Source organism: Anopheles ziemanni, chromosome 2, assembly GCF_943734765.1.
Source record: "Anopheles ziemanni chromosome 2, idAnoZiCoDA_A2_x.2, whole genome shotgun sequence".
In the NCBI taxonomy this organism is placed as follows: domain Eukaryota; kingdom Metazoa; phylum Arthropoda; class Insecta; order Diptera; family Culicidae; genus Anopheles; species Anopheles ziemanni.
In genome coordinates, this window is record NC_080705.1 from 94,178,999 (window position 1) to 94,242,818 (window position 63,820).

General features: G+C 46.0%; 2 protein-coding genes across 2 annotated transcripts; both read left to right on the forward strand.

Annotated features, from left to right (window-relative positions):
• The first annotated feature begins 18,977 nt into the window (after nt 1-18,977).
• LOC131283118 (uncharacterized) lies at nt 18,978-20,960 on the forward strand. The gene is made up of 4 exons (XM_058312695.1): nt 18,978-19,196; nt 19,343-20,128; nt 20,200-20,464; nt 20,532-20,960. The coding sequence occupies exons 1-4, from the start codon at nt 19,158-19,160 to the stop codon at nt 20,933-20,935; spliced, it is 1,494 nt and encodes a 497-aa protein (XP_058168678.1). The 5' UTR covers nt 18,978-19,157; the 3' UTR covers nt 20,936-20,960.
• An 8,239-nt stretch (nt 20,961-29,199) lies between these two features.
• Nucleotides 29,200-43,263, forward strand: LOC131280947 (multiple C2 and transmembrane domain-containing protein). The gene is made up of 15 exons (XM_058310192.1): nt 29,200-29,335; nt 38,558-38,760; nt 38,844-39,354; nt 39,425-39,567; nt 39,629-39,820; nt 40,110-40,258; nt 40,329-40,647; nt 40,708-40,904; nt 41,038-41,218; nt 41,420-41,598; nt 42,197-42,316; nt 42,469-42,568; nt 42,723-42,829; nt 42,902-43,109; nt 43,183-43,263. Exons 1-15 carry the CDS (start codon nt 29,200-29,202, stop codon nt 43,261-43,263), a joined length of 2,826 nt encoding a protein of 941 aa, XP_058166175.1.
• The last annotated feature ends 20,557 nt before the right edge of the window (nt 43,264-63,820 follow it).

The window sequence follows — 63,820 nt, forward strand, 5'->3', positions numbered from 1 at the left end:
CTTACGTGCTTAACTAGAAAGGAAACACACTTTTCCCGATTGGGTTCCGATTCCAAGCCATGGACGAGGGAATATTTTACTTGAGGCTTAAAACAGAAACTGAACTGTGAAAACATTTAAATGCATTGTAGAATCCCCAAAAGGTGGCTGAACCGTGAACGGATAAGAGAAGAAAGCGAACCGGGTAAGAAGGGACCGAAATTGCAATCCCTACCAACACCATCCTCCTCGCAATGGTCGTGCTTTACTACTGGCATGTTTGTTGCCGTTGATGCTGATAACTAAGCAGCACCACACACAAGTGGGCTAATGTGGTTTCCGTGTCTTTTTAGTCGGTGTTCGTTTTGGCCCTAAGGGTTCATTCATTTCTTTTTCGCTAGTTGTTGTTGTTGTACGCCGCTGGTTTCCTTTCTCTCCGGTGGAGCGTCTATGCTTAACCAGCAGCAGTGTTGGATAATTTTTACTTATTTCCTACAATCGCTTTTCGCCCGCCCGGGGGAGGAGGAGACGGTAAGATGACAGTGAAATATTGACGATGGGTTTGGACCGGAGGCAAGCAAAGGGTCGCTCTTTGCAAACGCGATGCAGAATAGAACGGAGAGTCAGGTGAAAGGAAAATCCCGGAAAACCACAAACCAAAGCATCACAACCGGTTCTGTATGTGTGTGTGTGTGAGTATAGAATGTTGCACTTTGGAACGAAGAGAACACCGCCGGGCGGAAGCGATGAAATGAATGAACTGCACCCGAATAAAGAAACAAAAGAAATAAAACCCACATCCCAACAAACTCTGGAAACCTCTCCAAAGCTTCCGGTGTGTCACGGACCGTGTTTGTCGCTTTGCCGGTCGCAAATCCACCCCACCAGGAGGGAGGAAAGGAAGCTGGTTTTTGTCGTATTTTATTTTGGAACTGGAAATTTATGTATTCCCTCGCTCGCTCGTTCATCATTCCGCATCATGCATCCTTTCTTGGCAAAGCGGAGATCAAAACAAAACATCTTAGAACACACAGCATCGGCTAACGGGACACCACGTCGTGGTTTCCTCTATTTCCATACGAAATCAATCCATTAAATGTAAATCGGAAAGTTAAACACATCCGATCGTGTGGCGGTAAAACCGATGATGCGGAAAACAGAAACTCATCTCAAAACAAATCGAAACCGATCCGAGGTTCCTCGTTTTCCTTGGTCGATTTTTATGTTCTGGAGATGTTTCAATCCTAGCTTCGATTACATGTCATTTCAATTGAAGTAAATGCAACGCTATGCTCGAATAATTATTGAAAAGAATAAACAGAGAATTTTAAATTAATACAAATGAACGCTTATAATTCTCAAATGTTGATGGAAAAATCTTCCTTCTTGATAAACATGTCCTTCCGAAAATCAACCTCGAAACGCAAACAAAAACGGGACCGCGTGGCTTATCGCACATCTTGGTATGTGTACCGCGGGGTTGTAGTTTCCTGTTTACTCACCACCACGACTGCGAGGAACCGGCCAAATCTACTCGACAACCCACGGCAAGCTCCGATCCTAGGGTATGGTAACAGACGCACAAAGAGAATCCACCGGTCGAAGGGATAGGACACGACACTCCGTACGTAAAGTGGAAAATGAATGAAATGAACACCTTTTCCCTGGTGGCGGCAGATGGCTTGGACGCGTGCGAACGACCCGGGGGTGGAAAATCCATGCCAAAAAAAAAAAAACAAGGAACGAAGCGAGACGAGCGCACGCGCACAACTCCGGGAAGCACTTGAGAATCGGAGTGCCCTTTCGAACCCTCGTCGCTCGTAGAAGCTGCCGAAATCGAGCGTCTGCGTCTCCTGGGGAAATTCCGATTACGAATTTTCTTCCTCCCGGCACGAGGGTAAGCAACATCCCACGGAAGCAACATCCTGTCGCTACATCGAAACAAACAAATCCCGAACTCCCCCATCTGGAGTTCGGTGCTGTTCGCAAGTCCCCCTCTTTGGTTTCGCATACTCTCTTGCGTAGGGAAACGTGCGATTCCACGCGGGCAAGGGTCGTTTTGGGAAAATGGAAGAATCGTTTACGATTAAAAACATAGCCCCATCCCTCCCAAACGAACCTCCTGGCAGTTTCCTTCTAAACCGAAGTATTTTTTCCAATTCATTCGCGTTCCATGAAGCGAACTCCAGTGTGCCATTGGAACTGTTTTGAACTGCCGGACAAATGTTGCTCCAAATTTCGGTATTCGGCTTCAAAGGGACGCACAGGATACAGATCCCTTTTTCGCCCGGCCAGTAAAAGTATTCCCCAACTCCGGGAATATCTCTCCCCTCTTTCCGTTAATCACCTTTTATGGCCGGCCGGAGGGTGTTGGTAGGACCGTTTTTCCTCCTCCACCGTCACAAGTTTGTGCCGACGGCTATGTGTCATCGGATGATTGGCCTGAACCAGAGGGGGGTGGGGGGAGGAGATCCGACCGGCGGTGGCTTCAATAAATTGGGAAAGGTTTGGAAAGCCACAGAAGGAGACGAAGCGGCTATCGGTGCGCTTCACTCACACGCGGACCATTTGGCCTTCGGATGGTAAACATGGTTACTACTGTGCGTGGTGCGAGGGTGGACTTTATGGCCCAACACCATGAAGGGCCCCGTTTGGAAAATTAAATTTTAAACAGTATGTCGTGTGGAATTAACCTGAGTTGTGTAAACAAGTCAACCGGTTACGGCACAGAACGAGATAAAACGCCTGTTTGCATAAATTAAATGAACATTTTTACTGTGAGTTTTGTTTTAGAGATTTAAAGTCGAATATTCTTTAGAAACAACGAAATATGAATTTTTTGAAAGTTTGCCTACATCAAATTAATACTTCTTAGATCTAGTGCTACCGTTTTATGTTACCTTCCATTGAATCCTACCCCGAAAGATAAAGATCAACCATTCTTCATGTGAAACTCATAAGGCTTTGAACGTCAAGAGTCTTTGCTATTTGAAGCACCGTGCTTTTCTGTTCTGGTCTAGAAGAACTCATTCATTTGCCATTATTTTCCAAGCAAAGTCAAAAATATTAAAGCATTGAATTGAAGTTCGTTGTTTTACCTGCTAATCATAGATGTACGCCACCCAAGAAGCCGAGCGAAAAATGAAACCTCAACATTAAAAGCGAAAGAATTGGAATGGTTTACGTTCCTTCCCTTTGCCTCCTCTCAGCACTCAGTATTATTTTCTATGAATGGCGCGGGAAAATTTATAGCACCTCTTCCAGCGCCATGTTGTGCCCCGCGGTATTGGCGAAGCTCGTCGTCGACGCTCGAACGCGGAGGGTGAAATAAATAAAGAAAACCTTCTCGCTGTCTAATTAAAAAACATTGTTGTTCTGACCCGCCCAAGAAAGTCGGACGGAAGATTCGAAGTGACGAAAAGTCGCCGGTTGGGGCAGCGACGACTAGTTCGACAGACGAACTGACGACCGCCACCCTAGATTTGTTGTTACCGGTGCGGCCCCATCTATTGGGAGCAGCGCACCCGGTGAGAAAATTGCCAGTTGCGGTTTCCGTTTTTTCCGATCCGAACACCCGAGAGAGGGGTTGGGTTTGCTTTGATTTTTGTTTGGCACTGTTTTGTCCATTGCTCTCATTGTGGCTGACCGCAACCGTACAATTGCTTTCCCGCGCGCCTGGGCTGGGGCTTCTTTTTCTTTTCCTCTTACTCCATTTCCCACACCACCTACTTCAGCGGGAGGGACGCCACGCAGCACGCAGCTTCAGAAAACGTTCCGAACTCGAAACCGAAACCTCGGCAATAAGAGGACAAAGTGAGCTCCAGCTCGGACTCGTAGCAGGGATTGACGCCAACTGCATTGGTGGAGAGGTCGGGAGTAACGGATGGCCGACACTCTTCAGCGTCGGTGCGTTTCCTGAGAAGCGGTCGGAAAAGTTGTGCACGTTCGCCTTTTCGCCGTTTGTGAAGCGTTTGTGTGACCCTTGGATGCGTTAAAGAGCGACGGGGCAAAAGAGGGAGGGGGGGGGGGGGGGGGGGCTGGAGCAGGATGTGGCATTTAACATTCCAAACTCCACACTCCGGAGGTAGTTAAGATTCGAAAAATTAACGCATTGGACGAGCGAAATGGACGAGCACAAGCTTAACGAGTCCAAATGGGGTAGTTTTTCCATCCCTTTTGTGAGCGGGCAAAGTCCCAGCACCGAGCCATTGGACGTTATGTTGGTTGTTCATAAACGTTGCAAAGAGTTTGATTCGACCAAGGTGAGGCCCAACAGCGAGGTGAGTAGTTTCGACGGGATATAATCGCACCCATTCTTTGGGAGCATTTTGCGATCACTTTTGCGCCTGGAAAGTCCTTGGAGTTCCCTGGAAAGGCAACCCCCAAGGCGCCCCAAGATTGGAGAAGAATGTGCGAGCATTTATGCGCCGGCCCGGGCCCGACTTCGTCATCCGTCCCCCGGTGCCCTGCGCGCCAAACCGTTCGTTTATCCATCTCTCCGTTATAAACTCCGCGCCCTCGGCTTGATCGACGGTCGTCTGTTTTTTTTTTTGCTTGGTACATTTTGTATTTTATATTTCTCCCATGTCCAACCCGGTTGTTTCCGCTTTTTTGCACTCACACACACACCCCCCTTCGATCACCGCTGAGAGGGGAGTTTTCAAAGTTTTCGGAGAAGAAGGAGGCGGACGGATGGATGCGACTCCACAAAGGAGCGCGCGCCAGTTTTTGAAGAAAATCAGGCCGCATTCGCCTCGCCCTCGTCTAGCGTTCGACGAGGGAGGGCGCGGGGGCAGCAGATCGAAGGCATTTTAAGGGAGTGATAGGAAAAGGGAAGCCCTGCTTGAGTGAAGAAAACGGAAAGAAACTGAAAGACGAATGAAACGCATCAACGCATCGACGTGCGCGCATTACTTCTTACGAGAGAAGTATAAAGAGGGTGGAGATGAAAAGATGCGCGTGGTGGAAAGGGGGTGGTGGTGGTGGTGTTTCATCACGTATTTTCCCTGGCGCAAACAGCTTCAGGCCCGCCCTGCCCGAAGACAGGAATGCTTTGGACGCAGGACAAAACACATTCGAGGAAATAATAATTGTAATTGCTTTGACCCGCGAGTGAGCAACGACTTTTCGTCCAATCAATTTTCCACTCGACTTGATGCGTCTCCTTTACTTTTCCCCTAAAATGTGAACCACAACGTCGTCAACGTTGAGCAGGGAATAGCTTGTTATATTCAGTTTAAACAAAACTCCATAAGCTGTGTACGTTTCATCAACTTCCAAATCAAATACTTTGCAGCTTATAAACGATTGATAGTTAAGTGTGATACCAATTCGAAAGGTATGATCATCTTAGCCATCGCAGCAAAAGGAACCGGTGTTAAATGCAATGAATTACTACCTCTAATTACATTACACTCTTCCGCCGATCTTTGGGATTCTCACTCGCCGCCCAGCGGATTGTCTGGGAAGTCGAAAAAATTGTTCCACCTCGCTTGTGATGTGCGCATGTTATCCGACAAACCCTACCCCCTTTGATGACTTGTTGTTGTTCGACAACCGGACATGTCAGCCTCGTCGAAGAGCGTACGACTTGTCTTATTCAGACGTACCGGGCATGTTCGACCGTGCAAGGCAAAAATTGAGGACAAGCCAATTCCTTGGCGAACAGAAAAAAAAGGTAAAATTCACCAAAATCAGACGAATTAAGGCAATTCTCTTCGCGCAGCGCAATTTCTCCACACGATGCACGAAGATTAACGTAGCGCTTAAGTTGTTGCGCGAGATTCCGCGTGTCGAATGCGAATGGTTTCTTGTGCTTCTTGCCGTGTGTGTGTGTGTGTGTATTCCGTGGTATTTTTGTGGCAATTTGTATCCCTCCTCTCACACTTGGGGTGGACACTTTTCGCTGTGGGAACGCGATCCCTCTCCCGAGGGCAGGGAAGGAATTCGTGTGCCTGAAGGCTGGCTATCGTATTTTTCCAACCATGCAGAACCTTTCCTTGAGCCTCTCCATTTCCTCCTTTCCGTTCCGTGGGCCGCGGTCAAAGAAATTAATTCTTTCCACAGACCTCGTCTCCATTCATCCGTAAATGATTGCTGCAGCGGGGAAAATTGTGCGTCTTCAATTCGCCATGCAGACGGGTCGAGTTCGAAGAGAAGTCGTGCTTTACGTCCCTGGAACAAGTACCAGACACACACGGGGGGCGGTTGGGGTGGAGGGTTGGGAAGTAATACGATTTTCATGCACGACTTTTTTTTTCTACTGCACAGCTATTTAAACGCCCATGTCCATCCCCAAGACGAGCTCCTACGCCGCGACTCGAGATCGCAAGGCTCCCGTGGTTCTAGCTTCAATTCGAATCGTACTCTCGTAGACGAACGTCGAACGCACCGAGACCGAGAGGACGCTTCTTCCACCTACCACCTTTTCTTTGGGAAGATATGACGAAAATTATCATTCATCATAGCACGGTTGGGAGCTTAAAGAGCCGGCGAGGACGCCACCAAACGGCGGCCACGATCGAAAGAATCGGGGAAAGATCGCAGCATCATTTGCCCGCAGAAAGCCTGTTATTACGGTAGCCTTACCCGGTCTACCGTACTCCTTTTCGGAACCCACCCCTTCATGCGTTCTTACTTTTGCGCCGTCAGAATAATAATCACAAGTAACAACGGCAAGCGTCAATCACGGCTCAATTCGAAGCCCGGCCACGAGAAACCGTTTTTCGCGCAGGATCGCGGTTGAGGGGCAGGGGATGACGGGCGTGATCGTTGCTGCCAAAGGAATGATGTTCTCGACCCGACGCGGCACGAGCAGCATAAATTGATGCTTATCGACATACACTGGACCACTGGTGTGTCTTTTTCTTTCCTACCAGAGACGAAGAACTCCCAACATCAGAAATAAGAACACGGTGTGTCAGAAGAAGAAAAACAAGGAACAAATTTCCTTAAAGTCTTTTAAGTTAGGGGAAAAACAAGCATCTTACGTTGGGAAAAGTAAACACGCAAGGTTCGGAAGCGCGACCATTCGCATGCCACCTTAAATTGAGGTTCGCTAGATCGCTAGATTCGACAGGTAATTTGTTCAAAGAGGCTCATCAAAGCGGTTCCTTCTAATTGCATCCTTATTGTGGCCTCAAAATCTTACACCAACCAAAGGCCCTATATCTCTTGGAAGTAGCCGTTTTGTGTCGAAAGCCAACATCGATCCCAGACCGAGTGATGTTAGCTCATTGTTCATTGTACAGTTTTTGGGTTGAATCGATAAATAACCTTTCGAAAAGCCCGCTTCCTTTCACAATGAATGGCGGCGTATTGTTTCTCCGCCGGCGGTTTTGGGAAAGGTGTGTCGGTCGAGAAGAGGTGTGAAAAGCGTGTTTTCCCAAACATAAATTTTGTTAGCGCCATTTAGCAAAGAGTCGCGCTGGTGATTTGTAGGAGAACTCGAAACTCGAGTCGTTTGATTTGTTGTTTATATTTCTATTAATAAATGGGAAAACATAAAGTTTCTCTATACACGCTGACTTGAAATCGAATAAAAGATGGCGCAGCGGCAAGGACCTCCCACAAAGCTAATTTTTCATCACCGGAAAATGTTTTTACTGATATCCGGATGTTTGGCTTCCAGGCTCTCCCTCCCTCTCCCTATCAAGTCTCCCAAGTTATAGGGGTTTTGCTTCACCATTAAAATGACTCATCCGGTTGGTCCGTGGTCGTAAAGTCCAGCATTAATTACCTATTGATAGTCTCCTCTTGCGAGAAAATTGAAACATTAACGCACTAATGATGCCCCCATCGGCCGACGGAAAAAAAAACCCAACCAAAATTATCATCCGTAGCCGAACGACGAACGCCAGAGACCGGAGCATCCAAATACGGATGCCCAATACGCCCATTCTCTCACCCCGCTCGGTGGAGGGACTCCGAAAGGGGACTTCTTGTTGGCGGGAGGGACCACACTTGCCGCGGAAAAGATGTTCCGGCGCCTCGCGCGTTATTAATTGCCGGTGCGCGCCCGTTGTTTATCGTTTATCGTACCCCATTTGCGAGACACCTGCCGCGACCACAAGAGAGGTCTGAGTCCAGGTCCCGTATCTCATAGGATATTTTGGGGAAAATCGCTCTGGAAGCAGCCACCGGCAGGGTAAACATTTCATTTCTCTCGCCACCCCAGACATCGCCCAGGCAGAGGCTTTATCTTCGCAGAAGTTGTAGCCTTTTGTAGCCCCAGCAATTTTGTGCTCGGTTCCGCCTCGAAAACACATCCCGCCACCTTCGGAAAACCGTTGACCGTCTTCCTGGGTGGTGGTTTGTGTCGTCGTGGTCGTCGTCGTCGCGGTTGTGCGTCCAAGAATTATCGGCATCCTTCCCACAGACCTTCGTGACTTTTTTTTTGTCATGCATTCCAGGCCACTAATGAAATCTGATCGGCCATGAAATCTGATTCCCAACCCGCTCCGAACCGATCCGAAGGGCACACGAGTAACGTTGAGCGGCTGATTTTACGATCAGATTGACAGAAACAATATTTATGGCAACGCAATGGCAAAGAATGTGGAGAAATCAGGAAGGATTAAATGCATATACACACCAAAAAGATAATAATTATTAGTGGCTTGTGATAATGAATACACGTTGAAAGATTATGTGCTTTCTCACATTGATTGCGGTACAAATCGGTACCGAATCGGTTTCGCTTACGTTTCCTGGTGCTGCATCCATTTTCAAGCGTAAGCCAAAACAACCAAAACTCGACTTAACTGCGAGACGTTAAATTTTATTTATGTCCCGTTGAATGTTTGATTTTATTCTGGGCAGGTTGACAAAGGGAAAGATTAACTAATTTGTAAGAGCAGTTATATACAAATAAAATGGAATTTAAATTCCATTGGGTATTAGAGAGATATCGACAGGAAACGTTACCATACGAGGATGTAGGTTGTATTGATGTGAAACCGGAACTAACTTACACCTTTTAAAGTTTCAAAACCCTGTTTGACAATGTTGATGAAGAAAAGACAGCGGATAAAAACCAGCATAAGTGGCATTGAATATTAAAGACGTTTTTTACTGCAGAAAATGTATCCATAACAACAACTTCTTTGCAAAACACCAATTACGGATGCTGCCAGTGGAATGATGGTTTAACTTGACGCGAAACCTGCCCGGACACTCGTTACTTTAATTCTCTCGTCATCATTACCGCAACGAGGGTAAACGATCGAAACGAGGCGTTCAACGCCTTCCGTCTCTGAGGAGCAGGAGTCAGCTCTTGTTTCTTTTTACTTACAGCATGCGTCCAAACAGCGGTAAAACACTCCGTCAACACGAGGCACAAGGACAGCAGTGTTTCGTTGCCTTCCGATCATTTCACGGTGACAAAACAATGCAGAAACAGAAGCAACTACTCATCGGCTGCCGCCGTTCGGCGGAGTTGCGGCGGGGTGGAACTCCATAAAATTATATCTAAATCCCGCCCATCGCCTTCGGCCACCGTTGACGCAATCGTAAGTGTTCGAGACACTTGCGAGAGGAAGAAGAAGGGACAGGAAAAGAGGGCGCGAGAAGAAAACCATCTTACGATGCGGCCACCGCCCAACCTCACAACTCATGCTCATCAACGCACGCAAAGGAATTCCGCATCATTATTGCAATCGCAAAAGGAAACTGGACTTTGTAGGATCGCTGGTGTGTTTTTGTCTTTGTTTTGTAACCCGCCTTGAGCATTGTGGAAGCCCACCTTTTCCTCCACACAGTACTATTTGCCACTCGAGTGATTTATTTGCTCATTCGCTTACGATATGAGCGTTCGAAAAACCAAAGCTTACTATGTATAAGTATCTGAACTTACCTTTAGGTCTTTCTGCACCTCCGTGTTGAATCTCAGGAAAACAATTTTTGATTTTTCAATCAGCTCTGCTTCGATTACGTTAGAAGATTAATAGGTTCAACACTTTCCACCATGCTATATTTCACTAAACACTATGATTCTCTTTCATGTAGTAACACTCCACTTCTTGAACTTATTTTCCGTGACGTGCATTAAATAGTACACGTATTTCGAATATCACACACACAAAACTCACAAACCAGCACTCTTTAATACAATACATTTTTCGAGCGAAAGCCGCTTTATTCTAAAAAACACACTTTTATTCATTTGTAAACCACCGATCACAACGATTTAACACTGAACTCATCACTACGCACGATGCCAACGGGAACAAGATCACGATTCCGTGGATCGTCCTCCCGGGGGTCACTGCACTCGAGCTGACGGCACGAAGGATTTCGAGCTTCTTTTCTATTGAATTTCGTTTACCCCCAATCCGGGCGACCGCCTCCTGTGGAGAAGAACATTAAACGTAGCGTTAGAGATTTAGTTTACGAGCAGAAACGGTAGTTCGGGTGCATTCTTCACGCGAGAGGAAATGTAAGGTGCACTTTCGTTACTTCCTCCTGCCGCGATAAACATCAACTGCACACCCCATCGACTCGCTCACGCACTCCCTCTTCGATTCGAAGCAATGGCAGTGCAGGAAGGCACTGAAGATCCGGACCAGGAACGAATGCAGGAGGAACAGGTCACACATGCAGCGAAACCACCGGGCACCGGTTTTTCGGTATTCAAGTCTCGTTTCAGCCGCAACCGCGATGATTGACGATGCACACATGGGGTGGAACGAATGTCGACCTATGCGCTGACGATTGACGAGAAGGTAAGCGCGGGTAATTACACCGCCAAGAAGAAGCGACCGACCATGGGGACTGGAGGATGATAAAGCAATTTGGACCACTCGGGAGCAGGCGAGGAGTGGGTACTGTGGGGCAGGGGTCCGGTAATAATAATTACCGCCAAACGAATGATCATCATCTACTTCAAAAGGCCTAGGAGTGGAAGATTATCATTACGCCTAAAGACCGGTCCCGTGATGTAACGAACGAGGGTGCCATAAGTATTTGTTTCTTCTAGTTGCGTATTGGACTGAGTGAACCTTTTCCCCCAAAAACCCTGAGTGAACGTTTAGATCGTGTTTCCCAGAGGAGTGTTCCTTCCGTAAAGAAGCGAAAGAATATAGCAGCAGCAGGATGAAAACTCACTCCCGTTAAGGGGCAACATCGCGTGCAGAGTTAAACCTGCTCCCTCGCTGGCATTTAAGCTTGCCTCGCGGCAATGAAACAACCGACTTATGTGACAAAAAGTTGCCGGGCCTCGTCAACCCACGATCGATCGCACTCGTTTAATCGATTGCTCCTTCATCGAGCCGAAGCCTAGGAGAGGCGGGGAAGGGAGAGAGAGAGAGCAGGTGGAAGGCAAGAAAGGCAAGAAAGTCTTAAAGTCGTCGTGCGTGTGTCTGGCGACAAATGCCGGGTGCGAACGTGAAGTAACACACAACTACCATCACTTCTTGCTTGTTGCCCGGCTGCCGGACGACAACATCTTGAGCGACGACTTGGCTTTTCATGCGCGGGGAAAGGCCGGGCGCGGGGGGTTCTGTCAGGAGGAAGCCAAGGTCTTCGGGAGGAACGACGGCGGTGGACAGGTGCGGCGGAATCGGTCGACGCGATTCGTTGCGGTATTTCATAGTCCGGCCCCGTGTGTGTCGTGCTGCCGATCGTATGAAAGATCGAATTTTCCACAAACCATTCGCGTCGAGGGCTTTCTTGCGGGAAGCTTATGGGGCTGGTTCTCCTCCTTCTCCTCTCCACCAAACGCAGCCTTATGTGGTTCCCTCCGACTTGGCAAGCGTTTTTTTATACACTTTTTATAAGCCCGATCGATCGCTTTCTTCTCTTTCGTTCGCCATTATTGATCGGCTTTAGTTGTTTCAAGCCGTCTTCTTTCGGCATCCGAGATCAATCATCCGTCCAAAGACAAGACCACGGAACATCCAGTAACCCGGCACGGGATGAAGTAAAGTTTGGTTTCCCACCACCCGTCCGTCCCCTTTCGCCGGACGAGTGGTACCCTTTTTCTATCGATTTTGCTTCAATAAAATTCATCAATACTTGCTTCTTCACTTTGCCTTCCAGCTCGACCCTCGTGTGTGCGTGTGTCTGTGTTTCATCGTTACATCTAGGTAGGACTTTTTTTTCCCTTCAACTCTCCGTATTCCTTCCCTTTTCAATGGCCCTAGCAAGCATCTCAAACTTCCTTTTGCTACCCGCGAAGGAAAGCGATCGTGCTGGATCGTGGTTCCTTTTTTTTCTCTCCCATTTGCCTCTTTTCACTATGTTTTATTGCAGCGTTTAATTCATGAGCGATCATCATCATCATTGGGTTCGGCAGCCACCGAAGGCTTTCTCTGGCGGTAGAATCGAATCGGTAGCAAAACGCAGATGCGTCGGATGTATTTGAAACAACATAGCCACGAACGGGTTGTTACACTAGAAATAAAAGACATATGATGTATAAAAAAAATATATTTGGAGATATAGACTATATTAAGAGCGATGGGAGATTACTAAAATGCGACCAAAGAATAACAACATTTCAATAATCTGAAAATAACTGCCAGTTGCTTGAAATGTCTTTGAAATGTGATCGTGCTGTGTGGTGCGTAATCTTCTGCGTAATTGAGTAAACTTCTTAACAATATGTTCCCCCACCTCGCTAGAGAAACGAGAAAACTAAACACACGATACCTCCCACGTGTCCAGCACAACTTGCCAAACACTGGTTTGCTTATGGTTTGCTTATTATGGCCCGCAGCATACGACAAGTAGTGCGCAGTGTGTGTGCGTGTGTCTGTACGGCAAGAGATCAAGATCTGTTGCTGTCAATCTGTCACCTGGGGGTTGCTTTCAGCAGTAGGTTTTTGAAGAATCACCCTGTCTGCCTTTTGGATGGTGTAGGTTTTTCCTTCGATTGCCTCCAGTAAAACGTCCATACCGTAATTTTTAATGCATTTTTAGCTTTGCAAGCTTAAGGAGCCACATTTTCAAAGTGATCGGTGTGTCTACCGGCAAACGCTAAGCAACACACTCTCTCTCTCCCTCTGGAACGGCACAAGAAAAGGCTTGGATGAAATAATACTCCTTTGCCCCCCCCCCCCCCCCCCCCCCCCCCCCCCCCCCCCCCCGACCGGATCGGTTTGCGGTTTTTGCCTCCTTCCTTCTCCCGCCGGCGGTTTTTGCCGACAGCATTCGGCGATGATGAAGCGCATCGTCGCGCCGGCCGCATTTTCTCTCCCCAGCCTCCCCACCCCTGCCCTTTCCCAGTCAAGCCAAGATCACCGAACCGCGAACCGGTTGACGTTCGGCAGCGTTCCGGGGAGGGTTTGGAGAAAGAGATCTTCGGGAATGGAGCGAAACTCGATCGCAAACGACCATGCGCAAAAACGTAACACGTTGCTGCCGCTCCCACCCCTTCCCCGAGGGTGGGTGGCTTTGGGACAGCAAAAGGGTTTTCTGTGTATTCACCCTTGCACGTGAACGGACGTTGAAGGCCCGCCCGGACCTTTTGACGACTGGCTCTGGAGTCTGGAGAAGGCTTGTGCGCTTCAGTGTATGTGTTTTCTTCAAAATAAATCATGCTGCCATTGAGTACCGTATGTTGACTTTACGGACTATAATTAGATTATTATAACCGTGTATAAACGCGAGCGCCTGCTCGTTGTCTGCAAAACTTCGATAGACTTCGGCGGCACAGATTGTTGCGCGAGAAGAGAAGAACGAACGGGTTATTGATACGGTTCGACGATGGCCACCTTCATCCCTGGAGGAGGAGCGGGTAACAGGAGAGGTGGGCAATTTAATCGTGAGGGTGGTGAATGGTGAGTGTCTGTGTTTGTGTTTCCCCGCCCGAAGCCAGTAGGCAAAGCAACCACGTTTCCATCCAAGGAGGCCAGGCAGCCGGAGAAGAAAAGCAAGCAAGCGAGCAAGCAAGCAAGCAAGCATTTTCCGTTTTCGGACCGCAGCGCAAACGCCACCGCCAGGAAAGAGGTTCACTGATCGGTGAACTTTCCGTTTGATTTGGAATAATTTAGGGTTTCAGTTCAGTTCGGTCCGGTCCGGTTCTGCTTGCTTTGCTTTTCTACAACGCTTTTCTTCTAGCTCCCAGGTTCACAGATTCGGTTGTTTCGGTTGGTTGCGCGCGCGCGTTGAGGGGTGAGGCTTGAGCTACGGCTGGCCCGTGGACTATCCCGAGCATCAGATGTGCCTTTTCCATGTTTCAGCGCGCACGAGGCACCGTCCGATATGTCTCAATCAGCGAGCGGATAATTACCGTTGGCGAAAGAAGAGCTGGCTGTTTTTTTTTTGCTCGGGACACTTACTCCGTTAATCGAAGCTCAGTAAGTAAGAAACGAACCTTCCAAATCTCATACCGACATTCCTAGAAGAGCGACTGACCTCCGGTCGGTGGCTTTTTCTCGCTAGACTTACCGTTGAAGTCTTTCGATTCGCGCGCAGAATTCGTTGCGAAATTACAAACAATGGCGGGGGGATCTCAACGGTCATCTATTGAATACTTTCTCTTCAGCATTGTTGTCGTCATTTGTGGGCCTTATCGGTTAGCCTTAAACCTCTTCTCGGAGTGTTCATGAAAATCAACACGAAAGCCGAGCTATCACTAACAAATGGATGATCTTCATTGCGCCGCGTTTTCTATTTTTACCTGACCAGCCGACACTTTTGCAAACTTTTCCTTTTCAAGAGGATGTTTTTCATTTTCCTAGGGGTTCATGAAACTCAGCACACATACGAGTATACACACACACAGCCAGGCACGTCATCGCAGCACATCGATTCATAAATTGGCCTGGGATAATGGGCTAGAAATCGGTATCGGAAAGCGCGGGGGAAAATTGAATAAAATTGATCCAAAATCAATCGATTTCAAGGCATCGCCAAAAACCACTTCCTTGAGGAATATTTCCACTTTAGAGGGCGGAGGAAATAATGATTCTCTTCAGACCATTTCGGTAGCGTTTTCATTTGCTGTTCGGAAAAATCTCACTCCATCCACCCACCCACGCTTGCTTGCTTGCCGATGGTAATAAAAGGAAAATCCAACCACACACACGCACACACGCATAATTACTACACACAAGAGGCGGTTTTTGTTCGTCTTCTGGAAGCACACGGTCACCGCAAGATTTTTTGGGCAAATATTGACGCACCCACCCCTCGGCTATTCATGATGATAATGAGCCTCGGTAATTGAGCAACAATCATCACAGCTCTTCCCTTTTGCTCAGATCGCGCCGGTTCCCATTTGAAGCATCTCGATTTTTCTTCACGCACTTACGCTTCTGCCGTCAACACATCCACGAAACCGGAGGCACATGGAGGAAGACGTGAAGACAGGGTAGACGGTCTGCTCATGCGCATTATTTAATATCCATCCGCACTCATTTTATATCCATCGATCACAACATCTTCACGGCGCATCGGCAACATGGTAAAGGAAAGCGTTCGCAGCATCTTTTGATTGCGGTTGGAGGAGACGCCGTGATGACGCCGGTTCGTTGAGCAGATGCCACTGAATCTTTGTATTTTGCGTTTGTGTTTTTTTTATTACTTTGAGTACGAGCACACTTTCAGTTGTTGATTTCATCGTCTTCTCCGATGACCGATTGTGGACCGTTGACAACATGTTTTATGTGATGTCGGTACCGGGCTCTGGCTCGGTGGTGCGTAACACGAGGTCCGAAACACAACACAGCACGACGGAGGTATAGCACTAAAAAAAACCGCCACTGGCCTCAGGTGGGCTTTTTTCTGATTCATTTGTTGTTCAACCCTCAACGGCCAGAAAAACCTGCTCCTTCGCGAGACAAGGACAATCAACAACCGAGCCTCGATGGGGGGACAGGGGCGCAGCCCGGGGGGAGGCAGGGTGCTGCATCATGATGGAAACTGGACGCAAGAAACTGGATATTGGCATGATGAAATAATGCACGTAAAGCACACATACGTGAACGCACACAAGCACACACACGTGGTTAATGTGGCTTATTTCATTAGCAAGCAAATTAAAGCACAGTTCTCGACATAAGGTCTTGCACCTTTCCGAGACGACGTTGGTTAAGCTGACCGTAGAAGGACACAAGCACTCGCGCGTTTGTTAAACTAGGTACACTGTTGGCTCCTTGCGCAAACCTGCGCGCGATCAGCGCGAAACGAAAATGTCATCGAGCTGTGAGCTGCGTTTCTTCTTTTGTGTCCGGTGGGGAGGGTTTTTGGTCGACCGATCCACACCGAACAACCAGCTTCCGGAAGCTGCGACAAAACCCACGAAAACCCTCCAATGAAGAAAAAGCGGGGACGGAGGACGGAAACCGCATAAGCACACTCGATCGGGATAGTACACACTTGATCAAACCTTTTAGTTTGGGCGGCGCAAAGGGGAGCATAAACACACAAACACAGACATATGGGGGGAAAGCACAAATGTGAAAAAATTAAAAGAGTGTCGCCAACCGATCCTTGACTCGGGCCGTCTCGGAGGGGACAAGTAGCATTTTAAACAGAAGCAGGGAAGAAAGGAACACCTTAAAGACACACACAGCTTCGCAGGAGATGCGATTGAGATTGTGAAACACGAAAGAGGAATACAGGAAGACCGAGAACGTGATTTGGGAAAGCAAAAGAAGCAAAAAACTGCACACGCCACTTCTCCACGCCTGTCGCGAACTGAAGCGAAAGGGTTGAAGGGAGGAACAACGACAAAAAAAACACCAACAAACCTGTTGTGTGCTTCACGCGCGAATTTGTGACTTTCGCGAGAACACTTCGCGGAAATGCGCGTGCAACGTTTGAAGCGAAACGTCCAATTCGAACGAAGGCTGACACCAAACTGACTTGTGTTTATTGTTGTTTTTTCTCCGGATCTCTCACATCTCTCAGAGATTCATGAGCCCGCTCACGAACACATTCGCATTCCGTGCATGTGTTTTGCACCAACACATTCATTCCGTGTACGCACACGAAACGGGAAAATAAGTCTTTACTAGTGTTGTATAATTCCGATTCAGATTCATGAATCGGAATGATTCTTTGTGTTTTAGATATTCATGAATCTTCGGATAAGAGATTCCCAAAGCTGAGGAAAAATGATGGTTCAAAAATGGGTTAAGGAACCCCCTGTTTTTGGTCGCATAATCTACGCCAACGGAAGAATCGTGGAGATTCGTGACAGATCCATGAAAGATTCATGAAGATTCATTAAGGCTTCGAAAGATTCATTAAGTTTTGAAGATTCGAATCCCGAAAGATTCATGGATCCATTTGAATGAATCTTAGGAAAAAGAGTCCTATGAATCAATCTCGCCAAAAGATTCATTAAGCACAACTCTAGTCTTTACCGGTTGTATCGGCTAAAGGTCATTCTCTCACGGGAACTCGATTTTGGGAGAGGATTTCAAGGAAGGCTGTCAGTTCAAAACAAATTCAAACCGCCGTTGCACAAAAATAATTACCCAACTGTTGTTGTTACTATTTAAACGTATAGTAAATAAGATAAGGGCAGATTCTCTAGTGCCATACAATGCTTACAATTATCGCCCCCCCCATATCGACTGGACGAATGCAAAACGTGTGCCAACGGGATCATTGTTCTTGGTGCAAAAAAAATCGAAAACAATTCATCCGTTGCATGCTTCACATGCATCTGCAGCTGCTCCTATCGCGCAATGCAACCATACCTTCTTTAATCGCATCGTTTGCAACAGAACCCGTACTCCTCATCATTTTTCTTCCTGCCCGCTTTGCCCCGTCCATTCGATGGCAAATGCTGTCAGGAAGGCAAACAAACACCGATGGAATCGAATGCGATGATAGCAGGGACCGAAAGCAGTAGTGGGTCAAGATTGCACTGTCCGGGCAATCAAATGGACGTCCGTTCGGTCGGTATTGCCCAAACACCGATTCGTTCGCGAGAGTTCAGTTCACTACACTGATCCGTGCACTGCAGGTAACCAGCTCCGGTGATCCGTTCTGGGTGTACCCAAGTTCTATTCTATCACCAGCGTGCTCAAACGTCTCCGGGATCAAAGGGGTTAAACGTCTGATCTCCAAAGGCGGGTCCGAACTGGAGATCTTTTCGCCTCCGCGCTGTTGGTAGTATTGTCGAGCTTTGGTCGGCAACAGGACCCACCTCGCCCATCACGATATCGTTCCATATCACTCAGAGGACGAACGCCGAAGGCTTCAACCACGTGCCGTCTCTTGTTGGAGCTTCGAAAAAAGTTTCCCGGGGCAACACTGGTTTAAACCCGATCACGACTAGAGTGCTCTTTGGACAGTAGTGAAACCATCGATTAAAAGCAAAATAAAGTGAGGAGCCCTACGATCGTGAACATTCCATCCCTAACGGAATCGTCGTGAGTGTTTGTGTGTGATTTTTACGCGGGTGGATTTTTGTGTGATATTTTTTGTGTACCTGTCCCCGGCCTATCTGTCCACGAGCAGATCGCCCTGTCCAGTAAGGTAAGATGTCTATGGTTTGGTCTCCATGCAACGTCCACCCTGTCCTTATTTTATTGCAAACTGCACGGCGTGCACTTTAACCTCTAGGCCTGGTGTGTAGTCGTACTGTAAGTCAGTGTTTGATTTAATTTCAATAAACTTTCTCCACGTTGATAATCTCTGAACTCTCCAAGTTGCACGCGGTCCCTGATAGCAGCAATTGAATGCATTCTTTCACCGAATGTGCGCCTGTGTGTAACTGATGAGAATTAAACCAAAAGAAACATTCTTTATCACAATTCCTCCGCTTTGAAATGACCGTGCGAAGCTCTGCTTGCAGGCAAAAATAGCATGATTGAAATGATTACGGCGGACAGCCGATTATTATTTATTGAAAGCTGCCTAATTTGTATGCCATGCAAATGTAGGAGTATCAAGTACCGGCTGCGAAGCCGCTTGTAGTAGTGTAGACAATTCTGACCGATTGGTAGCGAACGATGATGGCGATTTACTCCCCCGTCCAGGGCCCTTCCGTCGCCCTATGCTTGCATGAGAGAACTCTAACCTCGCTTATCATCAGTATATTGTACTGCAGGACCGATCGATACGATCACTTTCGGGTCGCTCGGTTGCCACTAGTTGTCGGAGTGCTCCGATCGGATCTGTGTGTCGTACGGGAGAGCGTCCTTTGGAACCGGCGACCACTGTGCAAGGGCGTGTAGAGCCTGGAACCTGGACCGATACCAGAGCCCAAGGTTCCAACCATGGGAAAAGCGAACGCAGTCAGTGCGGCAGACGAGCAGGTGAGTCGCGGAGGGCGGAAACAGAGCTTCGTTTCAATCTGATCGCTCCCGGCAGACATGTTTTGATTTGATGTTTGCCTCTGATAACACGTTGCCGCCTTAATACCACTTGTCCCTTCCGTCCTTTCCGATTGTAACCGCGACAGGAGATCGCCGAAGCGCGAGGTTCCACCCTTCCGGATATGCTGTACGATGTGTTGGCGCGGGCAGCGATTACTTCCATCGGGCAATTCGTGTACAAGCGCGTCGACAATCTGCTCTGGACGGTGGAGAAAACGGCTCGCTGGTCCCTGCCGCAGAATCCTCCGATCATGACGGAAAAGACGGCGGTCACCGAAAAGGTGGCGGCCGCCGCCGGAACCGAGGAAAGTGAAGACGCGGGAACAAACATTTCCGGTCCGCCACTGATACGGCCCCTGCCCTGGTTGCTCTTCCTCCCGGCGCTGATCGTACTGCGTCTGATCCGAACGGTTCTGTCGATGGGCGCGAGAGCGATCGGACGTGGTCCGGTGCTTCCGGCGACCATGGTGGGTTTTCTGCAAAACAAGCGACGAAAGCTACGCGCCCTGAAGTATCGCGGACAGCGACTGCAGCGTATCTCTCGGCTTGAGGTGTCCTCGGAGGAATCTCCACAGGGGATCGCTTCATCCTGGCTTCAGCGCATTATTCTGCCGCTAAAGATGGTCATCTGCACCCGGCCGTACCGGGCGACGGACCTCAACTCGGACGTGGCCCATGCCGTGGTGTTCCGTAAGGATCAGCCTTCGACTGCGGCACAAAAGCGATCCGTGGCCGTGTCGAAGAAGCGCAACCTGAACCAGCGTGAAGCCGAGAGCGACGAGGAGGGGGCCAGCGATGAAGATTCATTCGAAGATGCCGGATACAAGGAGCTGCTCGATAAGTACGCTAACGTTGACGATTCCAGTTTCAACGTAAGTCGAGCATAGGAAGAACCATCTCCCTAGTGGAACTTATTTCACATCTATCTCTTCCTTTTCTTCAGGTGGACGACATCTCATCGCCATCGGATGACTCCATCAGCTCGCAATCCGATGCTGATCCTTCGCCCAAGAAACCTACCCTCGAAGCGGACAAGAAGTTGAACGGAGGAAGCCAGCAGGCTGCGGTTGCACCGAAACCCGAGACTCTAAAGCGATCTGCAAGCGAACATAAGAATGGTATCGATGCGTCAGCGGGTGCTTCGAAGAATTCTACTAGCGCCAAATCGATCAATCCACCCATTCGGTCTCAATCGGCTGCTGACTTAGGTAAATCAGAAGTTCAACATCAATAGTAGAATATGTATTAATGCATTTTCTTTGATTGACATTGTAGAAAAGGGAAACAACGCGCAATCTTCAGCATCGGTCGGAACGGACGGCAATAGTAGTGCGGCTACCAGCAGCACTACGACGCCTTCAAAGAGTATCCCTAACCTAACAAGCTCGCCGGAAAACAATGAAAACAAACCGATCAATCACAACATCCCCGGGGTAGTGGCCGGCCCGCCCGTAAAGTCCCCTACTCCGACGTCACTGAAACCACTGGCCAAGCAATCGCCCACTATGAGCGACGTCCGGAACAGCTTCCAGCAGCAAAAACAAACCGCTTTTGCCACCAAAGCGTCACATTCTGGTGCAACGGCCCCACAACAGCAAATGAATCAACAACAGCAGCAACATATGACCAATGGCGGGAAAAGTCGCAACAAGAAACCATCAACGCAGTCTGCTGCTTGAAGGCTCGAACTAACGGCAAGAACTGATGCTGGGAGATCCTTATGCTGGTCATTCCTTTTTGGGGAGAATTCTTTCCACCGAATTCCCTACTCCTTCTTTACGTGGCGTTAATTTTCTTTTTTGTTTTGCAAGTGCCTTTTGGAAATGTGAATGCAATGGTGTGTTAGAATATCATGTGTACTATGTATCGTAAATGTTTCGGTAATGTTTAAAAAGGGTCTTCTTTACACGCTCGGGAGGCGCTTAGCCGATATCGTTATTGTTAATAAATTTGCCTTCAGTGCAGCAAGGTTTTATTCCGTTTCATATCAACTCTAGAAGTGTTACATTTTCTTCCCCCCCCCTTCCCCCTATGCGTCAAATTGTTTTACTTGTTTTTAAAACTTTTTTGTTGTCGTTCCCACCAACTAATTATACCCATCCGAAGCCGGAAGCCGGGAGCCGGGAGCGGGAAAGGATACTTTTAATTCATAGTAACGGTTTGCAGATTCCCCTGCAGATTCGACACTGCATTCTGGACAAGGGCAGTTACACGACTTCGGAGAGTCCGAGTGAGCTCACAGTGTGAGTGAGTGACGGAAAACCATTGCGCATGAAAACGGGCATCTTTCTTCATGTGCCATGCCGTGGATCACATGATTGTGTGCGAGAAACGGCATTGAATCGCGTAGTCCCGGAGCGAGCTTGACAGTACTTTTGTCAACTTTGGGCTGGAAAGTGTGCGGCCCCAGTGCGGACAGTCACGGTTCATCGCGCCACGATGAGGAAAATTTACAACATTTCACAACATTGGAGGCACGGCTTGATGTGATGTGAAACCGTATTCTGTGATTATGCTCCTTGTAAGGGTCGCTTGTGCGTGTACGTGGTTTTCCATTTTTAACAGGCGTGGTTAGCATTCCACAGTGCTTCAATTGTGTGAAACTGTGAAAGAAAAAGTGTACCACCCTTCCATCCATCCATTAGACGAGTGTCAACTAAAGCCAGTCGCTAAATCAATCGTTAAGTGGAGCTTCAATTTCACACCCTTTTGTGGATACAGCGTAGTAACGGTTCTATTGTGCCTTATTGCTCCGAAAAAATACCACGCGGATGTCTATCTATGTGATGGTGATTGTGTTAGTGGAAACATTATACGTTTAAGCATATACACGATAAGCAGCCCCAGTATGTTTGCCCTCAACCCTCTGCATTGCACGATGCACTCAACATTTTATCAATGAAATGCGAGCATAAGCAAAGGTGCTCATGCAAAAAAGTGCTTCCAATCGGTTCCAGACTTAACCCGTCAAATAATTCAATTTTCTTTCGATTTCGTGAGTATTTTAATTTCCGTACCTCATTCCTCAACTCAAGCCAACCGATGGAGCCACAATCAGCTCGGCTATTGCACTTTACGAAGCTTCACTGCACGTAGGTCATTTACTGCAGCGTGATAACGAGCCCCAGCGTAACGCTAGTAACGCTTCAGCGCGTGGTTTCGACGTCTCCCCGTGATAGCCACGCTGCCAGGCATTACTTGTTGGCATCCCCCAAACCGCAATCCCCAATCGATGCCCCTGAAGGGCGCCCTTCCGAGAGCTGAGAGTGTGTGAGTGAGTAGCGCGCACGCGTCCCGGCGCAACAACATGAAGTGCCAGAGGGTGAGGTGGGTCGAACAACACAAACAGAAAATACGCGAGAAGACTGCTGGGGAGGCTCAACATTGGGGCTTTTCGAACTTTACTTGAGGCCAATTTTACAGCACAGTTGTCATAGCAACGTTGTGAACTTAGCATGTGATGCTTCGTTGTTGTGCTTAACAGAATCATCACCATTGTTCACCGATCGCTTTGGGCGCTTCGATTATCAGAAAGACGCTAATACGCGAATCCGGTTTCGTACTACGCGACGCTGTCAAAACAATGGCAGGTGCGGTGAGTTCCAAGATCGCGCGAGAACAAAAGAAAACACACGCGAAACCGTGAGCGAAAAGCGCGATTCTCTTGAACCGCCGAGAGCCGAGTGTGTTCTTCAAACGGAAAACGCTTCGATGGTTTTAGTTGAGATCGAAACTGGGAACCGGATGGGACGCGCGTCAGTCCGCGAGCTTGTGTTTGGTTCAACCCCCCAAAACCACCACCTTCTCCTCTGTTTTCCCCCCGGCCGTAGGGGTAGGAAAGCACACAGACGCAAATTGTAAGTCACGGCGAAGCAATCATCTATGACCCTACGGTGAGCTTAAGCATTCCGTTTTACGTGGCACACGATTTTCGGTTGCATTAGTTCACGACTCCCAAGTTGATTTTCTTCACTCTGACCGTGTACCGTGTGTTTGTGAATGTGTGAGTACTTGTGTGTGCTGTCAACATCGACCGATTTGTCGATTGCCCTTAGAATTATTTTGGCAAATTTTCTTCTCCTACCAAACGCGAATGGTTCCTTAGAAGCTTCCAAGAGTGTGCGCGCCTCTCTTCTCCGGGAGTTCGTTGCGTGTGAATCACAACAAGCCCGACGTGGGGCTAGTGTGCGTTCGCTGTGGAGCATTCTCGACCGGCTTGACCTCGCGACGGCAACATCAAAGTTTTCCCCTTTTTTTTCTTCTATGCCGAGACACTACACTTGCGTTCCTCAGTTTACTGTCTGACGGATGACGAAGATTTGTGGGGGTTTGTGTTTGTAAAACAAACATTACAGAGTGCAAAACAAATCATCTGAAAGCTGCTGCCTGATCAACGATAGTTGTGTGTGATTTGTTATCGGTCCGGACACAATCGGTGTCGATTGTTGATCTTCGGCAACCGTGACCGGTGTAAACCTATTTTTAGCTGAAGCAGTGTAAGATGTGTGTGAGAGATGTGAGAAATGGAATGCTTCCAAGCGCTAGTGACAACCATTAAATGTGGAACCAGAGTCCCTAGTCTGTATTGAAATTTCTTTATACTTGATTTCTGTTTTTAGCCCACTACTGAACGAGCACTGAAGCATTGAAGCAATAGAGTTTGTGACCATATTGTTCTTTTATAGTGCGAAGAAAAGTGAAACAACGAAGGAGTACATAAACATGAGTGCAACTCGAGGTTCCTCACACAACATTCAGATAAGCGAACGTCTACAGTAAGAAGGTATGACTTCACGTTTACTATCATCACTTCAAGAAGACATTTCTGCGAGTGGAAAGAAACTGGTTTATTTGCTGGAAATCCCCAAAGTAAGGTCCAAACGAGTGACGCACACGAGATACGACCTGGCTCTAGGCGTTAAAACTTATTCCATCGTTTCACTACTCGCGGCGTCTGGGCGAAATGCGAAAATAATTGGAATTCGCTCATGCCTTAAAGTTTGCATGCCCGAGCTCAGACCACCACGATGGCGTCTCGCGGGAGACCACGAAACCGGAACCACTCGGAAACGTACTGGCTTTTCGGTACGAGCCGCGGCCACCACCGGGCTTCACGCAAAAGCCAACGAAAACCGCCCGAAAGCGTCCGTGGCGGTGAGGTTGACAAAATAATTACTTGTCCACCTTCACTCCTTCCACCTTTAGTATGCCGGGACGTGCCAGAGCACGCGGGATGGGTGACATCCTGCTGGCGCCAGCGAGCAGCCTACGGGCTATAAAAATGGCGAACAACCGGAGCGACGACGCCGACGACGACGACGACGACGAGGACGATGATCCCTGGTCCGTGGAAATCCTTACAGAAGGACATTTTCCCCAGAGGCCGGTGGGCATTGTTGGCATATTCAACATTTCCACGTATTCGTAGTTCGGGTTTCATCAGCGGGAGGTTAGCTCCGCCGTGGTTCCGGTTAGTGTTGAATGTTTCCCTCACACCCGAGATTACGGCACACGCAACAGCGGATTCGTTAATGTGTGTTCGTGCCGGAAAGTATCTCGTGCAACGCACATGGACCACGGGGGCCGGTCTGCATCATCAGGTCGCATGTATTTCCCAATTTCCCTCCCTTCCCCGAGAAGTCGTAGATGCGTGACGAAGCCGTGAACGCTTTTTTTTCTCACCCGTTGGATTCATCGTAGAATCATTTACGATATTCCTCAACATGCCAAGGAACCCCTCTTGGCAAGGTAGAAGGAACACGAAACATAAACGAAACAATCTTTGGCGTCCAACGTTTCGGGTCGAACAACAACCACAGAGAAAAAAGACCTCGCATAATTAATCAGCAAAACATTGATTTTTGCTTTGCTCCCCTTCCGGCAACTGGACTGCTATTTTCTCCCACCGGGAAAAATAGGCTACGTCGTTTAGTTCCGTCGGTTGGCGGCTTGAAACGCGCCTTTTTCGTCTTTTGTTTCGCTCTTCGCTTATCCGGGGGAATTTGTCCGACCTAAAACAGGCTGCCGCTACGGATGTTGTTGGCTCATGTTATGATGTTTTGTTATCGATTGCTGTATGCTGTTATGTTCTCGGGCGTGCTATAATTATTACGACCAATTTTTTAGTTGGCACAAGATCGTGATTTACCCGATTTCTTCGTCGTTCCTTTTCTTTGCGATGCAATCAAAGGCTGTGAGCACAATCCAGAACGCAATGGTGGGCAAAATAATTGACATAATTGAAATTGAAACAATGAGATTGCCATCATAAACTTCCTGATAAAATCCTGGTCACAGAATGTCACACAATTGCCTCTCGAAGTCCAGAGTTCCGCACATCAGTAATAAGTATCACGTTTCAAAGTGGATTCCGCGTTTCCACCGAACTCTGATGGTCTTTCATCAGTTGGCGCGTTAGGTGGGGCCAATTATTGCGCGCCAGCACCATCTCACTTCACCAGCGAAACCTGATATGTCACGAGGAAAGCAATAGTAATGATGTCGTTCACGTTTGCAAGGCGACAGAGCGATGGCAGGAAACGGACGGAGGACGATTCGTCCGAGATTGGTATTTTACATCTAATCTCTTTCCGGTTCCCTTTAATCAGACTCATCGCAAGGACGATGGAAATGCCATGGTGATGAAATACCATCCGCTTCGAAATGGACGCGGGGGGCAAAGAGGACGATCAGATGCAGAAAAAAGCAAGGCACGGATAAAAAGAAGCTTTCTTTCACCAGCGAAGCAGATAAAAAGCAGACCTTCTACGGGAAGGAAAAGACCTGGTCGTTACTAACTCGATTTATGATTCGATTTACTCCAACGAGCGCCACCTAGCTGGAGCCAAGAAAATCCCATGTATCACTTACCCAAGAAGCAGAGACACGCATCGTAGGACATTTTCATCCGATGGATAACGAACGGAGAGTAGAAAAAAAGTACGACCAAATGAAAATAAACCGAAGACGACGCCAGAGTCACGCGCTCGCTTTCACGTTCGTTCGGCCGTTTGGTTGGATTTGATCTTTCGTTTCCCATTCGAAAGGGAATCTATTTCTATCGGAGATCGAGGCATACTGCGTTTTTCTTTTCCTTTGCTAACGCTCATTGTAATGCCGCCATCGAAATGTCCTCGGACGGCGCAGGCCGGCGTGGTTCGAATTGAAACGGAAAATATGTCTCCGGTCAGGGTCGCGCCATGAGCATAGGCGATTTGTTGCGAGCTCACACAATGAAGAGAAATAAGAAGGATTTCCGATTAATGGCGAACGATTTGTTGCTATTCCGTTTAACAAATTTAAATAGCTGCTGCTTAACGGACGCTAAAACAAACAAAAATCCTTCCCGTGAAGTTGAAAACATAACATCGCAAGGATAAAAAGACGAAAAGTTTGCAATTTACAATTCAAATGACAGTGAGCATCACAAAATGCTTCTTCTGGTTGGTTTGTTAGTAACAACAACGTACTTTTCTCTTCGCTGTCGACAAAAATCCATCCACGCCCGTGTTTCGCATTTGTCTCGGACATAACAGGAGGCATAGTGGAGAAGGCAGGGCCAGTAAATGTGTTACTCTTTCTACGCGACGCGCTTCTGTGCATCGATTTTCCTCGTCGCGAAACCTTTGAGCACGACGTCGCTATCTGCAGTCGGCTCGTCGAGTACTCATTTAAATGTCGCCAAAAATTAAACTATTCTTCCCCTTCGTCCCCAAATTTCATCTCTTCACTTCTTCCCCATAGTCTGTCGTATGGTCGATAAATTATCCTACATTATCCTACAGCTTATTTAATGACCACGTTTGGATAGCTGCCAGTCTGAACAATTGCTGCGATGCAGCTCTCTGGGACGTGTGGTTTGCTTCTGTCGCGATCGAAAATGTCTGGAGGAATTATTTACCCTACCTAAGTTATTATGCTGGTTATTGGGAGCAAAAATGGTAAACGTTTACGAAACGTAAATGAAAGGTTTTACATTTGATGGTAAAACTTAAAAACTAGAGACAGCCGCCGTAAAATAAAACGTCATTATGGTTTGTAGACTAAAAATCAATTATTGAACCGATCTTCTGGTATTTGTTTGCCAGAAGAAAAGTGTTTAACGTCATCTCCGAATGACATTTCGTTGACAATTGACCGTAGAGAGTATTATGTTTAGATTATCATTCATGTTCAATTGAAACATTAATTTTGATACTCACACAAATTGATGCGTTGCACATTTTCAATTATCTTCCCCACGTGGAACAGGTGTTTTCGCGAATTGGTTCAACAGAATAGAACTGTATTTGATAAAATAATAAATGCGCCTTGGACAATAAACAGGTTGACATATAAACAATCGTCAAGTACGAACAACCGTTTCGTGTCTGGCAAACATTCCGGTTGGGCGTTTCAGCATGAGTGACTTTGACAAATGGGCTCCCCTTCTCGGCGGGTTGAAAAATGGTGTCAATAAACCAAATTTGCAACTGTTACACCTTGCGACTGGGTTGACACACAAAAAAAGCATAAAGGGTATGAAGAGTCACGAAAGTCGCAATGTGTGGATTAACCCTTTGGTGTAAAGTATGAACACATGGAAAAGTTAAATTTTCTCCTTTCGTGAGTAAAACGACAATCCGAAGGGCGTTTGGATTGCCAAGGGATAAATGATCACCTTCGAACAACCGTTTATGATAGAAAGTACACAAAACACCACGACAAAGTGCAACGTAAAAATCAACAACACTCTCTACAGCAATTCAAACGGTACTAAGGTCCATTTTCCTTTTTCTTTTACCCCTTATGCTATCGCTAAGCTGTGCAGCTCCGTAACCAGGCGGTTTCCAAACTTCAATCAATGTTAGAACCCAGCAACACACAGCTGTGTGTCTGTGACGAGAATACAACACCAGAAGACAAATAGCACAAGCGAACCGAAGTCGGACACAGCACTTCCGCCAAGAAAAGGACTTCCAAACTAAACTTCGAGAAAAGCAGAAGCACAAAACGATGGAACGAATCGAAAAAATACCGACACAATAAAAACATCTCAACGGCAACACGTTTTTTGGCCGTGCAGTCGCACCAACACCCACTTCGAACCAACAAGCGCGGACAACCGGAACCAAAACGTAAAATCGAGGGAAGGGAAAATGTTCGCCCTCGAGCAGAGCCTAACCGTTGTCGCCTCCGCTGCCTTCCGAGCTGCCGACCTTCCGGCGGTCCTTCCGAGCGATTTACCGACCGGTTCCGAATCCGTGCAACAGTTCCTGCCATCGGTTTTCAGTTAGTCGCTCCCGCTAGTGGCGTGCACACACCGGTATTCGCTCTTTTTTTACGATATTTTATTGGAAGGTTTTTCCCAACCTCGTCCCCGTTCGCCAAATCAGGCACAACGGCTCGCGTTTGCCACCTGCTTTCCGCTGGCAGTGGATTTGCTTTGAATTTCCCATTCTCACGCACGGCCGAGCGGAAGGAAATTGCGTGCAAAATGAAGTATCCCTACGCGTGGGCAAAGAAGAAAGCAAAAGTCACCGAACGAAACGAAAGCTAACCTCGCGTGGAAGATCCATCCCGACCAGCCGAGGTCGAGCGAAAAACTCATTCGACGAGCTGATAAATACCTCGTTACAAGCATTTACCATCAGCCGTCCTCGCGTGTGTGTCTGTGTGTGTGTGTGAGTGTGCGTTCGTGGAGGGGAAAACAAAAGAAAATCGAAGTGACACTAAGCGCGAAGCAAACCGTGAGCCGTGTTTTTGGGTGGCAGAAGGTGTGAAAAGCAACTCCCATCGGTAGCAAAGGCCTTACGGTAGCGCGACGGGCTGTTAACAGCTGAAAACCCCCTCCATCGAAGTGAGATAAGAGTTTTCAGGGACGTCCCCATCAACAGAGGGAGCCCGCGAACCATTACCCGGACCGAAGACTTGGCAACAAACGAAGCAAACGACCGGAGGAGCGATGGCGGCGGCAGCTTGTTCTACGACAGTCACGCCCGGGGGTGGCAGCAGCAGCCTTGGGGGAGGTGGCGGAGGCGGTGTGCCCAGCATAAGCACGGGTGGAGGAAGCGGCGGAGGAAGCAGCAGCAGCGGAAGCAGTAAGTATGCGGCTATCTTTTCCCCCTACATTTTCATGTTTGATGTTTACCTCCTGGCGCGACAAAACACGCATCCTCGCGCTTTGAAAGGATGATGTCAACCTTGCTTGTGTGTGTGTTGTTTTGGGGGAAAAGCTCCCTGTACGTGTGGCAGGGTTTGTGTCTCCACTCCCAGCGAAACACAAACTGTCCACACGGTAAGCGCTTTTCCGCACGCCACCGGCGTTCAGCAGCATTTCCCCTGGAGGGGCAAAATTGATAATTAATATTTCACGAATGTTGAATGACTTCGGCCCATTGAGGTTCTCCTCTTTACGGTAACGTCTAGCCATCAGCTCCATCCATTCCGCATTCCTTTCCTCTGTTCAACGAACATTTAATCAAAAATAAATCTTTGGTATAAGCGTCTAGGCCAGGCCGTTTGGTGCTCAGGTTTGTTTCTTTCGTTGGATCCTTCGTCATGGCCGGTTGACCGCAATTAATTGTTGTGTAAAAATAGCCCAAATCGGTATGAGTCGAACATCAGTTGGGTGGAGAAAGGTCGACAACAGCCAAAACAAAAAAAAATGATCAAAGAACTTTCATTGATGAACATCGTTCAAATATTAATAATCTGGAAAAGGGAAATTGCTGTTGTTTGTAGCAACAAGGTTAGTATTTCCGGTGGGTATAAAACCTACAACAACATGTTGGCTCTTTCCAAACCGAAAGTGGAATTTGGAGTGGAAGTGAGTGTCGACCCTCCATAGTATCGTTCCTATGGAACTTTATAGTAGTTTTTTGGAAGCCAATAGAGGTCTCAAACCCTAGTCACTGCTCTGAAAGTGGTGTAACAACGCATAAAATATGAGATATTGACTATCAAGGGAACCATTTTACACACTCCACTAGGGACATTTCCCCGGACTAGGGATTTCCGAGATAAATAGTGAACTACTATCATATACTACGGCCACTGTCGATGTCTAACTCCTTCCGGCTGACAGCCATGACACAAAGTCGAGCGATAATGCGGGGTTAGGGATTTTCCCACCCGAGCATAATTAAATACCGCTCGACGCAACACGTTCTCGAGGCGGGAAAAGCCATCGTCTAGCGGATCTCCACCGACCCAGGGACTAAATTGAATGTTCATGTACGATGGAGCGCCGCAAGCGCAATTACCACAAGCTGATTAGGAAAAGTCGAACGTTGGACCTGATGCAATGAATAATGGATCGGAGAAAAGCTAGCCGGCAAAAGGTCCTGGTGGCGTATGTGTGTGTGTGTGTGTGGTTCGGGAATGAGTCAACCTTTAATCCTTTTCCAATGTTTAATCCTACCAAGAGAGATGGTTTAGATTTCATTGACTAAATTGAACATGGCACAATGTGTCTATGTGTGTTGGGACACATTGTGTCGGAGACATTTTCCTCATTCCATATTTTAACGGTTAGGTACTCCAGTAAACGAATCATGTGGTCGATATAAAATTGAAAATTGTGTGAAAATTCTTAAACTATGGCGAGCCATAGCATGATGAATGATTCCTATACTTTAAATTTTCACACGAAAATTTATGTTCACGTGCCACGGAAATAAAGGATATGATACAAAAACCAAACTAGAAGATACTTCACACACTTTTCTGGATCCCCAATTTCCAACGACTATCAACGCGCTAGCGGGGAGTGGATGCTCTCATCCATAATTCCACACTCTAATCGCAAATTCGAGTGACACGTGGGGTGGTGGTGCCTGCCTACCTGCTTACCTTTTGGTCATATCACTTCATCCATTATTCATCGTACGCCATAACAACAGCGCCTCCTGTTTAATAACATCATGCCGAGCGCGCCGCCGCTTTTCCATACTTTTTAATGGCCAAGTCTCGCCTTTCTGTCGCTCGCGTGCTGCCGTGCCATCGGGTAAGGGCAGGACATCGAGACCTCCCACGAGTCATCGTGTCATTTCATTACCTCCATCCGTCAGTTCATTTTCCGGCTCACCTTCGGCTCGTTTCCCTTTGGGAAGTGTACATATTACACTCGTGATGATTCGCAAAAAAGAAGTATCGAAATCAAACGATCTGAACGAACGCAACAGTTGAGAATGGGGTCGGGTTGGTACTCATAATATTGTCCCTGTGTGCATCCAACAAATCCATCATCCACTTTCACGTGACGCAAGAAGGTAAACGCTTCTCACCTCAAACCCATTGGATTTGGACGCCCTTGGCAATGAATTTTTCAACAGGACACGCCACGGCTGGAATGCTTGTGTCGAGGGAGAACCCCGGAGATGGGGTGGTGATGCAGTCGGTCCCGAAATTTTCCCGCCCATAAACATACGAATTGGTCGTCCAATGGAACCACATGCATGCGTCCGTTTGAGCGGAAGGTCCCTCGAAATCTTCGCTAACGACACGCTCGGGTGTTTCCCTGGCGCTGGAAGCTACATAATTTATAGGTCCCATATCCCCCCCCCCCCCCCCCCCCTCCATCACCTCTTCCTCCTTCTCCCACTTTTTGATGCTCCCCACGGGGATTCGAGAGCATAGGTTCGCAATTTGCCCACGCGAACCCAAGCAGGCGGATGCAGCACATGATCCTTCCGCCGGCTGAGCGGATAAATGGAAAACGTGTAACCCAACACCATACATCATCGGTCGGCATCGAGCATCGGTCTCTCTTCATGGAAATGACTTTTCGCCCCCTCCGACCGTAAGCTTAAGCCTCCACGAGTCTAGATGTCGAGATGATGTTTTCCTTTCTTTACCTTTTCCTTTTTTTTTTGTGCAAATCGAATGGCGAAGATTGGAAATCTAATTCAATTTAAGTAACCGATCGATCGCCCGCCTGGCCGTACAGCCTCTTTCGTATTGTGAAAGTACAATGCCATTGAATGGGAGAAAAGAAACCAACACGTTTTGGTGGCAGTGGGAAAATCGATCATAATCAATGTTGACGAAGAATAAAACGTTGGTACATAAAGCAAAAAGAGTTAATAACAGAGATGACAAACAGGAGCATGAAGCCGTTTCGTTCATATGTTATTGTTGAGCGATGTTGAAAAAACACTCAACACTACAAACTATCTTCAAAGTGCAATAGTTGCATCTCTATACCTCATTAACCTACATTTGGATTTTCTAAAAACAATGGAATAATAAAATAACGATACGAAAAACAGGTGCGCTCATCATTAGAGTAATATAATGCTTGTGATAGTACTTCCCTCGTACCACTGGTATACGGGTCAGTTATCTGCTGCTTCGTGTGCCATTGTAAGTTGCATCTAACAATATGCATTTCAAAACGAACTTCACGTTCGATTGCATGGTTGGTTAAAATCTTTCGCTTCGACACCCGCCCGTTGCGGCAAATGTAAACGCCATTGGCCTAAGTTCGGTTTATGTCGAACTGAACCTTCCCTTGAATGTTTCCCATTTCGTCCCAGTTTTCGAGCACACAGCATGAGTGCACTTCCGGGATTTTATCTGTTTCCGATGGCACCGTTGCACGGTAGTTTCGCCAATCGAAGAATAAGAGGGCCAGGTCTTCCGCCACGATGGCCTTGTACTATGCATGGTTTTCTCTACCATTCCGTCCTTGACCATGGATTCGATGGCGCCAAAATGCAATTATTACTCTCCAACGGCGACGTGAGAATGGTTGGAGAGTTTTCTCGCGCGCACTGATATCAAGTGCAAATTTTCCCCCCCTTCGCGAGGAACTGCATGATTTATGTTTGCACTTCCATTATGTTTTTATGAGATTTTCTATAGTTTCTTCTTTATTATTGCATTCCTTTTATGATGCAATATCCTTCCTTCTGTTTCTGCATTAATATTTGCTTTTCGTTCATCTGTGTGCATCCACCATTCGGTTTGCTCCAAAATGCTCCATAAATTTATCACCTGAGCTCGTACACGTACCACTGTGCACAGCCGGCAACAGCAGCGCCAATTTTCCAAACAGCGGAAATTTCGGAAAGCAGCGCCGGCCAGAAAAACGCCGGTTCCTGGCGGCGGTTTTCTCAGTTTTTCCACGACCGTCGAGGTGTAAACACGACGCGGTAGTTAGTCTCGTGGCCATCGTGGCGAGCTGCTGCTATACCGTGTGTATGTGTGCCAGTCGGTGTGCGGTGTTGTGCAGTGTGTGCAGGAGAACACTGTGAATCTCCAGCGTGTAAGAGTGCCGGGGCAGAGAAGCATCCAATTTTAATTGGATTTCACGTGACCATCGGCAGCGGAAGAACATGAAATATCATAATAGCATCCCCAGAGTAGATCAATAAAAACCACCAAGAGTGGGGTATACTGTAAGTGTGGCATATAATGGAATTATCATCATTAGAAGACGATTACATTTCCTCTGAAGTCATTAGATGTCGCAAGCAAAGGGAACATTTACTCCACCGAACTATGCAAGTCACAAAGCAGCGTGTTTCACTTCGACTTTCTTAACGATTTTTACATATAATGTATCGAAAAGAAGTATTTGAAAGCGCTTCAACAATAGGCTTTATTTATCTTCCACGGTGTATTTGTAAAGGTATTATGTGGTTTCCAATTAGTCTTCCACGAACCCACGGGATTCTTCAAAACACGACTCGAATGGTTGAATCGGATGTTGAATTTATGCTCCGAACTGTAAAGCGCGTTTAATATTTGCACATTTCCTCCCATTCGCTTCCGGGCAAGAAGATAAAAACATTAAAGCCTCGATTTCAGATCTGATTAAATGAAACGAAACAAAATAATTTACAATGTTCTCCCAGGAGGGTCAATTTTTATTCCGATTTCCCGATTTCATGGCCCATTTCATCGGCGTTCGTTCCGGTTGGGTTTTGTTTGTCGCGCGAGCATTGGATTATGTTGCTCGGCTCCGCTGACAATCTTCTCGCCTTTTTTCCGATCTGTTTCCTTTTGTTTGTAGGAATAATATTTTACCCGACAGTTAAGACCTTAAGGACCTCGCCGAATCTAATGCCGGGTGCGCTGCTTTGCGAAAACCCACTGCCCAGCAGCAAGCGATGCTTCATGCCGGAAGCAGGAACGAAACGGCAAAACGGTCAGCATCTTAAAGCGAATCTCTTTTTAGGTTAGTGCGATTTTCGCTCTCCACTTTGACCTTTTGATGCTGGATGCTGCCGTTATCGTGGACAGTTTGCGTACGTGAAATATTCGTCGCCAAATATCAAAACACACACACATGCATACACGGCATGCAGCAGTAGAGTATTTTGTTGGAGAGGAGGAAAAGCGATGAAAAAGCAGTTTTTCGCCGGTTCTGTGTTGGGGGCATACGGGAGGTCCATAAAGCCCGCCCATCATTTGTAGCAGCCAGAAAAGATCGTCCGTTTCATCGTCCGATGATGATTACAATTCCGTCCGGATTCCGTCGTGTTTCTGACACTCCCCCCTCCACCCCGCTCTTTTGGGGTAACCCACAAATTCACCCCGGAAAACCGGGTTGGCCAACGACGTCACAAAAACGCCGGTGACGGAAAACTGTGCAACCCCACATGCATGGCGGTTAATCCTGGGGTTAGTTTGGGGTACAAAAACACAAACAGACGTTCTTTTACTGTAATGTTTACTCACCGAAGCAAGGTTTTGTGGTCTCTCGTTCCGGCGGTGTTTATTTTTGTCGCTTATGGCGTTAAGGAAAGGAAAGTTAGCGCCAGTGAGCTGAGAAAATTCGTATCGCATGCTGTACTTTTATGCTCTGCCCGCTGACATTTTCCTTTTTTTTCCTCCAATTGAAACACAAGTTCGAAAAACCCTTCGGAAGAAGACTCGTCCTAAGTGTTGGCCGTAGCGTTTTCCCAGACAGTGCGGCCACTTTTCTGCGTACGAAATATACACCACAAAGCAAAGAAGTTAATCCGCACTTCCCAGCATTGCAACACTGTCTTATCAGATTCACCCAGTTTGGCGAACAGATCGGCTTTGGATTGTTATTGTTTTTCTTCTTCTGACCACTAAGCGACTGGCCGCTGGCTGGTGTCTAATAAATTGGATAGGAAAACCGCTATGAAGTCGGGGATATTGGTGGAAAATTGGCGGTCGCTGCCGCCGCTTTCTCACACTTCATTATTTACTCCGCACGAAAGTGGACGAATGATTTATGATCGAAGGTCCTAGAGAGCGCGGAGGACCAGTTTTTGATACTTCTTACACTTTCCTTGATTAGAACTCGTGGGTCGGAGGGTTTTTCACGCCTTATCATCACCGAGAAGATGGCCTTTCGGACGCCCCGAGGTATATGGAGTTGGAAGGACCAAATACCATACCTTTTCGGTAGGACAGCAGAATCGTAATCTTTGCACAAACACAATCGAAACTTTTTCGCTCAAAACGAAGCATAAAACAGCAGCTGACCAACGGGACATTGCCTGCCGACATTAACCTTTCCGTTCGCCGGACATTTTAGCATTTTGTTACGTATTTTCCTTCGCCGGTTGCGGAACGGCTCCGGGGGGAATTGTTGGGGTCCATCCTGGGGTATTATTTGCGAAGTTTAGCACTTTCCATTTCACTTTCCGGCTATCGAGATTCTAATTTATTGAATTTATTATTTTCAGACTTGAAGTAGATCGATTGAATTTTTTACGAATTTTACGAATGCAAAACGTCACGTTTACTGTTTGTTGCTTGCTTTCGAATTTGCACACAAGGAAAAACGCTGCGACCAGGCCACTCTCCCATTTTATGTCTTCTTTTTAGTTTCACTAATCAAAGGGTCGATTGTTGGACCGTTTTACACTAATTTGTCTTGTAATCAACCTTTACATGATAACCTTCGAAGTGGGTTAGATTTCCTGTTTAAACAGATTGGCGTCTCAATTTGCCGGATACTCGAACCGAAACCCTGATCCATTCATCCTTTCAGCTTTGGGGTTAACAACGTTGAGGCAACGGGAATTTGCAAACCCTCGGTAGTTGTTTGTTTGGGTCTGACACGTTGGACATCCGCCATACCTTTCGATGTTTATGTTGTATCCTTCCAATGTCGGTTTTTGCGACGACAGACCTTTGAAGTTGTGCCACAGGTTCCTTTTCAGATTTTTGAGTCTGACTTTAGATATTTTAACGCCGATGTGTTATTTGTCACCCGACCCTTACCAAATTGAATACAGTCGAGGGTTCGTCAAAGTTCAACGAACAACTTAAAAAAGTTTTATCCGGTTGACCCTTTTTCGCAAATGGTCGAGAATTACTATTGCTTTTTTGTGGCCCTCCCTGGGGATACGGCAAACCCAAAAATACCGTCACTTCGAGTGATGACTCCCTCCGGCCATAATTCACCCATCGTGTTCATTCACGCCGCCCTTGCCGCACGTCGGGGATTCTGGTGGAGGCAAGCGATGATGGAAACAGAAAGAGGAACACTTTCTTGTACGGACCACTAATTTCGCCTAAGTGCGATTTGATTACCTTACCCGTCACAGGTCGCTTACGCCAAGTCACCTCGGTAAGCTTTGCGATGGCGTAGTTTTATTCCTCCTGACGAAAAGTTATTAGACAAGACTTAAGCTACTTGCCTAACAAGAATACCCTTTCTTACGCCACGATTCCTTGGAGCAAATTTTCACCTGTTACATAATTAAAAATACTCCCGAGCCCAAAAGGCTCGAGCATCCCACGTTGTAATTATGTACCTGATTAAGGGCACAATGTCCTGCCCATTTGAATGAACGCGGCAGTGGCGAGGTGGAAGGGCCATAAACGTCCTCTCAGGCGTGCTAAAATAAGCACTCCACTAACCGCAAATGAAGGCATGGAGTTGCAGTTTCATTCGGCCGGAAAGCAAAACGACACAAACACATGCTGAAGGCCGCATGTATGACACACGCAGGAAGGGCCCATTTCCCGGCCCGGTTTAAAGTTGTTCGAGAGCACACTGTGGTGGAACACTGCTTTTAAAACGCCAGAAAGTTACTCTTCTGCTCAATTGCATCGTACGTGCAGGAGCCTCGTTGGAACGGCTGGTTGAAGCAAAAAGTTGGTCCAGCACGAAATTGTTGTTTATGTTGAAAGTTCACCCAATGTTTTATAAAAGTTTCCTCTTTCGATCATATGCTCTCTTTACATAGTTTCACCTGAATCACCAAATATCCAACGGTGGATATGAATACGAACAAGCAATTTTCCTTTGAATCAGAAAAAGAAAATTTATCATTGCGTACTTAAAATAAATTCTGAAACGGTCGACCAATCACCGTTCAAACAATAACATTGAAAAAGGAAACGAATAACTTCACCTGAGCGGTCCATTTCCATCCTTCCACGTTTGTCTGTTGCCACCTGTTGCGGCCGTACGCCTCCATTATGAATTCCTGCCAATAGATTATACGATTTTACACCCCCCCCTTTCGACGTTCTGCTTTCGTCAACAATCGGCCAAAAATGGAGGGAGAAAGCAAGGCTGGCATTTGATAATTAAAAATAAACACTGCGCACTAGTATTGTTGCGTCAAGAAAGCAGCGAACGCGGCAACACCAACAGCTGGGTCCTGTATCTCTGCAGTTTCATCTCAAATAAACAGCGTTAGCGGGAAAGATTTCACGATCACGGCTCCGCCGGGGCTCCGTATTTTCCTTCAACCGCGGGAAAGTTTTCTCCTTCGGTCGATTTTAAATCGTTCCGAAACCCATTTCCTGCTCAACCCTCGACCTTTGAGGGAAAGCGCAGGCAGCAAACGTTGGGGGTTTTTGCATGCTTCAAAAGTTGGAACGATTTGAAGCAATCGAGTTTCCAACGTGGTGGGCGCGCCAAAGCTCCAAGATGTTATATTGCCTCGGCAGGAAGTCGGTTTTTCCGACAAACTGAAAATTTTGCCCGGCATTATTGAACTTTACCCTCAATTTGGCCTCGACGTGCAAATGCAAGAAGTTTGTTCCTTAGAGGGGGGCACTTTTGCTTAGCGAAGTCATTCAATATTTGTGAGAAGCATTAAGCATTAGAATTATTTATCAGGATTTAAAATATTACAAGGAACAAACGCAAGCATTATTTTAAGTAGTTTGTAGAGTTTGTAGAAAGCTAAGCTAGAGTCCTTCGCTCTACTTCAAAATGCCTGATTATGACTTTCCTTAATTATATGTATGCTTGCTGGTCTGCAACCTTCTTCTGCCTTCGCTCGCAATAAAAAAAAACATGCGCACAAACATAAAACACACACCCACACGTACGTTACGTGGTGGTTCGAAATTCGCCATCCTCACCTCTGTAGAACGTTCTCGACTGAATTTAGAATCCAAATGCTCCTCGTTGCGGAAACACCTGAGTAAGTCGGCCTCGGAGCTCAGTTGCAACGACTGCGGCGGCTCGGGAGACTCGCCGCAATCCTCGCCCCAGCGCGCCCGCTCCGCCAATGTGCCCACGATACCGGCCGGTGTGATCCAGCGAACACACGGTTTCTTCAACACACTCAGGGTAGGTGGCATGGTGGCAGCAAGTTGAACAGCGATGTCTAATTATGTTATCCCGTCCTGCAACGATGTCGTGTCCCTCCACAGCATCGTTGGTCGCGTGGAAGAAGCAAGGAGCGCCTAAGAGGATCCCTGGGTCAAGAGCTCGAGGTTCGTCGGGACAGCCAGAGTGACTACGCGGCCGACAACAGTTCCGCCGAACACAGCAGCTCCGCGACGCCCCATCAATCGCCCCGCCATCGGGCGCAAACCCTCGGCGACTCTCCGTTGGCCAAGGCCACCGATAGGAATGCGGCCATGAGTGGCACTGGAGCAACCGCATCCGAGGGCATATCGTCCTCCGCCGTGGCCAGCGTGCTGAAGGTGCTGACGACGAAGGCTGAAGTCGAACCGGCGAGTGCCATCCCCGGCCCGAGTGGTCTGACGATTGGTGGACTGGCGAAGGTTTCGGAGTCCCCCGGACCGAGTACGGCGTCGGTCCTCAGTCCGGCCGACGAGCAGCAGAGGCGACGCGAGACGCAGCTTAGGCAACATTCGTTCTTCCAGCTCCGGGTGCACCTCATCAGCGGCCATGGACTGGTGGCAATGGACAAGAGTGGTAAGAGGGCAGGTTGGACTTCAGTTCCACCGGGTGTTGTTGTAAAAGAAATCCACTCGTTTTTACATAGGCACAAGCGATCCCTACGTCAAGTTTAAAGTGGGTGGCCGACTCCTCTACAAATCCAAAACAGTCCACAAAGACCTCAATCCACTGTGGGACGAAACGTTCATCGTACCAGTGGAAGATCCGTTTCAGCCAATAATAATCAAGGTTAGTTAGAACCCTCGGATGAAACAACCCTTCGAGTTCTAACATTGTGGAAAACTTGTAGGTGTTTGACTACGATTGGGGCCTCCAGGATGACTTTATGGGCTCGGCGAAGCTGCACCTCACGTCACTGGAGCTTAATCGAGCCGAGGATCTTACCATTAAGCTCGAGGACGCACAAAGAGCATCGAAGGATCTCGGCGAGATCAAACTGACTGTCACACTGTGGCCAAAGACGCAGGAGGACAAAGAACAAGTGAGAATACCTCCATCCTACAAGTATTACATTGATCGTGTTCGAATCTTTAACTGCATTTTCAATCAAGCGAATTGCCGAAGATGCTTCTTGCTTTATTCTTGCTGCTGAGTGTTCTCATCTCAACACTGCCGCACTCTGTCTCTATTGTTTTCGCTTGCCCTTGTGTATCTCTGCGCCGTCTGTCTGTGTCTATTCTGTCTTATGTTTTTGTTTAATTTCTGCTCTATCCAATGCACCACCACCACCACCATCCGTCCATTTTCCGGTTTCCGTTCATGCTCGAAAGTACTTTCAGCGCAATCCGAAGCTTGCCGACGCATCCCGCCGACTCAAGTCGCAGATCTGGAGCTCGGTCGTCACGATCGTGCTGATCGAAGCCAAAGGACTCCCACCGGATGCCGAGAGTGGGCTGAACGATATTTACGTTAGATTTAGGTAGGCTAGCAAAACTGCTTCTTTGAAGTGAACTCGTAGTTGACCTGCTAACTTTTGGTTCCTTCCTTAGGCTAGGAAATGAGAAGTACAAGTCGAAAGCGTCCTACCGAGCGAGATGGTTAGAGCAGTTCGATCTACATCTCTTCGACGACGATCAGCTGTTGGAGGTGATAGTCTGCGGCAAGTACAACACGTACGGCAAATGTACCATCGACCTAAGGAGCCTAGAGCGGGAACGTACCCATGGCATCTGGCAACCGCTGGAGGAGTGTCCGGGTGAGGTCCACATCATGCTCACCATCAGCGGGACGACGGCTTCGGAAACAATCACCGATCTGACCGCGTACAAGGAGGACTCCAAAGAACGAGCGGTCACACAGAGTCGCTACGTAAGTCGGCTTCAGAGCGACTGCGAGTGTTCCGTTCAGTAACATCGCGTTTTGTTGCAGATTTGGCACAAGTCACTGCAGAACATGCGGGACATCGGACACCTCACGGTGAAGGTGTTTGGGGCAACGGGACTCGCTGCGGCGGACATCGGTGGCAAATCGGATCCATTCGTCGTGCTGGAGCTGATCAATGCCCGACTCCAGACGCAAACGGAGTACAAAACTCTAACGCCGAACTGGAATAAAATTTTCACCTTGTAAGAAGATCGCCGCGAGCAAAGAATCAGCCGGGTACTAATGAACAAATACTTCCTTTTCTGCCCTCACACTCTCTCTCTCTCTCTCTTCTGCTCCTTCCGTCCATATTGATTCCCATGGAGAACCGTGCAGTAATGTGAAAGACATGTCGTCGGTGCTGGAAATCACCGTCTACGACGAAGACCGGGACCACAAGGTAGAGTTTCTCGGGAAGGTCAACATACCGCTGCTCCGGATACGCAACGGCGAGAAGCGTTGGTACGCGCTGAAGGACAAGAAGATGTACACCCGTGCCAAAGGAACGCAGCCACAGGTAAGGGATGGGCTCACTTATTCTTTTATTCTTTTCGTTTCCCGTCAATCCCGAGAGATACACAGCCTGATTTCCTTTGTCGTGGAAATTTTCACCTCTACATTAAACGTGGGAACTCTAAAGTGTCGGCATTCTTGAGCGTGTTTTATGACTAAAGGAAAATAAATAAATACCTCACCCGCACCCTCCTCTTTCAATTAGATTCTGCTGGAAATGACGGTCGTGTGGAACAAGCTGCGGGCGGCTCTGCGCGTTCTGGAACCGAAGGAGGAGAAGCTGGTGCAGCAAGAGGCAAAGTTTAAACGGCAGCTCTTCCTACGTAACGTCACCCGACTCAAGGCTGTCATCATGTACTTCATCGAAGTGGGCCAGTTCGTGCAGTGAGTATTCAGTTAACGATCTTTTTTCAATTGGGAAGTACGAGGAACGTCGATAGTCAGGAATCGTCTCTCGAGGTGTGAACGAGGAACGTGTTGGAATATTTCTCCACCGGGATTTTCCAATAAAAATAACATTCCATTGATGGCTCTTCTGGTGCGATTTCTTGACTGAATGAAAATAGCAGTTAAAGAAATCAAATGCCATTATAGTTCCCCGGTGGACTACTTTAACGAATCTGACAAGTATGAAGGCCAGGTGAACGGTTTCTACTAATCAGGTTGGAGGCGGAGGAGGAGTTTATAATATCAGTATGCCTCAAAGGTAAAATTGTGGGGAATCCTTTTATGAGCTGGCATGACTAAAGCAAGTCATTACCCTAGAAAAGAAAAGGAAATGTTTCATTCCATCCATCTGTTTGACGATGAGATTTCCACATTTTATCTTACGTCAACGCTTACGGAGGTTCCTTTAATGGAGGCGCCTGGTGGCTTAAAGCAGCTGTAAAAGGAAATCCTTTCACAACGACTATTAACGAACACCCAAACACGAGTTTCCGCTGGAAGCAAATCATGTTACTATTTTCGTCTTCGTCCACAGGAGCTGCTTCGAATGGGAATCCCCGATTCGGTCGTTCATAGCGCTAGTGCTGTGGGTTTGCGGTTGCATTTGGTTCGATATTTCCACCATTCCGGCCGTCGCCCTGCTGTACCTGTTGAAGTAAGTAGCCGATGTTTTTTTTCGTTTTTTGTGCGTCTGTTTTCTCGAAAGGGAAAACTTATCGCTCGCATCTCAAGATCCTACGAGGGCAAGCGAATTATTTATGCATCACGATTGAATGCTCAACTTTCTCCTTTCTTTGGTTTCTATAGAAATTGGTTAATTCGATGGCTAACCGGAAGCTCATCGCAGTCGACGGCGGACGAATACGACGTTGCCAGTGACGACGAGGATGAGGAAGACAAGGAAAAGGTTCGTTGGTTCGTTCACAATTAGTCACATGAATCGCAAAAGATGTGGGCGGGAAGAAAATGTGCCCAGACGTTTATGCTTTAATCGTGATTTGTGTTTGTGTTTCCGTGTCTTCTATTGTTGTAAACATCATTTTATCCTACCATGGATGCAGGAGGAAAAGAAGACCATCAAAGAGCGGCTGCAGGCAATACAGGAGGTATCGCAGAGCGTACAGAACACAATCGGATTCCTAGCGTCGTTGGGTGAGAGTGTTAAAAAGTAAGCATCAGGCGTGTTTCCTGTGTTTTACAAACATCAGCATGACTTTGAATTTTCCATTTCCTCTTCCAGCACATTTAATTTCTCCGTACCGGAACTCAGCTGGCTGACGGCATTGTTGCTTTTGGCCGCTTGCCTGGTGCTTCACTACGTCCCGATCCGGGTGCTATTGCTGCTGTGGGGTTTGGTGAAGTTCAGTCGACGCATCATACGGCCGCACACTGTTCCCAACAATGAAGTGCTGGATCTACTTTCACGTGTGCCTGATGATGAAGAAATCGTAAGTTACAAAACGTTTACCAAAGCAATGGTCCTTTTCATCTCACACACCTGCATTATTTTTCTCTTTTTAGATTATGTGGCGTGAACTGCCGCTTCATTCAACACCCGAACTGGCTCGCCGGGATCCGCGAAAGAAGCATAAAGTGTCGTAATGTTACCAAACTACCCTAAGGCGCTACTTTAGGGACAATCTCAAAAAAGCCCTGCACGTTAGCAAGGCGAAACCGAACGCGAAGGACGTGTAACAAAGGAAAACTTACTGTAAATGGCGATCAAACTCGGCATCCTGCGCTCTCTCATTGCTTCTAATGGACTAGGGTTTACAATATTTTCTCCAGTTACTGCAAGAGCTACTAAAATTCTAATTCTTCCATACTTCATCACCATAGAAAAAAACGTTAAGCATAGACTTCTTAGCTTTATCCAATGAAGAAGTACGAACGAAGAGAATCGTGCTCCGTAGGCATTTACCATCTGTTACATTTCACTCTACAAGTTCTTCGCAACATCTAGCTATAGGAAAAGCAAATCTGCATACCACAGAGTCAACCAAAATGTAAACAATACAATCGAGGAGGGAAACCGAACAAAGCAGAGGAAAAGTAATCATAAATATCGTAACAGAGAGTATCATGGCGAGAGGAAATCATGTAATTCAAGCATCATGCATTAAGAACACTAGACCAACAGCCACTTAAACAGAACTTTAACTCGTATTTCCATACCCGAAATCTTCCCGAAATGACACACTCTAGAGTCTAGACTGTCGTAGTGTCGAGAGCTAAATACAGACGAGGTACCCTCGAATCTCGTTTCGGCTCTTTGAGGAATTCTTCAGGAAATGTAGTGAAATGTATCCCGAACTCAACCACAAGATGTCAACCCCATTCACGTCCTCCCAGCTCGATCCTTTCCATACTTTTCCACTTCAAGAAAAAAAAACCAAATTCACGCATCGATCCATCGGTGGAAGCGTTTCCTCGATAAATTCCGTCCAATTGTAGAAAAATATCGACGAACAGAAGAGCTCGGTTGTTGAAAAAGAATTATCATAAAAAAGTCGTAGCGCGGCGTTCGCATAAGCTGTCTTTGCAATTATTTTACGCTTTAGAATACATAGAGTCCCAAGAAATGGCGTTAGAATGTTCGAATAACGCAATGCAAGTGAGAAAAGACAGTACCACTTATCAAAGAACCATATTTTTGGTGAACGTTGCTTCTATGAGCTGGAATATGAATAAGAAAAGTACTGCAAGAGTACTAAGTGGAGTGGTTAGCAGGGAGGTTCCTTATAATGACGATAGTCTCAACTATAACTGAATCAGCAACTAACAAGCAAAACATGCCGACCTCAGCATGAAGGGGCTTAGAACAAATTGCATTACACAACAGCCACAGTTACGGAAGCGCGCCAACAGTCTGTTTAACATTCGCCCTTGCCTTGGGCAAACCAGTTATGCTTGCTCTTTTATTATATTGCTCTTTGTATGAATTAGTCTCTCAAACGAAGCACACTAGCATAGATTAACATTAAAAACAGAATTTTCATATTTGAAGCACGAAGTTTTGCATCATGCTCGTCGTATAACTGTGTGCACTCAAAAGACACAACGTTTCGTAACAACTTGTAGTTCGTTGTATTAAATTGATAGCACTATTGAGCAGCTACATTGCATTTGGTAAAGTTTTAGCCGTATTCGCATCAATTCAATGAGTACCTTCTGCACAGGTTATGCTTACGTTTCGCACCACCTTAAGCGCACGTGAGTTAAGTTTGTGTAATTGTGATTGTCGTCAAAAATGATTATTGCCTTAAAATACGAATTATGCCCTAGATTATGTTGCATCGTTTGAAAGTATGAAAAAACACGAAACCAAAACGGAAAACAAGAGAATAACTAAGATTGAACTCGATACACACCCGAATAAGCACGAATGGAGGAGTTTTATTAACAGAAGCTTAGAAAATCATTTTCTACAATTCGTGTAAGCACAAATCTCACTGCATTAGGATGCATGAATATATTGCTTTTTGTGATTTCTTCTACCAGAACAAGATCATGCCCAAGCTGGATGACAACATCCATCGTGCATGGAATTATCCTAAGAAATGAACGAAAGCAGAGCACATTACTGTTAATTAGCTAGAGTCAAATTATTTAGGCCAAATTTAAAGAAAACACAAGTACTAAAACACCATTTACAATCAAATGCTAGTGTATAGCGAAGATCTTAAAGATAAACAGTGAGAGAAATATCTGGAAAGAGAGGTAGTGGGGGGGGGGGGGAAAAGGAAATATATTTTACCGCTTAAACTGTTCGATTCGACAACACAACTTTTCAAATTCAACAGATACTACTCTATTTACCGTTGCCCGTTAGTTTAGGATCACTTGCTGATATTAGTTTACTTTAAAGTTGAGCGTGTTGTGGAACATCTAAAATATAAACTATATTTCAGTTATTGCAGCCCCGCAATCTTGAAATTCTTCTTCCCTGATGTGATCTCAAGCTTACCTACTATACATAAAACTACTCTTACTGCATATTTAAGATAGGAAACGTACATACAACCTAGTTCAAGGAGCGTAGATAGGCTAAATAAAAGAATTCGTTACACGGCTAGTCAAAATAAGTTAATTACGATCTATTCACAGTTCAACCAACCGACGGGTGGATGAAAAACTACTCCACTCCGCATCACGACAAAGTCTTCTCTACTTTGAATGAATCATCGTAGTCGTGTAGCACATAACTGCAAACCTTGGAAACCTAAGAATCCGACCACCAAGGAAATAAAAAATGCCACCATTCCTTTCAGTCGTAAAATGATTGTGATACCGAGAGAAAATTTATTTTTATTACATCAGTGTAGCTTTCTCTGTAGATAATCTTGACAACAGTTTATCTATATAACAGATTCATTTTGAGGTTGATGCGTAATTTTTGTTTTGTATTACTTCTGTAAGACCAAATGCATCAATCAACATTCAAAGTAAATGTTAAAACAACTAAACAAAATCTAGCGAGATAACCCCGGAGCATTAGTTTTATTGGTTCCAAGATGAATAAGATAATACGCAACATAAAAGCCTGGAAGGAAACGGACACACAAAACAAAACAAAACTTCCATCGTGGCAGATAGAAGCAAGCATCCTACAACATCGTGTAAACAAGGTGAAAAGTAAAACAAACACTACTATTGCGCAATCAACACCGACCACAAACCACAAGTGTAAAAGAAATTGATAAATGATGAAAAGAAAAGAAAGAGTCCATATACATGAACCAAGGTAGAACACGTAATATCTATTAACACTATTTTCGAGTACACCAGAATCTCATCTATCATCTCAAGAGATTTCATTCCTAACCAAATAAATTTCACTTGTCACTTTCGCTCATCTTAAGCTACAGCATTGTGCAAAAATCAGAACACCTCACAACTAAACCGCCATCAAGATTGTATAAAAAACTATCCAAAACCGAGGATAAGCTGACGATAAGGGAATTATGAAATGTGCAGATGTGTTGACTAACACAATCAGAGACATACTACCACAGCAACGATTTAGCAAAACAGAAACAATATAACGAAAATACGATATGAACGAAGAGCTCAATCCCACTGAAGAACACTGGCATACACAAGTTGAAGTGATTTCTTGGTTTGATGATTAATGTTTGGCGTTCGGTTTTCGATGCGGAGACACGATGCGTTGGTTCGATATACACACAATTATACACACAAAACAATAACAGTAAGCAGCGTTTTTTTCCCCGTTTTTAAACACTTTTCGAAATAATAAGATAACAAATAGAACATAATTACAAAACGAAGTAAAAACTAATGTATTATACCATATATCCGATGAACATGAAACGAAAGAAACTTAGTTTACTGCATAGTATTACGATCATTTAAAATTAAAATACACCTTTTTCATTTTCCCTTTGCCATTGGAAATCCTTTCAACGCTTGATTGAAACCTCAGACTGTTTCTCTTGATTATGATGAATGCGTTAAATTTAAATTAAATTTACGGCGTGGCATTTACAACGTTTTCCTCCTCTGTGATGGCGCAATAAAAGAAATTATAATTAGCACCTCTATCGTTTGGAATGAAACTTACAAAAAAGGTATGAGCTTGGCTGCATGGATATCATAGACAGTCGGCCCCCATTGCCAATTTGGTTTTGTTTGCAAGTTATCAATTTATTTCCTTCCTGTTTTGGAGGCATCAACTGCTTATATGGTAGCCAACAATAGCCTAAAGATGCAGAAGATCATATTCCTTTAATTGGGAGGCGCCTTGGCATTCCTTCGGTATCGACTCTGGCGCTGGCACAATTGTCGCTGAGGCGGAAATGGCGATGGAATCCAGTGGCGGAACGCCCCTTTCCGTGTCAACGCCATGTGCTATCTTATGTCATAACGTGGCTTTGATTGATACGACAGTCGTTGGGAACGATGATTTCTTTGGAAATAGAAAAGTATCACACAGATGGTGCACCGCATCGAGCCTAAACTGAAATGTGTTTGATTGATTTGTATCTAATTTTTTTCAGCTGCCAAAAACAATACATCTTTTAACGGTGGAAGAGTCGAAATCATTGCTAATTACGCTTTCTCTGATATTCCTAACGAAACGCCAAATCTCATCATCTTTAGATCCCATCTGAATGATGAACAGTCAAAAACTCACTCCATGCTAGTCCACTCCTCCATATTATTAGCATGAATATATGTTTCGTCCAACCATCCCATCCACCAAACAAACCTCGTCAAATTTGTTTCGACAGATTTTTAATTACCATTGCACCGGAAATCAATAACAAGTCATCTCCCCGGGATGGATTGCGTGTGAAAAGCGAGATAAAATCAATTCCATACAACAACCACCACGAACTTTGATTGACAAGGAGGTAAATCTATAGACCATGCATGATGCTAGTGAAGTAGCATCAAACAACATGAGGGACGATGAACCCCGGCGCACTGGCACATCAATGATCTAATGAAAAATTGGATTCCCATTTCGATATGCTCGGCGGTTCCGCTAGCAATCGTAAATATGATGACCGCATGCAATTCGATTAAACTTCCATTTGGTTGTCGTGGCACACAAACCAGATATGGTTGGGTGAATGAACAATAAAAAAGGTAAATACACAAACGTTACTTAAAATGACTGCCATATCCATCGAAAGGAGAACACTACTTTTTTTTTTAAATCGTACATGATTCATGACAAAACCATACATTTGATTATTTCTCAATCGCTAACATTAGTTTAAATACTTCAACGTTATCATTATCGAAAAAGCAACCGCACATTCCTTTGATAGTGTTATGTATTGCAAGGCATCGAAATTATTCACGACCGAAATGATGGTTGAAATTGAATTGCTCCCAATTTCTCAATTCGCTCCAATTTTTCCACCACAGAGCGAAGCAAATTGTAGACAAGATTATTTGCTTCTTTTTCTCCTCGAACGTACGCCACTCGAACTCCCTTTCTCTACGCACCGACGAAAATTGTAATTATTCGGGCGATAACTGAAATCATCTTCTCGTTAACATTTCGCTTCGACCTGAGGGTTACCGACAGTATGATGTGTGGTACTGTTTTAGGTCAAATTAAAAAATTGCCCAAAAATAAATGATGCCCACTTCGAGTTCAGCAACGATTACTCGAATCCTATCCCATAAGGGGTTGTGATGGAGAAAATTTCCCTTTTCAGTACAAACACAACTTACGACGCCTGAGCACTGCTATTGCAATATTACACAAACGATGAATGAGGTCATACACGAAAGTAAGAGTGTGACGAAAATCACTGTTTGTTTTGGCTTCCAGCCATATTCAATTGATGAATAAGATTGATTGAATAAATTATTATGTATTAAATAAATTTCCCGAAAATGTTTTAACTTTAAATGCCAGTTTTTGTTTTCACCTTTAGTCATACGTAACTGAACCTTGCAATGGAACACTCCTTTCTATGTTATCCTTCTCCTTCAAGCACTCGTGATGTAATGATGCGCGTAAAGCCTCCAGTGCATGGTACACAGCTGGAGTTTGCTGACTTAACATCCAAGACGCAAAGCGTGGATCTCGCCAGACCGGTATCCAATAATGGGAATCCGGATTTGTGACCTCTTTAACTGAAGGAATAGCGATGTGACGGTTCCCTGCAGTAGGAAAGTAAACCTGCGCCGTACGATTTGGAATTTGATTTTGTTTCTACACTCTTTTCTGACCCTGCAGTGTGGCGTGTGTTGGTTTGTTTGGAGAAATGATGAAAAATGACACCCATATCAGTTCGCGTTGCTTGACAACAAGGGGGAAATTACTTTCATCCCCTTCATTGCATCACACGAACTGTTTTTCAGTGCCATTCATCACGAGGAGGATCGTCTCTTGGTTCCACCAAAAAACTTTCTTCATCATTCACTTCGGGAGGCACGGCCCTTTACCCTCGTCACTTCTGCCACTTTTCCAATGACAAATGGTAATCTGATTGTGTCGGTGTTCACGTCTTACGCAACACTGTCCCAATCAAAGCTGCCGTGCATGTCATCCGAGGTGCGAAACGGCGTACATACTTCCGGTTTGTGCGTGGAAGGAAAGAAAAAATCTCCAATGCAAACATAAACAGTTCAAATGTTGGCATAGGATAATGAAAAACAAATGTTCAATCGAAGGAGATAAAACAACTTCTGGACCATAGTATAGTTTTAGAAAATTATTAAACCTGACCCTTGGTCTATGTGATTAAATCCAAGTAGCTTCAATTCAATGTTGTATTGTGCAAACCTTTCCAACGGTACGATGTCACAGGGCCATTAAGAGTTAACAATTCATCCAACGAAATTCCGGCGATGAGAAAGAAGAGAAATACTTTCATTGCTTTCGTTTCTGCTCTCACCTCTTGACATTGCCATAGCTTCCACCTTAGTTTCCCTCCCGGGGTCATTGGGAAAGTGTCAATCATCGCGAACGAAGTGAGAAGAAACTGTCGAAAACATCGAATATCGAAGGAGAGATAAAGATACAGTCGATGCAGACTACAAGCCTTTGTCAATAGCTCCAAACCTCTACAAGTCGATGTCAACTTTGATTCAAACAACAACGACCAAAATCAATGTGCAAAATTGTTAAACGATATCGATGAATCAAAACTCCGAGGCACCGAAGAAAGGAGAGAAAGTGTTTCGGAACAAAACTTTGAGTAAAGTTTACCTCGCGGCTTTGATGTTTTTGTGCCGCACGCTGGGGGACCTCAAACATTGCGCCATCGTTGCCCTATTACATTATTATTTGGGCTTTTCGAGTGGATGACAGGGACGGTGGGATTGCTCCTCAGCTTCCCATTCGTATTGAGTGTATCTGTTTTTATGAGTGCTTTTTCCGTGAGACCGAAAGAAGTGCACTCTCACTAATAGTATTTGATTTAATATGTTCCATTTGAATGCACGATAAACTATCGCACGTATGATCTCTTCACACTCACGCAATGACAAAAATAATCACAGTGTACTAACTACGAAGAAACGTTACACGAAAAATCAATTAGACGATGTAGTTTTAAACTTTTTTTTGACATTTTACTCTTGAACCTCGGTAAAACTTGACTTCATAACCCTTCTGTGTCAGCGATTTGCCTTTGTATGATAAAAGCATAAGTCAAACCACATTTGATTGAAACCGAACCACGGTTTGGTATTGGATATTGAATCTTCAAACTATTCCAACAAAAACAGTTTCCCAGCTTGTTACAATGCAATGTTTTCCCAACGAATTGCTCTGGTATTTGCCACCCGATTTGCACATTACCGCCCCTTCGCGTGTGCCTGAGCTTGCCCGAGAAAAGGAGAACTGACATATTTTCATGCCCCTCGGCCTGTGAGGTATTTGGAAACGTGCCAGCTGTTCATTGACTTGTGCTGAAACACACTGGGATCCGCTGTGAAAAGCTTCCAGATCAGCAATGAATGGTTAATCTTGAAAAACATCCCAAGATAAGCCCCTCCCCCAAAACCTCATCTTCAACTCGGCATCCAGTCTGGTGCCTGTATCTGTGCTTTTGTTCAAAAACACTCCCCAGATAAGGCTTTGTTTTTATGACCACCAATCATGGCACTTGCACATAACATTATTACTAAATTGGAATATCATTACACGAGTCGTTCGTCCGTCTCATCACCCGGGTGATGTTTTGTTGCTCGGTTTCGGTGTGAAATTGGAGGTGACAATTGACTGCTGTATTCTATTAGTGCTGACGTCTTCATCAACAATCGCGGACAATCAGTGATTGCCGGGTGGAAGCGGTGTAGCGGTCGCGCCCCTTCCATCAACAGGGAATCATTTCGTCGAATGGGTGGTAGCCGAAGAGATAAAACGATTTTGCCGCATGCTGTGCATTGTAGGATCGCTAAAGAAAGCGAAACCCGCTGTTGGTCAACGAGTAGCAATCTTAGGTTGATCTTTTTGTGTGGGAATCTCTTTGTAAAACGCGTCATTGCATTACGAAGCATGATGTGACATGCAGGAAGATAGTTTCTTGGAATAGTTTACCTGAAAGTTATAAAGTAAAAGAGTAACCAAACGAACTAAATTTCCCTTCTTTTCCATTTTTTGATTTCCTTTCGGTATGAGCGCATCAATTTCACGCGTAAATGGTGGCAAGCTAAAACAAATTAATTTAGCAAAACAAACAATACATTACGATTCTCTTCCTGATCGGTCTCCTATTTATCGCATACGTTTGTACGTCGGAACCGGCAGACGAATTAGAGGCGCACTATATTGCGGAAAAACGATCGTATGATGTAACCGTGGCTCGCTTTCAATCGAACGCCTCAGTCCGGAAACGCAACGCGCTACGCGCGGAGAGTAACGGGAGCTTTTATGACAAAACTATCATAACAATCTGAGCGATCGGCACGACGGACGAAGGGAAGTAATGGACTCGATTTCAACCTTGCACAGCAACACGATATCGGGAAATGACCGGTTCTGCGCGTTGCGGCGCGTTATAACACCACCGCCGGGGGAGAAATTCATCCCAAAAATACAGCAGGACAGGAGTAGCAGCTGCTGGTGCTCTCGCGCTGTCGAGAGATTTGATTATAAATACTTTTACTTTCTTTCACTTCTATCGACGCGAAAGGGAATGTGGACGCGATGAAAGGGAAACCAAACGACGAACTGAACTACGCGTTTACCAATCGACCGTGTCACAAACACCACTCCAGGAGGGTCAACTGATACCATTGCCTCACTTTTATTACCCTTTCAATGATCTCCTCAAATGGAACAAATCGTTTTCAAAACGAATGTAACACAAGAAGTAGTCGTTTTGATCGCAAACTCAAAGCAAATCATGCTTCCTCTGCAGGTTTTAATGATTTCAAATTAAACTTATTTTGTTTTGAAACGCCTAAGAAATAAATGAAGCTCATCTGCTCCATGGGAAGGTATACACTTTTCTTTCTATGCTTGCGATGGTAATGCCAGAAACGGAAAAACGGCATCAATTCTCGATCGATCATTGAAGGGCAATCGCGTCGAATGGCCAGCGATACTGTTTCTATTATTTTCCCCCTTCTGTACAGGTTGTCGAGCAACACAACAGATGACCGCCACGCTGCGACACAACAACGCTCGATCGAATCGTTTTTCCTCCACCGGCAACAAGAACCTTGAGCGCCGGTAAGAGAATTAAATGATTCGTGACAATCACAGGGTGGCAAGATGGTTGAAGGGGGGGAGAAGGGGGAGGAGGACAAGGTAGGAAAAGGAGGAAGGCGGAGTAGCATCAAAAAGTACTCTCCCTTTCCGTTCGCTACATCAAACACTAAATCAAGCCAAGAGTCGAACACAAACGACGTGAACATCCGAACGAAAGACATCAATGCCAAGCGCATACCGCCACTTTTCAAGCGACGAACCTCGCCACTGACCGAGACGGTTGGTTTGCGATCGCACTCGCTTCTTTTTTATTGTAGTTTAGCCATCCCCGGCCTGCCCCTATTTATCCGGCAGTGAGCATTTTATCCCTCATTGCATAGCAGCCCATTTGGGAGGGCAAACAAATTACCGTTTGCGAGCGTTCGCTTTGGCTGGAAGCAACCAAAACGCAGCGAAACCGTCCGAACTTGACCCTTAACCTCTCCGCTGTGAGAAATGCTTTTGATGGGTTGCTAAATGGGGGTCATTACCATCAGCGTATGGCTTGATCGAAAATGAATTATGACCCCCTCGAACATATTTCCTTTTCGGCCATCCTTCATCATTGAGTTTCTATTCAAACGAAATTCATGACACCGAGATGCAAGACAAACATCTCATCAAAACTATCGCATATTCAAACAACCACTAGACTAATTTATTGCAATGCAATCAATGTGAATTGACTTTACGCTGGTGCTATTTTTATTGCCTCTTGATAAAATGAATCGTTAATTGAGTAATCAAAATCAAAACTCCCCAGCTTTCCACATTCGCTTTCCATCATCATTATCAATCGATCGTTGATCGCCGTTGATTCCTCGGGAGCGAAGTGACAGTGTTCACTTTCTTTTACCTTTACCGCATTTCATAACGATATTTCCTACGATTGTCATCGCCACAAACGTACATAGTACCGAGCTGATGACAACTCAGTTTGCTTTGAAAGTCTGATTCGATCAATCAAATCGAAAACATAGATTGATTCACAAATAAACGGCTGTGTAAAACAAATGTTTTGGAACGTAACATAAGCGATGAAGGCATTTAGGAGAATTTAAAATAACAAAGATTCTTTATAATACGCCACTTTCGAAAACCTTCAGCCAATCTCTGTTGTGAAGGTCAACTGATCCGTTCTAAAATATAAGCATAGAACAACTACTGCATGGTGATAATTGCTAGTTTACAAACATGGTTCCATCCAGCTGTTTCTCCGCCGGGCGTCATTAGACATACTCGAGCGGAAAATGAAAGCATTACATCAGCCGGGCGTAATATCCGCATGCGGTGACAGTATCAACGGGCAAAGCTTGAGACAATCCGGTTTGACGCATGCCGGGACTGCACACCTCCGCCGCTAATAGAAGCCCAGCGCCCCATTACGACCCACCGGGCGGGCAGCTGTCGATAGAAGAAACCGGGTCCCGGGTGCCCTCCCATTGACGCATTCCACATGATGCGATAAGAGTTTAGCGAATACATGTTTGTTGTCCTCGGGATACGACGACGGGGCAGGATCATACGTACGCGGCGCGATCGTTGCGCAATCCAGTGCGTACCGCGTGCGGCCGCACACTTCCTGGAATGCGAGCGCCACAATGCGTTCCCTTCCAAGAAAGTAGAGTTTGGAAAAAACGTTAATGATGCGTTTTAACGCGTAGGACGTGTTGAACAAAGAAACAAACCGAACGATGATCGGTAAAATGGAGTGCTTAGTGTTTCAGATTCAGATGCTGTGGTGATCACACTTCGCGTGCCCAAAACAGGTCCGAATGACGAAGATGCTGCTGCAGAATGTCCTTCGCGACACTGCAAACGTAATGCAGCTTAGCCAGTGACCCTCTTCACCCACTGCAACCTGGCAAAAATCAGCGCAATCCTGCTGAAGTACAGGTTTTGCAGCACACAATCCCCTCCACCGAGCGAGATCAGTTGGTGGTGGTGATCGTTTCGTAACTCCAATCGTTACACCCGAAAAGGGAGTGGTGTCCCAATACCCTACACACGGGCACGCAAAGGGGAAAAAGGCCCAGCCTCAAGCGGACCCCCTTTTCGGACCGGTAAAAGTATGCTGTCCACTGACGTGGGCTCCACCGGGAGGGCGGGTTGGAGGACGGACCCCCGACGCCGACGAGGGTGCGGGTGGAAAAGATCCGATGGCAAAGACAAAAATGTCTGCACTGGGAAGCAACTTTCTCCGTTGGTGGCGCGCGCCTTCGCCTTCGAGAACAGGTTTTTCGGAAGTGAAGCGAACTCTCATAAACGCGCGCGCGCGCGTGCCGAGCGCATAACCGTCGGGCCTTTTAGCCAAGACAATAACCAAGAGCACCGCCCGGGTCCCTGTCTCCACGCCACTCCTCCTTGCTGCACCGACCGGCAAAAAAAAGGTGGCAGTTGCAGCTTGCACTCGGTCATTAGTGTGTTTTATCACGGCAAAGTGAATTGGACGGACGACCAAAACCATTCATCTCGGGCGGGCGCAATGTTTTTCAATCGCCCACTTTCTTCCACGTCGGGGAGAAATGGAAAGAGACAAACCGACGAAAGCTTGCACAAACAGCCGTGGCTAGGCGAGAGACGTGAAGCAGCAACCTGCTAGCAAGAATTGACGCCAACCATGGGAGGGAAAACCGATGAAACTCGAGGGAGAAAATGCGACCATAACCACGAGAAGCGGCTGCTGCGCAATATCTGCGACCACATAAGCTGCATAAAGCGAGCAAGGCTGGGCGTTGTGGTGTGGTGCAGAAACTGCAGCAGAAGCCACCGCCACATGCATGTGCATGCGCGGTTTGCTTTTACCTTTTCGTTTGCGACGAGATCCGCGATCCGGTGGACTCACGAGCAACCATGATCCCTTTCGGCCCTTTCGGCCAGATAATGGATGGTACGGATCTCGCGCAACAGATCGCAGATCGTTCGCTCGCTCGCTCGCTTCACTGCGTCCTAACGCGAGAGCACGCACGCAAATATGGCCACCGAAAGTCACGGCAGCGGCCTTTCGGTCGCTGGCCACATTGCGCGACCGTACATTCCGGGTCCGGAGAGTTTTTCGGAGGGAACACCTCGAGGCGAACCACCTCCACCGACGAAGGCGCCTCCAGCTTCAAGCAACATAAATCATATGCAATTTTTCTCTTAAGCCATTCAGTAACTTCCAACTGTTCGTGCCGCTGGGCCAAGCGCAGGTTAATTTGCGGGCGCAGGTTTCGTTACAGCTCGTTCCGCATCTTGCCGTGGATGGATGCCGGTCGATGGCCAAGATTATGAGCAAACCAATTTCCTGAACGACGACTCGGTACGGATATGCTTGGTGCATGGTGGTGCAGCATGGCGAGGTGGAGGCTTTCCAATTTTCCCAGGTGTGGGATGACAGCTGGGCGAGTCTCTTTTACTTTAGCCAAGAAGAAAACGTTTGTCCACTATGCGTCGTAGCAGAGGTCGACTTAAATGCCTGCGAAAGGGAATGCTTGACTTCCGAGCACGGTTTCGCCAAACTGTTTCAAGAGGTTGAAATGGCCGAGAAGTGGTATCCCCGCGGGTTAAACTATTTTAGTTTTCTACTCGTGTTGTTTGTGTATTTTAGAAGCATTGTTTGGAGTGTCTTCATTGGATACTGTGCTGTCCGATCCGAGACCTTTCTTATTGAAAAAGAAACGATAACTTATTAATAAAAAATACTATCACATCGATTTTATCTGCACATGAAACATAGCGATTTGTTAAATTACTGCAATGTCAAGTTAACACATGTTTCACAAATTGTTCATGTTGTACAGTGTTACGCTTTGAATCATCATTATCTCCCTGTTTTGCCTTTTAAGATACCTTTTTCATACTACCACCACCATGTTGGTACCATAACCTTTTTTTTCGAAAACCCTAACGTCAATCTGGGTAAAAGTTTACCACTTGCTGTTGCTTTAATTACTATGACATGCCAAATACAACTTGTGGTCTTGTGCCATTTTAGAGTGGGAACCTTTTGGTGTGGCTTGTTTTAATGTTTTTGTATTGCAGTTTTTTTTTCCTGACAGTGACCTTCATTGAATTGGAAAGTAAACTGGTACCTACTTTAAAAAAGATACAGGTTAACAATCTCTCGTTTACTGCTCCGATTTACTTTTAAAATTAGTGCATGTTGGAAAACATTCAATAATGCAAGTGCCGCTTTAATATAGGAAACCATTTCGGATTTTGAATACTTTTGACCGGGTTTATACAACTTCCTAGTAAATAAATGTGACGAAACAAGCAATAGACCATGCAATCGAGGGTCAGAGCTTGAGGCAGTAACATGCTGTAAAGTTGGCAATAACATCGAAAAGCCGCGTCGTCGTTCCGTTTCCGTCGAGCCGATCGATAGGTTTGTGTATTTCCGGCAGTCGCACATCAATACGGGGTGCCTTTGAGTCTAGTTTTACTTTCATACGAAGATTGCCCAACTGGCAGGGTGCGAACATTTTTTCCCGTCTAGTCAGTGCGGTATGTTTGACATGTGTTTTCCTTTCATAATGATTTGCGCTCCATCTATCGATGTAACATGCAGTGGATGTTGAATAAAAATTCATACTGCTCGGCAATAAATTTCCCTTTTACGACACACCAAGCTTTTCCATGAGGCAATTACATGAGACATCGATCAACCTCAACGACAAAGGGGCTTATAGGTGAACTTCTTTACTTGATATTCTAATTTTATAACAGCATCAACCTTCCTCTTCCTATTTTACAAACTAACATCAACTTGTAATCAATTTCGACTTTCTAACGAGTTTGCATGTTTACTTATGTAAACCTTATGTACACCTTTTTACATTGTTCGTAATTTTGTTACCGTATTCTATGTTATTTTGTTATAATCAAATAACCCTTAGTTAGTTGCTGAAGCTTTAAACCGTTTCACATGAACTAGCTCGATCATTTCACACCTTTGCCATGAAGATGTTCCGACTTTCCGGGCCACAATCTTTCGTGCTGCCATAGAACACACGCGAATGATGACGCGAGACGTGGGGTTGCATACGGAATGGAATATTTTTCACGCCTCCAACCATCGCAGACCACAGGTTGGATTGTCCCGAAGGGTCGGGACCTACATTTCGTTGCAGACGGCGCTCTCCGAAGCAGAAGATGCGCCGAAAGAAAAAACCACCCCAACAATGATGCCCCCAAATTACCAGCTTCTGCTGGCAGATGCAATCGAATTATGCGGCTTTGTGGAAAACAAGTGCAGCAGGTTGCTACCGCAAACAAACAAAAAAAAAACCAACCAATCCAAACGAAACGCAGATTGCGCGATACCGGGCGGCGCATCATGAATGGATGAATATTTGCATGTCTGCTTGCTGGTGGATTCCATCTTCTCGAACGTGCGGTGATGCCGAAGCCAGCTTTTGGGCGGCACGGTGGTGCAATACACACGACACTCATTCATCCATCAAACGCGATCAATCGCTTCGTTTTCATCGATCGTTATCGAGCCATCATTATCGGCGAACGCTTGCGGTTGCAAATTGATGCGATTGATCTCGTTGCGAAAATCGCCTCCGTCGGTCGCTGGCTTATCAACGAAGCGACGGAGGGGTGAGTTTGTTGATAAAAATAATGTTTGATGATTGCAATGTGTTGGAGCAGAGAAAATGAGCTACTTAATGTGACGCCCGCAGCTACGTTCGTCACAACGACTTTTCCATTTCGAAATTTCAAATGCTCAAAGACGTTGTATGAAAGAGCAACGAAATTTGTTACCGATGTTGAAATCTGTCCGCTCGATAATAATACCGACTGATCTGATTTACTTTAGTATTCAGGCCACATCTCTTTAATTAAAGCAGTGCAAGTTTAAAGTATAAGAAGATTCCGAATCCTTTGTCCCTAGAAATCGATCGATGGCTACATTTAACTGCTCAACTTTAACTGCGTCCCGTTTTAAAACGCAGCAAATGGGGCAAGCAAAGGATCGCTAATGATCCATCAAATTAAAAACCGAAGCTCAACAACCTCTTGTTTTGGCCTCACCCGAAGACGCAGTGTTCATACCCTGCCGGCGCTCCGTAAATCGAGCGGAAAAATGTCGACGGCCTTGGTGATGCATCCCGCTTCATCCCCCCCTCCCTCTTCCCCGCGCACTACATTCCTCCCTTTTCAGCAGTCCAGTTTCCTTTTAGTATAACGCTTAAATGCTTTCCTAACGGAGTGCAGACGCCGGCGTATGTGTTTGTTATGTCACAACCGTCCGATTCCAGTTTAGGTCATTTTGCGATTTAAATCGTACGCAGGATTGCAAACCGACTGCACACATGACCGCATTTTTCTCCGTTTCGCCCCCGGTCTGATGCATCAATCTTTCGTTCCAATGTTTTAAACACCAACTATTTGTGAGCACAATTCTTACGAAGAAATAAGCGTTTTCTCCTATTGAAAATGTTAGAATTCCTAATGGTCCACTGATGAGTTTTCTATCACATCTCGTGATGATCTCCAATTCATGACGAATGATCACCAATTCATCTCCAACCGGAGGCGCTCATGGCTCATGATTGAACAGACGAAGCCATACCAAGCACGAACCGCAGCATCCACCAAACGCCCGCTGGCAGCAAAGCAAAAGAGGCAAAAACACGCAACCCAAACGCTCCGAGCGACTCCGTTACGCTACCAGCCAAAGTCTATAGGGATCCCTCCATTCTCCCCTCCCGCCCCCGCCCTCCATAGGCGCAACCTTCCCGCACGGTGGGCGCTTTGCGCGAATGCCTTTCTATCTGCCGGCTGCGATCGAAGTCAGTCTGTGCTTGGACACGCTGGAGGTAACACACAGAGCCTTCCGAACGCAAACCGAGGAGGAAGGCGTAGTGAGATCGAGTGAAGACCGCATTCGTCGACTAGAGATCAGTTGTTGGTGTCCTCTGGTCGGAGCAGGATGCGAAAGACGTTCCTGCCATCGGCGGTGCGAAGTGTTTAAAATAAACTGTGGTGAAATACAGTTCTTTCGATTGCGTTTGCTCCAAACCGAAGGAGAAACATATTGCATCCCGAACAGCATCGCCGTCGCAAACGAAAGCGAAAGTGGCAGCGTGTTTGCGGTTTTCTTCACGCGGTGCGTTTGCGTTTTCGTGACCGGTTCCGAAACGAAAGTGCAAGTGGGTGAAAAACTACCGCAGGGAATGTGTCGTTGAAATTCCCGGCCGAAAAGTTTGGACGTGTAAAAAGTGGAATTTGGATTTTGCAAATTTGTTGACCGCAAACAGCTGTGAATAATTGATTCTGTGTGAAAGACGATCATCGCGGCAATCGTGAGAAAAGGCGAAAAGATCACCCCGAACCGGGAGAGGTAAGTGTAAAAGCCATTCAAAATTGAAATTCGAATTTCTCCGTGAGAAGTCACGCCAGGGAAATCCAAAACAAAGCGGAAATAAAACCCGAAAACTACAAGTGTACCTCCTCTCAATGTCACAACGCGAATTTTGGCACCGGAAGGAAAACGTTTTTCCGCGAAAGTTGAAGCGTGCGAAAGCGCAAAACATGACCGTAGCATTTTCTGTCACTTTTTGGAGCCACGAAAAAACAAAAAAGTGACGATTGTTTGCCTTTCCTTCGACCCGTTGCACCCGTTGATTGTGATGTTCGAGAAGTGCATCGAGTTTTCCTTTTTATTTTGTAGTTTTCCTGTTTTTTTTTTCTACGACACTTAACGCGCAATTTTCGTGAGCATGTTGTTCGAAAGCGGTGGAAATTGTCACCACTTCCAGTGCGAGCAGCCACCGGAATGGAAAAGCATTTCGATTAGACACAAGCATAATGAAGCGCGACGTCCAAAGATGGCGGGAGGTGGTGAAAACTGCGAAAACTGCGTCGTTTGCGTGGAAACATTTCCATTTTCTCCAACACCTGCGACTCATAACCCAACCGACTAGTGGTGGACTAAGTGGGCAAGAGGAAGAAAGAAAGCATCGAGCAAAGAGGGGAAGGAAAATTCCAGCAGCCAGTGCAGCGTAAAATCCTACCAAGTTCGATGTTGTTCGAAACCTTTTTCCCGGCATTCGGAGAGAGAGCAATGCGTTTGGCGCCTTGGTCAAGCGCTGGTAGACGCATTTAATGAATGATTAACTTTCCAAACGCAAGTGCGACGAAGGGAAATGCTGAGCAGAAGATGTTTTCCGTTTTAGTTGATTCAGCAAAAGCTGTCAGCAGCTTTATGCATTGCAATAGTTCATTAATCAGACAAGAAAGAATGTCTTTTAAACCCTCTTTTTGCAGTCAAGAAAACAAATATTTACAAGCATTTGCTTATAAAATCACTAAAAGTTACACTAACTTAGATTAGATTGTTTAGATTGATTTGTAACAAAAAACTAGTTCGAAATTAAACTGATGAATTTTGTGTTTCCATTTTTGCAGTGAAACTATTAACAAAAATTCATTAAAAAAAAACTCACCCGAATTGGTTATTGGGCAATACTTGTTAAGTCATTAAATGTCAAGCATCATCGTCGCGAGGTTGCTCCGTAATGAACGATGTTCACTAATGCTAATTTGCAGACACTTTATGGTTAAACATGGTAAGCGTGCAATGATTCATTGTATAAAGATGCCACTGCCTTGAAGATAAAATACCACCACCAAAAAAACGAACCGTTCCACCTTTCATGCTTTTCTGCTCGACACAAAAATGTGCGACGCGTAACCGTATCTATTATTAGTGGAAATTACCGGCACATACGCATACGCAGCATCCTTTATTACCCTTCGGATTCTTCGGGGGCACCAGCCAACACAACAGCACAAAAACTGTCCACGAGAAATGCGAACAATGAAAATCAGCTGGCGCTCTTTTGAGAGCTGACAAAGACACTGCATAAGAAACACATCAATTACACACTGAGAGTTAAAATAGGCGAAAAAACTGAACGATGAGCTGAAAGTGGTGTGGAACAAACGACATTGCGTTTTTAAGAAAAGCTAACGAACTGCATCATGGCGCAACGCAAAACACAATTCAAACCAACGCGGTTGAAATTATTAAAAAAAAACATACACACAGAAGAATCTGCGGTAAGGTATCTCTCGTTGCCATTGCTTGCGACACTCGACCGTGCTTATGCTGATTGAAACATTAGTGTTGTCGCCACGACGCGTTTTTTTCTGTTTTCTTTAAACGACCACCAGGCTAGCAGATGTTGAAGCCAGCCTGTTCACTCACGTTATGATGCTTTGTCGCAGTGCAAGCCCATTTTGTCAAGGCACTATGGACGCATTAAATGCAGCTTTTCAGTATGGTACGGCGTTGGAATAATTGTCCGAACGTTTAACCTCTTCATCCCCGACATGTTGTTGATCGGTATCGCTGTCGGCACACCGTTTTGACCGTTTATCGCCAACACGTGCAGATTGCAATTCAAATCGTCGGAAAAGATTATGACTCAAAGTTTCAGAGCGGGGAGGAGATAAAAACGTGGTATAAACGATAATCAGACAGATATTCCATGTCCATCGATCGTACAAGGTCGGAACAAATAGTTCGTGATCAGATTTAAGGCGCGATAAAATTTCATGAACTGAATTCCGGATCAAAAACGTGATGGAGGGAACCTTAAAAAAGAAAGATTGGTTGCAAAATGAGATGAAATGGCTCGATGGACGTGAAACAGTTGCAGATGGAAGAGCGAATCGCCATCAAACATTCGACGTCCATCGAATCAGCTAATCTCGATCACGAGCGTGGGATTTCACATGATCACCATATTACATCACAACGTGCGCGGCGCACGACTGCATGACGCAGCGATGAGAATGTGTGCGACACTTTCTCCCCCCGGAACCGGATTTCCTTTTTTTACTCGTTTCCCTACTCCATCCCGTTCGTAAGCCGTGCCACTACGATACGCACAAAACCGAGTCATTGCGCAATCCATTCCAAATCAATTCTTCTGGGGAACGGGAAACACTAAACCGTTTAACCGTATTCGAGCACCGGTGGCTCCACCTTTTACTGTTTCAAGGACGACCAAGCCGATTGTTGAGTAACTGGAACCCACTTTAGACAGCCGATGTGCAAAGGAATGCAAAGTGATGACTGTCTTAAACAGACATACGTTGACAAAGAGAACAATATTCATAATTTATTTATTAAAATGAAGGCTTTTTCATAATTTGCTAAATCCGTCAGTTCAAAGGTCAAAATAATACAAACAAAAATCATTAAAAAAAACATAAAAGTGGCGTTTTTTGAACACCCAAGGCATTAAGAGTAATCATACGGATTCCCCTTTCACCAAACTGTAATACATCTCACGACTAGCCAAACATTCGTGTTCACAGTTGGGCGTGAAATATGCCATGCGGAGCGTGTAATCGTAACATTTCCCATCTCTTGCCATCAATCATTCCGTGCGTGCGATTTCCGGTGGCATTTTTTCCCGTTTGCAGAATAAACGATTTTCGCACTTCCGAAATCTGCCCAAAACCGACTGCGAAGGGCAGGGAGATGGCGGGCGGAAGGAAGAGTGTGCCCAGTAATTTCGGCTCGATCCGCCCCGTTTTGCGGCGATCTTCGAAATGCTTTCTTTCTTTCTGCCCATTTTCTCGCCATTTTGGGATCGAAATGGAAACCACCCGAAAATATTGCGCGAGATATAAAATATTTCATAATCGAGGGAGAAAGTTTTGTTATACACGGCGTACGGCGCAATGCATATGGCTCGCAGATGTCTGCCGATTTGGTTTGGTATATCCCGAGGGCATCTTTTCCTTGCCAGGAATTCCAGTCCCAGGCGTCCTGCAGTCGAGAGACCGCAAGAAGCGAAGGGTAATCATGTCATTATGACTTTCTTCATCCGATTTACAAGAAACCGCTATGGTCAGTGACCAAGTGCTAACCACAAAGCATTCGGTCGTGTGTGGTGTTTTTTTTTAGATTTCAAAAAATGAATGAGTGGAATACTTGTGTCTCTTTGCAAGATAAATATT

What these genes read in the sequence shown, in the direction of transcription:
- LOC131280947 (XM_058310192.1), top strand. Translation starts at nt 29,200, where the DNA reads ATGGCGGCGGCAGCTTGTTCTACGACAGTCACGCCCGGGGGTGGCAGC. An exon ending in AAGCAGCAGCAGCGGAAGCA is followed by an intron (nt 29,336 to 38,557) that starts GTAAGTATGCGG and finishes TCACCTCTGTAG; the next exon opens with AACGTTCTCGACTGAATTTA. An exon ending in TTGGGTGAGAGTGTTAAAAA is followed by an intron (nt 42,830 to 42,901) that starts GTAAGCATCAGG and finishes TTCCTCTTCCAG; the next exon opens with CACATTTAATTTCTCCGTAC.
- LOC131283118 (XM_058312695.1), top strand. Translation starts at nt 19,158, where the DNA reads ATGGGAAAAGCGAACGCAGTCAGTGCGGCAGACGAGCAG. An exon ending in TTGACGATTCCAGTTTCAAC is followed by an intron (nt 20,129 to 20,199) that starts GTAAGTCGAGCA and finishes CCTTTTCTTCAG; the next exon opens with GTGGACGACATCTCATCGCC. An exon ending in TCAATCGGCTGCTGACTTAG is followed by an intron (nt 20,465 to 20,531) that starts GTAAATCAGAAG and finishes TTGACATTGTAG; the next exon opens with AAAAGGGAAACAACGCGCAA.